Below are 72,089 nucleotides of genomic sequence, written 5' to 3'. Positions count from 1 at the left end.
CTGCATGCCTGTCTGGGCACTGGCAGGAGTGTGTCTGTGTGTCAAACCTATGGGAATGAGACACGTGTGTGCACCTTAGCGTTGGGGACAATTCTGAATTAATTTAAACACATTTGAATTGGGCACTCCACAGGAAGCAGAATCTAAATTGAATTGAATTTTTTTTTTAAAGTAGAATTTCATTCAAATCAATTCATATGAAAGTCTCATTTGACAAATCTTTTCTCAAAAGGATATAACACTTGGGGTGATTCCAGCATTATGGACATTACATTTGGACGCAAAATCAGAACTTTAACGTCTCACAAATTGTAAAGACAAAATTGAAATTAAACTTTGTACAGTACCAGTCAAAAGTTGACACGCCTACAAGGTTTTTTTTTTACTGTTTTCTACATTGTAGAATAATAGTGAAGACAAACTATGAAATAACATATGGAATCATGTAGTAACCAAAAAAGTGTTAAACAAATCAAACTATATTTTAGATTCTTCAAAGTAGTCGTCACCCTTTGCCTTGACAGCTTTTCACACTTTTGGCATTCTCTCAACCAGCTTCACCTGCAATGCTTTTCCAACAGTCTTGGGAGTTCCCACATATGCTGAGCACTTGTTGGCTGCTTTTCCTTCACTCTGCAGTCCAACTCATCCCAAACTATCTCAATTGGGTTGTCAGGTGATTGTGGAGGCCAGGCCATCTGATGCAGCCCTCCATCACTCTCCTTCTTGGTCATATAGCCCTTACACAGCCTGGAGGTGTGTTGGGTCATTGTCCCGTTGGGGAAAAAATGATTGTCCCACTAAGCCCAAACCAGATGGGATGGCGTATCGCTGCAGAATGCTGTGGTAGCCATGCTGGTTAAGTGTTTTTTGAATTCTAAATAAATCACTGACAGTGTCACTAGCAAAGCACCATCACACCTCCTCCATGCTTCACGGTGGGAACCACACATGCCGAGATCATCCATTCACCTACTCTGCGTCTCACAAAGACACGGCGGTTGGAACCAAAAATCTCACATTTGGACTCATCAGACCAAAAAGACAGATTTCCACCGGTCTAATGTCCATTGCTCGTGTTTCTTGGCCCAAGCAAGTCTTTTCTTCGTATTGGTGTCCTTTAGTAGTGGTTTCTTTGCAGCAATTCGACCATGGAGGCCTGATTCACACAGTCTCATCTGAACAGTTGATGTTGAGATGTGTCTGTTACTTGAACGCATTTATTTGGGCTGCAATTTCTGAGGCTGGTAACTCTAATGAACTTATCCTCTGCTGCAGAGGTAACTCTGGGTCTTCCTTTCCTGTGGCGGTCCTCATGAGAGCCAGTTTCATCATAGCTTGATGGTTTTTGCGACTGCACTTGAAGAAACTTTCAAAGTTCTTGAAATGTTCCGGATTGACTGACCTTCATGTCTTAAAGTAATGATGGACTGTTATTTCTCTTTGCTTATTTGAGCTGTTCTTTCCATAATATAGACTTGGTCTTTTACCAAATAGGGCTATCTTCTGTATACCACCGCTACCTTGTCACAACACAACTGATGGGCTCAAACACATTGAGGAAAGAAATTCCACAAATTACATTTTAACAAGGCACACCTGTTAATTGAAATGCATTCCAGGTGAAGCTGGTTGAGAGAATGCCAAGAGTGTGCAAAGCTGCCATCAAGGCAAAGGGTGGCTAATTTGAAGAATCTCATATGTTTAGCACATTTTTGGTTACTACATGATTCCATGTGTTATTTCATAGTTTTGATGTCTTCACTATTATTCTACAATGTAGCAAAAGTCTGAGTTTGTAAGTCTTAGGTCAAAACATGGATAGCCATTTCGAAGGAAAGGCTTGGCTGACCAAAAAAAAAACAATTTAGAAAAGTAATTTCCATTCTTACTTTAGAGAGAGAAAAAACAACTTATGTACAGTTGAAGTCAGAAGTTTACATACACTTAGGTTGGAGTCATTAAAACTTGTTTTCAACCACTCCACAAATGTCTTGTTAACAAACTACAGTTTTGGCAAGTCGGTTAGGACATCTAATTTGTGCATGACAAAAGTAATTTTCTTAACAATTGTTTACAATTCCAGTGGGTCAGAAGTTTACATACACTAAGTTGACTGTGCATTTAAACAGCTTGGAAAATTCCAGAAAATTATGTCATGGCTTTAGAAGCTTCTGATAGGCTAATTGACATCATTTGAGTCGATTGAAGGTGTAGCTGTGGATGTATTTCAAGGCCTACCTTCAAACTCAGTGCCTCTTTGCTTGACATCATGGAAAAATCAGAAGAAATCAGCCAAGACCTCAGATTTTTTTTTTTTACCTCCACAAGTCTGGTTCATCCTTGGGAGCAATTTCCAAACGCCTGAAAGTACCACATTCATCTGTACAAACAATAGTAAACAAGTATAAACACCATGGGACCACGCAGCCGTCATACCGCTCAGGAAGGAGATGTGTTCTGTCTCCTAGAGATCAACGTACTTTGGTGTGAAAAGTGCAAATCAATCCCAGAACAACAGCAAAGGACCTTGTGAAGATGCTGGAGGAAACAGGTACAAAAGTATCTGTATCCACAGTAAAACGAGTCCTATATCGACATAACCTGAAAGGCTGCTCAGCAAGGAAGAAGCCACTGCTCCAAAACCGCCATAAAAAAGCCATACTACGGTTTGCAACTGCACATGGGGACAAAGATCTTACTTTTTGGAGAAATGTCCTCTGGTCTGATGAAACAAAAATAGAACTGTTTGGCCATAATGACCATCATTATGTTTGGAGGAAAAAGGGAGAGGCTTGCAAGCCGAAGAACATCATCCCAACCGTGAAGCACGGGGGTGGCAGCATCATGTTGTGGGGGTGCTTTGCTGCAGGAGGGACTGGTTGACTTCCCAAAATAGATGGCTTCATGAGGGAGGAAAATTACGTGGATATATTGAAGCAACATCTCAAGACATCAGTCAGGAAGTTAAAGCTTGGTCACAAATGGGTCTTCCAAATGGACAATGACCCCATGACCTCAATCCCATAGAAAATTTGTGGGCATAACTGAAAAAGCGTGTGCGAGCAAGGAGGCCTACAAACCTGACTCAGTTACACCAGCTCTGTCAGGAGGAATGGGCCAAAATTCACCCAACTTATTGTGGCAAGCTTGTGGAAGGCTACCCGAAATGTTTGACCCAAGTTAAACAATTTAAAGACAATGCTACCATATACTAATTGAGTGTATGTACACTCCTGACCCACTGGGAATGTGGTGAAAGAAATAAAAGCTGAAATAAATCACTCTACTATTTTTCTGACATTTCACATTCTTAAAATAAAGTGGTGATCCTAACTGACCTAAGACAGGGAATTTTTACTAGGATTAAATGTCAGGAATTGTGAAACTGAGTTTAAATGTATTTGGCTAAGGTGTATGTAAACTTCCGACTTCAACTGTATATCTATTGGGGCGGCAGGTAGCCTAGTGGTTAGAGCGTTGGACTAGTAACCGAAAGGTTGCAAGATCGAATCCCCGAGCTGACAAGGTAAAAATCTGTCGTTCTGTCCCTGAACAATGCTGTTAACCCACTGGTCCTAGGCCATCATTGAAAATAAGAATTTGTTCTTAACTGACTTGCCTAGTTAAATAAAGGTAATAAAATATAGATAAACAAGGGCTCAAATGTCAATACCAAAGTAAAATAGTTGGACGTATAAAGTACTTTGACTCGATGAGTAATGGTTGGCGTGGCGTTCCACAAAGTTCCTGGCTTTATTGGTCAGTGACTCAGTTTTCTGAAAGCCAACAACCATTTGGCAGTAGATCATCATGCCCCTCTGCCATGACAAACCGATTCATTACTGTCCCTGTCATATGTTTACCCATTCGAAGAAATGTGTCCTCTGCTCATACTGACCCTACACAGAGGAAAACAACCTCCTCTACTCACTTAGCTTTGGCAGAGGAAAATCAGATCACCCATCAGCCTGATTTTCCAAGAGCACAGGGTCAATACCAGAACTAGAGCCACACCCAAATCAACTCTTTGTCAAGTCCTGGGATACTTCAAAAGCTCTAAAGAAATTTTGAAAAATGTCACGCAGTCAGGTGTACCTGAGAAAACTAATGAAAGAAATAGGTAGATGACAGTTACAGACAACAGCAATTTCAACAACTAATGTTAATAATATCATTGACAAAATCACAAAATAATATATTCTGCAAGAAAACATGCAAAATCAATACCAATCTTACAATATTGACCAACAGGGCAAAAGCACTTATTGGCTTTTTTGGCACTTTTGAACAGTTTTCCTGTTGCAACTGCATGGGAACAGAAGGGGGACATGTCAGAGCAAACACATTGGCTATGTGTTTGCGAATACGGTTGGCTGTGTGTGTGTGTGTTTTGCTGGCTATTTTGTGGTTCCCCAGCTGGAAGTTAACCATATGCATGGTGAATAATTGAATATACATGGAACTGACAGGAAGGAGTGTTAAAACACATTGCTGGCTGACTGCATATTCAGCGAAATGTTGATTGGGTTTTAGGAATGGCTGTGGATTTCAGGCACACTTGGCTGGGAATATCTCCTGTGAGACACACACATGCCTGGGATTCTGCATGCCATGGTAATGTTGACCAGGGTAAAGGTCTGCTGAGGACTGTGCCCAGTGAATTGTGGACAGCCTAGTCTCTTCACTTCAACGCAGAGCGAGAGACCCAGACGGTTGCTCAGATGAGGTTTGACCAGACGTTGGGACTGGCTAATGACAAATTTCAACAAATTAGTTGGATGCATTTGCTGTTTGTTTTGGTTGTGTTTCAGATGATTTTGTGCCCAATAGAAATGGATGGTAAATAATGTATTGTGTCATTTTGCAGTCACTTTTATTGTAAATAAGAATATAATGTTTCTAAACTCTTCTACATTAATGTGGATGCTACCATGATTACAGATAATCCTGAATGAATCCTGAATAATGATGAGTGAAAGTTACAGGCGCACAAATATCATACCCCGAAGACATGCTAACCTCTCACCATTACAATAACAAGGGAGGTTATCATTTTTGGGGGGTATGATATTTGTGTGTCTGTACCTTTCTCACTCATTATTCATCATAGTTAGAAAAGTGGAAAAGAGGTTGAGGCACTGGAACAGGTGTGAGATGTAGTGCTCTTAGTGCGGGCTAAGACCAGTGTATGGAACCTGGTATGTAGAGTCCATGCATATAGCCTAAACAGAAATAGCAGAGGGTAAAACTGGTATTCATACAAGTGGAAGACTAGAAGTGGGAATGGGGCATCTGACACTTCTAAGAGTGTGCATTTGCCAAGCCATAGCTTTCCATTGATACAGCTCAGTTGTTGGTTATATAAAGCAGAATCGTCACTTTAGATACCTGATTGTAAGTGGAACGTACGAGTAGATCATGCATCAATGGGAGCTTAGCGTGAAAGTCTGAGTAGGGCACATGCATTTCAAGTCAGAATTTAAACTTGAGTAGGGGAGTGGGAATCCTTATGATTGGCACAATGCCAGCAGAGGGATAAATTGTCATTTGAAAGTAATAAATAAAAAGAAATGCGAATATACACAATGAACAGATTGTCTCAGTTTGACAATGGTTCCTTTAGAGATTCAGGGGATTTATTTTTACTCTGTATGCGTGTGTAGGAAAGATCATACCGTTATGACTAGTGCGGAGGGATTAGTGCTTTTTGAGGTAATTTCATGTGGGTTGAATGATGTAACAACAAAGAATAAAACATTTAATAAAAGTCCCATGATGGTATTGACTGTCCATTATGGCTTATTACTTATTAACCATAATTTATTTACATTACTTTAATAAAGTATTACATTTGTTTTATTTGATGACTTATTTAATGCCAAGTCATCATCTCTATAAAGCTGCTGCCTATGATTTCTGTCAAAATCACAATTTTGTGATCAAAGTAAATAAAGCATACTTTTATGACTGCTGAATACCAACTATCAATCACTTAGAATGATTGATTAAAGAGAATGTATTTTCAGGTAGATACCTCTCGAAGCAACAGCTGCCCTCTATCACCTCACGATCACACATTCTTCTCTCTTCAGTAGCAGTCGTAAAAGAAACAGACCGGACAAGTAGATGCGCAATGGATTATGCTCATTATAGTTAATTACTGTATTTTATGCACTAAACTATATAGAATATTAGAACAGTTCAGGCTGGATCTGATTTATCTCTAGAGAAACTGTGCGATGTACGCATTGAGCTCACAGAAGAAAAAATCGAAAAGGAATTCAAATAATTGAACCAACCTTGGTCAATTAGTTGTTTAAAAACCAAAAATAACAAACGTTGGTTAATCGCTACTGTTCCCTGATGGATGGAAACGGGGAACAACAACTTTGGGGAGTCGCACTTTTGTGTGATTAAAGAACTAAAATCAAGTCGGACAAGGCCAATGAAATATGCGCTTTGCTGGAAGCCTCGTCTTCACAGGTAATAAGCGGGAGGCTCGGATTCATTCCTTCAATTCAGTACCGCTCTTCATCAAGTCCAGGAACAGGCGGTGCGGGTCCAAACTGGTGTTGTACTTTGTTTCCCTCCTTCAGGGAGCAGTAGTTACAGTCATAACGTCACGTTCCCTTTCAGTCATTACTCTCGGTACAATATTTGGCAAATTGGACACCGTCGGATGTGGCAGGGCTTGCAAACTATCAGATTACAAAGGGAAACCCAGCCGGGAGCTGCCCAGACAAGATATATGCCTTCTATACTCGCTACGAGGCAAGCGTCACTGAACCATGCATGAGAGCACCAGTTGCTCCGTTAGAATGTGTGCATTCACAAGGCCGCAGGGCCAGACGGATTAACAGGACACGTACTCAGAGCATGCGCTGACCAGCTGGCAAGTGTCTTCACTGACATTTTCAACCTCTCCCTGACCAAGTCTGTAATACCTACATGTTTCAAGCAGACCACCAAGGTAACCTGCCTAAATGATTACCGACCTGTAGTCCTCACATCTGTAGCCATGAAATGCTTTGAAAGGCTGGTCATGGCTCACATCAACACCATCATTCCCAGAAACCCTGGACCCACTCCAATTCGCATACCGCCCCAACAGATCCACAGATGATGCAATCTCTATTGCACTCCACACTGCCCTTTCCCACCTGGAAAAACACCTACGTGAGAATGGTGTTCATTTACTACAGCTCAGCGGTCAACACCATAGTGCCCTCCAAACTCATCACTAAGCTAAGGACCCTGGGACTGAAGATCTCCCTCTGCAACTGGATCCTGGACTTCCTGACGGGCCGCCCCCAGGTGGTGAGGGTAGGCAACAACACATCCGTCACGCATCCGTCATCCGTCACACATCCGTGACCCTCAACACGGGGGCGCCTCAGAGGTCCATGCTTGGTCCCTTCCTGTACTCCCTGTTCACCCACGACACCAACACCATCATTATGTTTGCAGACGACACAACTGTGGTAGGCCTGATCACAGGACGACAAGACAGCCAACAGGGATGTGGTCAGAGACCTGGCAGTGTGGTGCCAGGACGACAACCTCTCCTTCAATGTGAGCTAGACAAAGGAGCTGATCGTGGACTACAGGAAAAGGAGGGTCAAGCACGCCTCCATTCACATCAACGGAGCTGTAGTGGAGCTTCAAGTTCCTTGGTGTCCACATCACTAAGAGTCTATCATGGTTCAAACTCACCAAGACAGTTGTGAAGAGGGCACGACAATGCCTATTCCCCCTCAGGAGACTGAAAAGATTTGGCATGGGACCTCAGATACTGAAAAAGTTCTACAGTTGCACCATCGAGATCATCCTGACTGGTTGCATCACCACTTGATATGACAACTGCTCGGCATCCAACCAGAAGGCGGCCCAGGACATCACTGGAGCTGAGCTTCCTGCCATCCAGGACCTATATACTAGTCAGTGTCAGAGGAAGGCCCTAAAAATTGTCAAAAGACTCCAGCCACCCAAGTCATAGACTGTTCTCTTTGCCACCACACAGCAAGCAGTACCAGAGAGCCAAGTCTGTTACCAAAAGGCTCCTTAACAGCTTCTACCCCCAAGCCAGAAGACTTCTGAACAGTTAAGCAAATGACTACCGGACTATTTGCATTGACCCCCTTATTTTATTCATATTTATTGCACTGACTCTCTTGCACAGGCTCCATGTACCAACACTGGACACTAACCAAACAATCACACATACTACACTGACACTCCAAACACACATTCACATACACTGCTGATACTCTTTATTATCTATGCATAGTCACTTTACTCCTACCTACATGTACATATTACCTGAATTACCTTGACTAACCTGTACCCCGAACATTGACTCGGTACCGGTACCCCTTGTTTATTATAACCTCATTATTGTTATTTTGTGTTACTATTTCTCCTTGAGTTTATTTAGCAAATTGTTCTTACTTTTTTAAAACTATGCATTGTTGGTTAATAACCTGTTTGCTTGAAATGCGTGCCCAGAGTAAACTGCCTGCTACTCTGTCCCAGATGCTAATATATGCATATTATTAGTAGTATTGGATAAAAAAAACACTCTGAAGTTTCTAAAACTGTTTGAATTATGTCTGTGAGTATAACAGAACTCATATGGCAGGCGAAAACATGACAAAAATTCAACCCAGAAGTGGGAAATCTGAGGTTTGTAGTTTTTCAAAGCTTGGCCTACCGAATACAGTGTCTACGGGGTTAAGTTGCACTTCCTGGGGCTTCCACTAGATGTCAACCGTCTTTAGAAACTTGTTTCAGGCTTCTGCTATAAAGGAGGGGGGAATGGGAGCTGAATGAGTCATGGGTCTGGCAGAGTGTCTCAGGCTCGTGACGCACGCTCCCGACAGAGTTAGCTTTCGTTCCAATGCTTTGCTGCAGACAATGTAATTCTCCGGTTGGAACATTATTGATGATTTATGTTAACATCCTAAAGATTGATTCCATACATCGTTTGATATGTTTCTACGACCTGTAACGGAACTTTGAGTTTTTGTCTGGACGCAGTGCTCATTAAGATGGATTACTGGGCTGAATACGCTAACAACTAGTGGCTATTTGGACATAAATGATGGACTTTATGGAACGAATCAGTCAGTTATTGCCGAACTGGGATTCCTGAGAGTGCATTCTGATGAAGATCAAAGGTAAGTGAATATTTATCATGTTATTTCTAACTTCTGTTGACTCCAACATGGCGGGTATTTCTTTGGCTGGATTGGGCTCTGAGCGCTGTACTCAGATTATGCTTTTTCCGTAAAGCTTTTTTGAAATCTGACACAGCGGTTGCATTAAGGAGAAGTCTATCTTTAATTCTGTGAATAACACTTGTATCTTTTATCAATGTTTATTATGAGTATTTCTGGGATTTCTGTGGCTATCTGCAAAAACACCGGATGTTTTGGAATCAAAACATTACTGCACGTAACGCGCCAATGTAAACTGAGATTTTTGGATATAAATATGCACATTATCGAACAAAACATACATGTATTGTGTAACATGATGTCCTATGAGTGTCATCTGATGAAGATCATCAAAGGTTAGTGATTAATTTTATCTATATTTCTGCTTTTTGTGACTCCTCTCTTTGGCTTGAAAAATTGCTGTTTTTTTTACTTGGCTCTGAACTAACATAATCATATGTTGTGCTTTCGCTGTAAAGCCTTTTTGAAATCGGACACGATGGGTAGATTAACAAGATGTTTATCTTTCATTTGCTGTATTGGACTTGTTAATGTGTGAAAGTTACATATTTCTAAAAAATATCTTTGAATTTCCCGCGCTACCTTTTCAGCGGAATGTTGTAGAGGGGTTCCGCTAGCGGAACGCCTGCGCTAGAAAGGTTATTAAGGGCATCCCATTTCACCAATAAAATTATATTTGAATCGTTCCTGCTCACAATGAGGTGAAGAGCAGAAGAATTTAAGGAATTAATCTGAGCCTCACGCTTATCACCTATGGCACAGATTTCATTGGCCTTGTCAGGTGGGATTTTTGTTCTTCAATCAAAGTTGCGATAGTGAGACTGCCCATAGTTGTGTTGTAGCAAGAGTACTGAAAGGGAACCTGAGATTTCAGACTGTATCCATCCCTGGTTTCCTGACTGTGGAGTTCCTCTATTGAGGCATGTGCTGTCCTGTTTCTAGCCAACAACCCCTGCAGCGGTAGAACAGGCTAATTTCAAACCTGCACCATCCCGTTTCTGGCTTTTCTACAGACATGCTTCAAACCATATGGTCCAAGGTGTGCTGAATGAACACATTTGATCCTGATTCAGGAATAATATACCAGTGTGGATTGAAAGGACCAAAGTCCTGGCAAAGTCCAACTTCAAGTTTAAACGGGCCCACTGGATGTGACCCAAATGGCACCCTAATCCCTAAATAGTGCACTAATTTTGACCAGGGCCCATAAGGCACTGGTTAAAAGTAGAGCATTATGTAGGGAATAGGGTGACATTTGGAACACAGATGCTGCTCGAAGCAGATGCCTCCAATCTCCTCTCCCTGCTCAGGACAGAGCCAACTGAATATGTTATGGGATGATTCTTGTAGGTCTCAGACAGCAAGTGCATTCTTAAGTACATTTACAGACAATACACATCATTCAATAAACTTCTTACTTCTTTGGTATCCAAAGACATTTGGGATACCATTAGCTGTGTCATCCATTGTAACATGCAGAAGTCAATGCACTTTTGCATTATATAATTGCAATTAACATTATTTGGCAAATGCTTCCAGATTTTTCAGATAATGAAGAATAAGAACTGAAGAAGCCTCTACATTTTAGCTGAAGCCTCTCCTGGTCTCCCTCAAACTCCATCTATGACTGTTATACTTCAATGTTTCTCTCATTTTATTTAGGGTGAAGTCTCCAACACTAGCGGGTCTAAGCCAAAACCAACACTTCCCCTGTCAAGTTGGAACAGAAAAAGCCTTGGAGGCTCAACCAAAATCCCAAAATAGCAGTCAAGGTTTGGCAGATGGTCGGAACAAGTGATTGCATCCCACAATTAAAAAGGTGGGGGGAAAAAGTGGCATGAGAAAAAGAAATATTTATTCATGCTGTCATGAAAGTATAATGAATCAATACAAAGCTTCATTGCAGATTAATCTCCAACTTAGCACGCCTTTGTGAGCAGTCTAATTAGCAACAGGTTTTGAGTGTAAATAATGGCTAAAGTGTTGATCTTCTTGCATGAGTTTAAAAAAAACAATACATAAAACAGATAATCACAATAATCTCAACTCAGGCACAAAAGGTCATGGTGGATGCTTCAGTTTGGCCATTTAAACCCTTGACCAATGACCACACATTCATATTACTGTCCACCAATCGGGATGAACCAAAGTTTAAGATGAACAAGCCCAGTTTTACCCCTGGAGATAGCCTAGCTGTAGAGAGGAAAAGGCAAAGTGAGAGGTTTTATTCAACCCAAAATAAGCCCACCAAGTTAGGAATCTTTGTATGAAAGTCAATGAGTGTCGAATTTGGTCAACACTTTTTTTATTGATTATTTGCTACGTATGGCTTATTTTATCTAATAGAAGTTTCGTAATTGTTTTGGTTGTTACGAATAAACGGATACAAGTGGACATGGCATTTGGGCAACTTTTAACAACATTTCAGCCTGTTGTCAGTGATAGAGGACTCATCGTGGATATAACAATTTTTAGCATGGAAATTGCAATTGAGGGCGTACACCATTTTAAAGTAGTCAACTGGGTGGGGATTCCTATTAGTTGGGAGCAATCAGCCAATGAAGAAGATAAAAATTGACTACTTTAAAAATGAAGATGCCCATGCTGTCACAGACACTATTATGGCATAGATACAAAGACGAGTCTTCTATCTCTATGGCATGTTGTTCACACACTGCCCTCTCATTGGCTAGAATGGTCCCACCTAATCTCGCCTCCTCCGGCCTGCCTTCCATCTTTGAGGACATGTATTTCCATTGTAGGAGGGGTCACTTGACTATCTTGCCAATATAAGACAATCTTTGCTAGCAGTCATTTTGGTCATCCATTTTTCTGTCCTTGCATGGGAAGAGCTGGTACTCCTATCAGCAAGGCAAAAAGTTCAGTTCATCCAACAGATATGTCTGTAATACCGGGGTTTCAGTTTTGGTCTTCTACCCTCCGGAAAACTGCCAGGTAGTTCTTCCCTCCATTCCTCTGCACCTTCTTCCCCTCCTCTGTGCATGTTCCCAAGCGACTGATGATGACATCATCAACCTGCCAAACAAAGGGACAATTTTGAAGGGTCTGAAGAGTGCTACCCCAAAATTACCATGACTATTTTGGGGGTTTTAATAGTAAAATTACTATTTGTTGATTGTCTCATTTACCAGGTTTCCAAATCATAATATTTGTGACGGCTTAAAAAAAATTATGATACTGGCAAGTATGTTGACAATGTTTTCCAAATTGGAAGGTAGGAAGATTTTTTACAATTGTTGGACATCACAAAAATCTAGTTCTGAACGTAAGGCTGGAGTTATGCTTAGCAACTTTCACGCAATTTTAGTTGCAAGTGACAATTACAAGCAAATTTGCTGATACAAGAAGAAATGCAACAGCCAATCAAATTGAAGCTGCTTTTGTCATATCATTCCTCCATATGGTTTGAGAATTCTAAACTCACCCATTGTCATCTGCTGCATTACATCATGATTTCACAAATCATTTGTTTCTCCAACCATTTCATTATTGTATGATTGATTTAGACAAAATACTGTCTGTACAACTTGAAAATGCCAGCACTGTTTTATCAAACTAGCTACCGAATGTCTTGTGTCCACCTTGATCGCGGGTTTACCATAGCACTGACAGCTGTGTTGTTGACATGACAACGGGGTTAGAGTTTCGAACCTTCGAATGGATCATGTTACAAAAGCATTTTGCTTTGATTGGTTGCAGTACACAACTAGTTGCACAAAGTTGCAACTGTATGCAAACAAGTTGCAAATTAGTTGCTGGGGGAGTGTTTCACAAAGCAATCAAGAAGCAACTCAGTTGCTAGCAACCAAATTTGCGTGAAAGTTGCTTTGTGTAACTCTGGCCCCAAGGAGTTTCACTTCTTTGTTAAAATCAATTTCTCACTTGCTTATATGGAGTTCAAGGTTGGCTTCTCTATGACAAATATTATGACAAAGTATTACATAAGTAAAAACAGAATCGATATTAATTGTTGAGGACTGTCTAAAATGTCAGTCATCGTACCAGTTCTGCATCGGGGACCCGTGTGAACAGCAGATGCTCACTGAAGTGTTTTACCATCCAGAGATGCACCTCCTCCACATCTGTGTTGGTGTACACCAAACCCTGGGAAACACAAAACAAGAGTTAAACACAATGTCCTCATAATTAACGTTTATACAATGGGTGGGACTGATCCTGAATGCAGTTAAAACCGCATTCTAGCCGGTGTCTATTCCACAAGTTATCAGCGGCTAAATCGATGATGTTAAAATGCCTATTTACTCTGTTCCATCTGACTGCGCAATCCGCTGCCTCATCAGCCCAACCAGGCAATTTATACTTGATCTCCACTTTAAAAAGCATCTAGACATTCTCACATTTCTTTTAGACTAACATTTTGTTTTTAACAGCTCCGATTTGTATAAACCCTGCTGTCTGTCTCTGACATTTGCAACATTGTTTCAATATTCAAATTCGATCTCCAGCTATCCTACAGTAATGAACGTGTCGGGAGTCGGGACGAGACAGACAGGCAGGCAGCTTTTCTCAGCCAGTTGAAATCATGAATAAGCTACATCATTTTGTATAAGGTGCATCAAGTGCAGCTAGTTTGCAGTCTTTCCAGCTTGAGTTTGAAGTGATTGTGTTAGCTGTGTTGTTGGCTAGCTCCTCTGAACAAAAGTGTCCTGACGAGTGAGCAAATATTCTATTCCAGCTGAAATCATGCCTCATTAGCTCATTGTTATGGATGTGTCCAAATAAATGTCACTAGAAAACAGATTAAACAAATTCAAATGCAGCTACTTTGCTGCTAATCAGGCTGCACTTTTTGACGTGACTGTAAGTTAGCCATAGTTGGCTAGCTAGCAAGTAAGGGATAAGAACGTTGCCAGCCAGTATGGTAATTGAACATTTAGAATGAACGACTCGGCCGCGTCCATAGATACAGAACAAAAAGACTGAACAACTGGGTCGCATCTCTAGCAACCAAACCGATAGAACGAACGGCCAGCCGGCTTGGGTAACAACCCTAGATTTGTGTTGGGACTATATCTTGTAGACGGATTAAATAGTATGAATAAATTCATCAAAATAACATTTGTAATGAAAATATGTAAATCATTATTTGAATATGTTGGTAACCCGTCGTATAAAAGTGATAATGCCCTCAAAGCCGGCTTTTGGAGGATATATTGGCACGGTTTGCCGGCCCTCGAACTAATGTTGAGATGAGTTCACGTCCCACAATCTGTTACTCAATTCCAAATGAATGGGAAAAACAAGCACCATATTATAAGGCCAGGGTTCTTTTCTGCATAGAAAAGTCAAGGGCGGGCCGCTATTTGTGTTTTCCCCCAGGCTACAAAAAATAAATAAAAATAAATACTTTTATTTAATGGTAAAAGTTTAGTGTAAACTTAGACTACAACCAGATATAAAGTATGTAGTAAATATAATGGACCTATATATTGTTAAATAAGAACTAACAATCACCTAAATAAAAGCTAGACAGTCAGGGAGAATATAAAATTCCCTATATGATGCATTCAGAATTAATTCTCATGGCATTGGGTCCCAATTGATTTTGTTTGAAAGTTTGAGTCACTCAGATAGCACAAGAACAGTCCAGGCTAAATGTGTAAAACTGCCGGGAATTAGCTTTTAAAACACCTAAATTTAGTCTCTGAAGGTACTCGTTTTAGTCAGTGTCAAATCTTTTACATTCATTTGGGGTTGAGGCATACAGCGGGATCATCAAAATTAAACCACGAGGTCTGCAAACATCTGACAAATTTTGATTTTAGAGTGAACGGTCACTTTAAGCTCCTTTACAGTGCAGCCCGTGACTGACAAACACAATCATCATACAAACTGACTTAACTTTACTTTAAGTATCAATCTAGTTTCACTAGAAACCAAACCGACGGAAAAAAGTTAACCTAAACAGGGAGGGAGTACCTGAACTTGTCCAATAAGAAACTAATTTCCGTTGCAAAACAGTGTGTACTAATGAATATGACCTTGGTTTCCCATTTTCCCATTAACTTTCAACATTTTACACGAAAAGTGGAGCGGGTCGAGAGCTTCAAGTTCCTCTGTGTCCACATCAGTAAGAACTTAACATGGTCCAAACACACCAGCACAGTCGTGAATACGGCACGACAACATCTCTTCCCCCTCAGGAGGCTGAAAAGATTTGTCAGGGCCCTCAGATCTTCAAAATGTTATACAGCTGCACCATTGAGAGCATCTTGAATGGCTTCATCACCACTTGATATGGCAACTGTTCGGCATCCAACCACAAGGTGCTACAGAGGGTAGTGCGTACGGCCCAGTACATCACTGCGGTCGAACTCCCTGCCATTCAGGACCTCTATACCAGGCCCCAAAAATTGTCAAAGACTTCAGCCACTCAAGTCATAGACTGTTCTCTCTGCTACCGCATGGCAAGCGGTACCGGAGGACCAAGTCTGCAACCAAAAGGCTCCTGAACAGCTTCTACTCCCAAACCATAAGACTGCTGAAAGGTTAATCAATTGGCTATCCGGACTATTTACATTGACCCCCTTTATTATTTATTGCAACATTTTTTCACCGACTCTATGCACACTCACTTCACTCTACCCATGAATACACACATACTACACTGACACGCCAACACACACACACTACATAAGCTCACACACACATGCATATTGACCCCACAGACAGACACTTTTTACATATGCTGCTGCTACTCTGTTTATTATATATCCTGATTGCCTAGTCACTTTTGCCCCTACCGACATGTACAGTACATACTGTATTACCTCGTACCCCTGCACATTGACTCGGTACTGTTACTTCTTGTATATAGCCTCGTTATTGTTATTTTATTGTGCTACTATTTGTCTCACTTTTTAAACTGCATTTTTGGGAACGGGCTCATAAGTAAGCATTTAACCAATAACATTTTCTTTGAAACATGCTTTAGTGTGGTGGCCTTAAATACTTTGAAGAGCAAAGGTTTCTTTTTTTCCTCAAAAGGACAGAAATAACCCAAAGCCAACATCAAGGTTTATAACCTGTGTCATTGTAGTTTACATTGGAGCGTGGACAGATAGTATAATTAGAACAGGGCTTTCTTGGAAAACTAAGCGATGGCATAGATTTGCACAGTGCCCGCATGTTAGTTCAGTGATGCAGCGTTCAAGTTGAGGCCAGGAGGTAGGGAGCCATGGAGGCGGGGGAGAGTGTGATGGAGGTGTGTGGGTGTGTTCGGGGCGGATCGATGTTGTAGTCTAAATTGCCGTAGAGGAAATTCTCTAGACAGCTCTTCTCTCCACCCCCCAGAGGAGATCAGTGTCTGGCATAGGCCCTGTGTCAGTGCTGCTGAGTGTAATGGTAGAGCCTACAGACGGACGCACGTGAGCACATTAAAATCCCACATGCACACACACACACACACACACAAACAAGACTCCCATTGTTCTCCCAATCCTCAGTCTCTCCTCGCTGCCACAGTGAACTGACACCAAGAGCCCCACACAAATCTGACAGGTATGAAACACGGGGGGGGGGGGGGGGATAACAGACAAATGAGCAGGATAGAGAGCAAGTGAGGGTTAAGTAAATTCCAGGCCATGTATGCAATGTAGCTAGTACTGTCCTCTCATATGTCTTGTTGTTGGAAAAGGGAACTGAAGACCCATTGCTCAACCACATCCCTAAATCAACTGTTGACTTTGGGTGCCCCTGATGAACCCCCCGCCCATTCGCTGTGCTCTGTCCTTACCCCTACTCTCAGTGTATAGGCTACGCCTTGACCTCTTTCTCCAACCAAGACTGCTCTTCTCTGAGTCACAGAGGCTCTCCGCACTACCAAAGCTGACTCTCTCTCCTCTGTTCTCATCCTCCTAAATCCATCCACTGCCTTCGACACCGTGAACCATCATATCCTCCTCTCCACCCTCTCAGGGCTGGGCGTCTCAGGCTCTGTACACTCTTGCATTGCATCTTACCTGGCAGGCCGTTCCTTTCAGGTGCCGTGGAGAGGAACTGTGTCTGCATCACATACTCTCACTACCGGTGTCCCCCAGGGCTCAGTTCTAGGCCCTCTCCTCTTCTCTCTATACACCAAGTCACTCGGCTCTTTCATATCCTCACATGGTCTCTCCTATCATTGCTATGCGGATGACACTTAACTACTTTTCTCCTTCCCCCTTCTGACATCTCTGCGTGCCTGGCAGATATTTCAGCCTGGATGTCGGCCCACCACCTCGAGCTCAACAAGACGGAGCCTCTCTTCCGGGGAAGGCCTGCCCGCTCAAAGATCTCTCCATCACAGTTGACAACTCCACAGTGTCACCCTCCCAGAGTGCAAAGAACCTTGGCGTGACACTGGACAACACCCTGTTGTTCTATGCAAACATCAAAGCAGTGACTCACTCCTGCAGGTTCATGCTCTACAACATCCGTAGAGTACGACCCTTCCTCACACAGGAAAATCCAGGCACTTGTCATCTCCCGTTTGGACTACTGCAACTCGCTGTTGGCTGGGCTTCCCGCTTGCGCCATCAAACCCCTGCAACTTATCTGCTCCTCCGCACACTCCAGTGGCTTCCAGACGAAGCTCGCATCCACTACAAGACCATGGTGTGTGCCTACAGAGCAGCAAGAGGAACTGCCCCTCCCCATCTTCAGGCTATGCTCAAATCCTACACCCCAACCTGAGCACTCACTCCGTTTTGCCACCTCTGGCCCTCCCATAGAAGCTCCCGCTCAGCCCAGTCCAAGCTCTTCTCTGTCCTGGCACCCCAATGGTGGAACCAGCTTCCCTCTGAAGCTAGGACAGCATAGTCCCTGCCCATCTTCTGAAAGCACCTGAAACCCTACCTCTTCAAAGAGTATCTTAAATAATCCCCCGCCTCACCTCGACTACTTTGAGGAAAAGTGTACTTGCTATCCCTGTGTATATGTGGTTGTCCCAGCTATCTTAAGATGTATGCACTAACTGTAAGTTGCTTTGGATAAGAGCATCTGCTAAATGACGAAAATGTAAATGTAGGCGTACTATGCTCTGTCCTTACCCCTACTCTCAGTGTGTAGGCGTACTCGGCCAACAGAGTGGGACTGATGATCCTCCACTTGTGCTTGGTCTTCTTGAAGTGCGGGTCAGGAAACAGGAAGAACATCTTACTGAGCTGAACAGAGAAATCAACAAAACAAAATGGTCACAATGCAAATAAGACCAGACAGACAGACCAAGCATCTCAAGTTCAACTGACCTCAGTGAAGAAACACAGATAAATTAAGTCCTCCAGCTTATACTTTCTCTGGTACTACTTTTCCAGTTTGTGAAAACGAGGACTATGGTGCTAAATATTCTGTTGTATCAAAGTGGCTATTATTCAAACCAGTCTATCAAGTCATTATAGAGTCAGCTCTCTGTAGTTCTCATAATATTTTTGTGTCAGTTGTCAGGCAGCCCGGATTGTAAAGGTGGAAATTCCCTCTAAGTGATTTTTATTAAGATAAAGTCCCCCTCCCTTTGACAAGATGTACACAACTATTAGTCTGGTTGCAATATTAAAAACTGTTCCAGTTCACTCTTTTTTATTAATTCAAATAAATAATGTAATGTAAAGACAGAAAAACGGGGGGATAATCACAGAGGACTGCCGTCGCCCCAGGGGGGTTGAGACTGGGCCCCGCTCTTCACAAAATGGAAAAAACGACACTTTAATTAGTGCTCTGGCACAGTATAAAAAAACTGAGGGGAAACAAAGAGAGAAGCCATATTGGGGAGTATAGCGCCGTTTCTACCCACACGACATCATGCATGTGGGTGTGCAAATATCGCTCAGGGGCTCCCGTTTATGTGTGTACATATGACAGAGAGCGTGTGTGTCAGTCGGTCTGTGTTTTTCCAAAGCACTTAATCCTCTACACAGAATGGGCAGGTCTCAATGATGTCATTACAGCCAAGACGGTAAAAATAGTACTGTGGGGTATTTCTTCCATAGATAAAATCGACAGTTTTCGCGTTCCTTTCAGTTGTCAGCCCCCGGCATCAACACATTTACTGTCTCCTACCTGATGTACTACTGTCTGCTATGTCTCACATCATGTCAATGTGTCTATTCAAACCCAGCCTAGGAGCTATACTCCAACACAAGAAGTTGAAGGAAAATGTGACATTTTATTTCTTATTTGCTTTTACATGTAATTTCTTCACTTTAATCGGTGTTGCGATTTTTAAATGTGCTTTACAAAGTTTGATTTAGGTTACTCAGTCCTGGTACTGGAGGTTCCACTATGTAGGCTAAGCTAGTGCTTGTTTTATCAAAGTCATTCTGATTAATTGGGTTGAATTGAAAGGATAAACCCTCCACTATTAGGCTGTAAAATACTGATTAGTTTATAGTTCTATGCTCAGTTGATGTGACGCCTGGCATGTGGTCACTGGCACGGCGTCACCTTTGTTGAGAAATTCATTAGAGGCTAAAATCTCTGGGTTGTGACATAAGGTTTGGAAATCATTAGCCATTGTTACTCTCCGGTATAGACATGAGAACTAAGTTTCTGTACTTGTCATGTTGATAACTAGTGCTGCTGATCAAACACTTCCTATTGTTGCCACTAGAGGGCTGTAAACTACCTAAAACAGACATTTCTAGTTTAGAAATATTTATATTTTGGTTGTTAGGAAGGACACTTTATTTAAAAATTACTACGCTGGATAGCTTCACAAACCCTCAATGCCCAATGGTCAGAAAGCTGTACAAAAGTGTAGCAAACGCCATTTGAATTTGAGCATCTTTACCAGGCATCAAAACATTTTGAAAACTTCCTGAAGGGATTAAGTGCAGTACTATTTAGAGGTGAGGTGTTTGACAGACGTGTCTACAAATAAATATACACACAACAGATACAGGGGCAAGGCAGAAGTGTTATGTGGCTGACAACCCCCGATGGTCTCTGGCTACGTCATTCATCATCATCATTTATTTAAAGTGTATTTTACAAACAAATTTGTCACAGTACACTTCACATAAAAAAAGGGGAAAATATGACAGAAAAAAGGGAAAAAGATGACAGAAAAGGGGAAGGAACGGTTAAGTACCTGTCCCTTGGAGAAGAAGTTGGGCAGGTACTTCATGGCGTTGCTCCGTAAGCAGGCGATGTTCTGGTAGCTGCCCGTCTCTGCTGCACGCAGGGAGCGGATACGGTCCTGGACATAATCAGACACTTTGACACGGATCTCCAGGCCCAGAATCAGTTGCTTTGGAAAGAGCGGGGATAACTCCACTGAGACACAGAGGAGGTAGGTTATTAATCTGACCCGGGAACAGGTGGCCAAAAAAAGAGTTGCAAGAACCACTAAAACAGTCTATTATGATAATGATGGCTGTGGAAAAGGAGAGTATACTGAATGTTGAAAAGTCATACTCCGATTCGCACAGTATGCAGTATTGCCAAGTCTGAGACCAAAAGGCTCCTGAACAACTTCTACCCCCAACCCACAAGACTGCTTGACAGTTAATAAAATGGCTACCCTTACCATTTGCAATGACTCTCTTGCACCGGCTCTATGCACTCACACATACTACATTGACATTCCAACACACACATTTCCACGCTGCTGCTACTGTTTATTATCTATCCCGATTGCCTAGTTACTTTTACCCCAATTTACATGTACATATTACCTCAATTACCTAGTACCCCTTCACATTGACTCGTACCAGTACTCCTTGTATATAGTCTCGTTATTTTATTGTGCTACCGTTTCCTTTTTTGCAAATTTTGCAAATTTTTTAACGCCGCATTGTTGGGGAAAGGTCTCGTAAGTAAGCATTTCACAGTAATGTCTACACCTGCTGTATTTGGCGCATGTGACAAATACGATTAGATTGCTTTCCCTGCATTAATCGCTATAGGTTATTTTCTCTGTATATTCAAATCAGAGGCATAATAATTTGAACTTTTTTATATCTGCAGCAAAGAAAGATATAAAAAAGCTCCAAATGGCTCAAAACAGGGCTGGCAGATGAGCTATATCTGTATGAATATTATCCAAATGCATCAGAATCTCTCATGGCGTCACATTGAAAACAAATTACTATCCAGTCTTATGATTTTCTTTAGGAATGTTATATTCTTCAAAAAAAAAACTATTTTTCGGGCCAGTTAGTACATACTAGCAACATGCATAACCACTAAACCAGACAGGTACATTCAGGGCATCTAAGACAACCCAAGGACAAATCACCTTAAATCGACGGTTTTATATAGGGCCATAGCTAAATGGAACTCTTTACCAATCCATATTTCTCAGGCAAAAAGTAAATCCACCTCCAGGAAAAAATAAAAACATCTAATTCGATAGACCATATGACCGGACAGGAAATAGAAAGCATCAACTGAATGTTAAATGTGTTTCCTGTCAGGTATTTTAATTGTCTGTATTGTCTACTTGTTAAATGTTTGTAAAGTTTTTTTTGTTTTTTTTAACCTTTATTTAACCAGGTAGGCAAGTTGAGAACAAGTTCTCATTTACAACTGACCTGGCCAAGATAAAGCATAGCAGTGTGACAAAAACAGAGTTACACATGGGATAAACAAACATACAGTCAATAACACAACAGAAAAATCTGTATACAGTGTGTGCAAATGAAGTACGGAGGTAAGGCAATAAATAGGCGAAGGTTTGTAAAGTCTTAATTTGTAATTGTTCCTAATGTCTTATTAATTGGTGTTGGACCCCAGGAAGATTAGCTAATGTTACGGCGTTAGCTAATGGGGATTCTAATAAAAATTCACAGAGAAAATACCATACAATATGATATTTTCGGTTAATCCAGGAATATAGACAGAGAATATACTGTACACTCAGTGGCCAATTTATTAGGTACAACCATCTAGTACCATGTCAGACTACCCTTTTCCTCCAGAACAGACTGAATTCTTTAGGGGGAATGTTACGTTGCTCAATTGGTATCAAGGGACCTAACGTGTGCCAGGCCAAAACATTCCCCACACTATTACACCACAGTCACCAGCCTGTACCGTTGACACCAGGCAGGATGGGGCCATGGACTCATGCTGCTTACTCCAAATCCTGACTCTGCCATCAGCATGACACAACAGGAACCGGGATTCGTCAGACTGGGCAATGTTTTTTCACTCAATTCAAATCAAACGTAATTTGTCACATGCGCCGAATACAACAAGTGTAGACTTTACCGTGAAATACTTACTTACAAGCCCTTAATTGTCCAGTGTTGGTGATCGTGTGCCCACTGAAGTTGCTTCTTCTTGTTTTTAGGTGATAGGAGTGGATTCCGGTGTGGTCGTCTGCTGCAATAGCCCATCCGTGACAAAGACCAACAAGTTGTGATTTCCGAGATGCCATTCTGCACACCACTGTTGTACTGCACCGTTATTTGCCTGTTTGTGGCCCGCCTGTTAGTGTGCACGGTTCTTGCCATTCTCCTTCGACCCACAGGACTTCCACTGACTGATTTTATTTGTTTGTCACACCATTCTTGGTAAACCCTAGACACTGTCGTGTGTGAAAGGCCCATGTGGCCAGCCATTTCTGAGATACTGGAACCGGCGCGCCTGGCATCGACGATCATACCACCCTCAAAGTCGCTTAGGTCAGTCGTTTTGACATTCTAATGTTCAAGCGAACAGTAACTGAATGCCTCAATGCCGGTCGTGACTCACTGTCTGTAGGAGCAAGCTATTTTCGTGAACTGGTTACTGAGTGTACAATGAAAGAACCTTCCAAGCCAAATCTCTTGACCATGTTCTAAGTCAACAGCACCCTCAGATGGAACAACCAAAAACAACACATAAAAAGGACCATCTCACTCACATAATTTCAGTGTAGGGCAGACAGTCCTCCATCAACAAATGATGGTTTAGTATTTTGTTAGTAAGCATGAGAATGATAAAGACTGGAGTTAGGGTAACAAGGGTGAGGAAATATCATGGATTAGAAGATCATCCCATACCTAGAAGTCCCCCATATCCACAGCCGATGTCTGCAAACTCCACTTGTGCAGCCTTTTGGGTCGACTGGTGATCGCTGAAGAACTCCGGGTACAGCTGGGACCAGTCCATGTCCTCTGGACAGACAGGGCTGAGGAGAGGTCATGGTGAAATAGGTAAAAATGTGTATGAAATCAACAGACCTAAGCAAATGTTTACCAGCACGAGGTGAAACTGATGTAAATGACATCAGCAACATTGACTTCTAATCCAATGCAGTATTTTCTTTACGTTTACAAAAAGTAGCCTTTAATACCAGCTTCCTGACTGACATAAAAGCAAGCTAGCTTGTGGATTAGGAAACGCCTTTAATCCATTTACATGTTCGTAATGTGTCTTGTGCAATGATTTATGTATACCATTGGTCTTGTGTAGCCAGAATGTTGTATAAACTGTCATTTGAACTTAATCTGCTGGTTGTCCACTTGGTTGATCTTTATGCCGTTGGAAATTTTGGAAAAAATATCCACATGAAAGTTTTATTAAACAAACTTTTCTTAAACAAACTTTTCGCTTAGTAGTGTGAGCTTGTGTTAAGTGATAACCAAACCGAAAGCCACGCGTTTTGGAAAGTCGTTTTAATGATACTTACTTTCCTATGGATATTTTGAAAAGGTTGAAATTAGTTTATTCAACATTCTGACTTGTAAAATGACTGTTCCGTCGTCTGGCATCTAAACAAGCGACACAAACTCCACACGGAAGCATGGAGGCGTAAAAGCAATCTAGTTTAGAGAACGTTTTGCGTTTGACAATTTATTGCTCAATAAAGCTGTGGTGTTAAATGAATTCAAACATACAGTAGTGCATCGACTAGAAGCTTGGCCAATTTTGCGGGCAACATGCGTTAGCTAACTAGCTAACAGCTGGCTTGCTAAACCTTTTACCAAACGGACTGACGAGTGACTCACTATTCAAACGTGTGGTCTGCCATAGGATTCGAGTGGGCTCGCTGCCTGTAATATCGCTTCTGGGGCATCGACACGCTCATTTTGTTTTAATTGAACTATTCAGTGATTAGATTGAAATGTACCAACGACGTATGTACTTCGCTCCAACGGTGTTCGTTTTCGGTCGCTTCCTTTTTACGTCACCAGATGACGATAACAAGTTCTGGATTCTAATTGGTTGTGGTGCTACAAACCATCCAACGCGTTGATACAATGTACTATAGCCTATATATAGCTAATAAATATGGATCCACTGCTGAATTGTATCAATTCAAATGTTTACATTATGTTTCTCACTTCAATGAAAGAGAACTGTTGCATACCAGTTTATTTGCACCGGGACACATCTATTTGGACATTATTCTATTTCACCTGTTCAATATTAAGGATTGCTTAAAACTTCTTATGGCTGAAGGGGCAGTATTGAGTAGCTTGGATGAAAGGTGCCCATATCAAACGGCCTGCTCCTCAGTCATAGTTGCTAATATTTGCATATTATTATTAGTATTGGATAGAAAACACTCTAAAGTTTCTAAAACTGTTTGAATTATGTCTGTGAGATTAACAGTACTCATATTGGCAGGCAAAATCCTGAGTTGAAATCAAAACAGGAAGTCAGAAATCTGAGCTTGTATGTATTCACCAGAGTCCCTAAAGAAATCCCCTTGAGCTATTAATGATGTTGCACTGCCTAGGGGTTACACTAGATGTCAACCATCAATAGAAATTATAATGAGACTTCTATGATGTTGTGGGAGAGAATGATAGCAGAATCAGTCAGGTGTCCATCAAGCAGCCATTTTCTGATCATGCTTTTTCCTCGTGGAAGTCACTTACGTTCCATTGCTCACGAAGACAAGAAGGAATACTCCGGTTGGAACTTTATTGAAGCTATATGTTAAAAACATCCTAATGATTGATTGTGTACTTAGTTTGAAACGTTTCTTCGACCGGTAATATCACTTTTTGAAGTTTTTGTCCGATATAACGCTGACCAGAATTAGCGTTTGGATATGTAAACAGACGCGCTAACAAAAGAAGGTATTTGGACATAAATAACTGATTTTTTCCCCGAACAAAACAAACATTTATTGTGGACCTGGTATTCCTGGTGTGCTTTCTGATGTAGATCATCAAAGGTAAGGGAATATTTATCATATATTTTCTTGTTTATGTTGACGCCATCTTTGCGGCTGTGGTGTTTTACTTTTGAGCGCCGTCTCAGATTATAACGTAGGTTTCTTTTTCCGTAAAGTTTTTTTGAAATCTGACACAGTGGTTGCATTAAGGAGAGGTATATCTATAATTACATGTGTATAACTTGTATTATCATCTATATTTATGATGAGTATTTCTGTTGAAACGATGTGGCTATGCAAAGTCTTGATGTTTTTGCAACTAGTGAATCTAGTCGCCTCAATGTAAACTCAGAGTTTTTTATATAAATATGAATTTAATCAAACAAAACATGCATGTATTGTGTAACATGAAGTCCTATGAGTGTCATCTGATGAAAATAATAGAAGGTTAGTGATTAATTTTATCTCTATACTGGTTTTTGTGAAGCTATCTTTAGCTGGAAAAAATGGCTGTGATTATTGTGGTTTTGTGGTGACCTAACATAATCGTTTGTAGTGCTTTCGCTGAAAAGCCTTTTTGAAATCGGACACTTTGGTGGGATTAACAACAAGATTACCTTTAAAATGATATAAGACACATGAATGTCTGAGGAATTTTAATTATGAGATTTCTGTTTTTTGAATTTGGCGCCCTGCACTTCGACTGGCTGTTGTCATATTGATCCCGTTAACGGGACTGCAGCCATAAGAAGTTTTAAGGATATGCTGTTTCTGTTTTCGATCTGTCTTAAAGCTACAATATCTAACTTTTTGGGTGACCCAACCAAATTCATATTTGTTTTGTGTGCTTTTTCTATGCTTTCCGTTCTTAAGTTTCGTTTTGGCATCTTTTACTTTTGTACATGTACTGACTATCTCCGGAACTCACTTAAAAAATACCTTTCATGATACAGTAGTAGCAATACATCGTTTCAACATCTTCAGAAGAGAAATGTCAAGCTGCCCACTCAATAATAAAAAAAAAACTGTAACCAGTGCCTGTAACCTGGTTCAGGTTATCAGTCAATCTACTAGGGTATTTACAAACAGCACAGGAATGAAATCATCCACAAGTATTGATCACATCTTTACTAATGCTACAGATATCTACTCTAAAGCAGTATCCAAATCCACCGGATGTAGTGATAATATATCAGCCATATCTAGAAAAAACAAAGTTCCGAAGGATGGGCTTAATATAGTGTATAAGAAGTCATACAACAAGTTTTGTAGTGCTTCCTGTGTTGAAGATATAAAGCATATTTGCTGGTCTGTGGTGTGTAATGAAGACCAACCAGACGCTGCACTTGACACATTTAGGAAATTGCTTATTCCAGTTACTACACTGAACAAAAATATAAACGCAACATGTAACGTGTTGGTCCCATGTTTCATGAGGTGAAATAAAATAACACAGAAATTGTCCATACGCACAAAAAGCTGATTTCGCTCTAATTTTGTGCACAAACTTGTTTATATTGCTGTTAGTGAGCATTTCTCCTTTGCCAACATAATCCATCCACCTGACAGCTGTGGCATATCAAGAAGCTGATTAAACAGCATGCTCATTACACAGGTGCACCTTGTGCTGGGGACAATAAAAAGCCAAAATGTGCAGTTTTGTCACACAACACAAGGCCACAGATGTCTCAAGTTTTGAGGGAGGTGCAATTGGCATGCTGAATACAGGAATATCCACCAGAGCTGTTGCCAGATAATTCAATGTTAATTTCTGTTCAATAAGCCGCCTCCAACGTCATTTTAGAGAATTTGGCAGTATGTCCAACCGGCCTCACAACCGCAGACCACGTGTATTGCGTTGTGTGGGTGAGCGGTTTGCTGATGTCAACATTGTGAATAGAGTGCCCCATTGGGGCGGTGGGGTTATGGTATGGGAAGGTATAAGCTACGGACAATAAACAAAACTGCATTTTATCGATGGCAATTTGAATGCACAGAGATACCGTGACGAGATCCTGAGGCCCATTGTCGTGCCATTCATGCGCCGCCATCACCTTATGTTTCAGCATGATAATGCACAGCCCCATATCGCAAGGATCTGTACACAATTCCTGGAAGCTGAATATGTCGCAGTTCTTCCATGGCCTGCATACTCACCAGACATGTCACCCATTGAGCACGTTTGGGATGCTCTGGATCAACGTGTACGACAATGTTCCAATGCCCGGCAATATCCAGCAAGTTCTCACAGCCATTGAAGAGGAGTGGGACAACATTCAAAGGCCACAATCAACAGCCTGATCAACTCTATGCAAAGGAGACGTGTCAAGCTGCATGAGGCAAATGATGGTCACACCAGATACTGACTGGTTTTCTGATTCACATCCCTACCTTTTTTAAAGATATCTGTGACCAACAAATGCATATGTGTATTCCTAGTCATGTGAAATCCATAGATTAGGGCCTAAAGAATGTATTTAAATTGACTGATTTCCTTCTATGAACTGTAACGCAGTGAAATCTTTGAAATTGTTGCAAGTTGCATTTATATTTTTGTTCAGTATAATAAGCATGCACCCATTAAGAAAATGACTGTAAAAACTGTTAAATCCCTGTGGATTGATGAAGAATTTAACAATTGCATGGTTGATAGTGATGAGGGAAAATAAATGGCAAATAAGTCTGGATGCACAACCGATTGGGAAACGTACTGTAAATTGAGAAATCATGTGACTAAACTTAACAAAAAGAAGAAGAAACTTTACTATGAAACAAAGATAAATGATGTAAAGAACTATAGTAAACAGCAAAATGAAATTTTCGGCAGAAAGGCGAACTCAGCTCCATTCATTAAATCAGATGGCTCATTCATCACAAAACCCACTGATATTGCCAACTATTTAATGATTTTTTCTTTGGCAAGATTAGCAAATGTAGGCATGACATACCAACAACATACTGAACCTACACTTCCATGCATAACTGACCAAATAATGAAACACAAGCATTGTAATTTTGAATTCCGTAAAGTGAGTGTGTAAGAGGTGAAAACATTGTTGTTGTCTATCAACAATGACAAGCCACCTGGGTCTGACAACTTGGATAGAAAATTACTGATGATGATAGCGGATGACATTGCCACTCCTATTTGCCATTTCTTTAATCTAAACCTACTAGAAAGTGTGTGCCCTCAGGCCCGATGGGAAGAAAAAGTCATTCCGCTACCCAAGAATAGCAAAGCACCCGCTCAAACAGCTGACCAATCAGCCTGCTACCAACCCTTAGAAAACTTTTGGGAAAAATAGTGTTTGACCAGATACAATGCTACTTCACAGTAAACAAATTAACAAATTAACAACAGACTTTCAGCAAGTGCGTTCAACATGTAGGGGGCACTTACACAAATTACAGTTACAGTTCATATAAGGAAATCAGTCAAATGAAATAAATAAATTAGGCCATAATCCACAATCTTTTTATTATCGATTTCTCTCAGCTAATCATCAGACAATCTTTGAATTTGTTGCATGTTGCGTTTATATTTTTGTTCAGTGTAAATCTTGTAATGAATAATGTGGAAATTAAGTAACCCTGGATTGTGAACTGTCATGATTAAAACATATTGATACAACAGTAGCTAAGATGGGGAGAGGTCTGTCCATAATAAAGAGCTGCTCTGCTTTCTTAACATCGCTATCAACAAGGCAGGTCCTACAGGTCATAGTTTTGTCATACCTTGTCCAGTCTTGTGGTCAGGTGCCACAAAGAGGGAAAAATTACAATTGGACCTCAAATGCAGTGGCAACCCGTCATTCAGGGCATTTTTTTGCACAGGCTTGCCTGTTTTGCATGTTATTTTGGCATTAATACGTGTCACATATCAGTTTGCAAACAATGTAAAAATATATATATCACTGAGTTAATAAAGCCGCATACAAACATGGTCTCTTTTTTGTTTTCTTGAGTAAGGCAGCTCCAAAATGCAGGTGTTTCAGCCTAGCTCAGTGCTTTCTGTGGTGGTGGGGCAAGCCAGCAGAGAATACAGAGCGTGATTGGCTCAGTGTTCTGTCACTCATGGGGACACTAGGTCACCGCCAAGTCAAAGGGGAGAGCTAGAAATATGTAGTCCCTTGGCTGCTGCCATAGAGTTACATTAGAAGTGTCCATCCAAGAAGGCTCAAGGTCATTGGCCACAGATAAAATGACATCAAATCACGTAATATGTACAGTAGCTTTGATTGAACTGATCATGTCAATATCATACTTTCAAAATCTTAGCTAGCAGTCATCATCATGAATCAAGTCGACAATCCAGTGGCAAATCCTTTTTAATCCTTGTCATATGAAGAGAAATTATGAAGAGAAATTATAGATAAAATGTTTCGGTGCTCATCGGCAATTGGACATAAACATTACACAACAATTTGGAAATCACAAATTCAACAATGAGTGGTTTGGAAGGAATCAGTGACAGTGGCTAACATTAACTGCAAGCATTACAAAGCAATCACTAGCCTGTTTTCCAGTGAAGTGGGTGTGTGGTCCCAAATCTGGGATTAAGGGGCTCTTTTCCAACTTTAAAATTATAAACATTCAACTTTGGCCATGCTGTCAATGAAGCATGTTTTGTGCCGTGCTCAAAACAACTGTTAACTTGGAACTGCGAAAACTTGCCTTCAGTGAGTTCAAGACAACTGGGAAGTCGGGAATAAAGGAGCTCTGCCTGGGAAAATACATTTTGAACGGTCATCCAACTCGGAATTGTAAATCCGGCCTCTTTCTAGATCTACGACCTGAAGATCAATGACGTCATCATGATTCAACCTTGTTTTTTTCTGAGTTCCCAGTTGTTTTGAAAGCAGCATACATCCAGAGAATGCCAGACTTTGATGACAAAATTTGCCCACAAAGGACCGCCGCACCACCTTCCTGTTCATGTGAGCACAGCACAACAATGTGAGTCCAAAAATGTATTGTATGCTGCTGCATAAATGATGTAATATGCCAGGGAGATATGTATACTGTAGCTAAGAAAGAAATACTAAGTGTATGTTGTGTAGTAAGATGTTAGTAGCCCATGAGCCTCACCCTAATAATTTGGTCTCTTTACCCCTCTTAATTTCGCCTACTATTCTGACTTGGTGGTGCACATGTAGCCTATAACCTATTTTATAGAAATGTAATCATCGAATATTGTAAGAGCTTTCATTGTCTGCTTATATGCTCCCTTTATTTATCATATGGTTCTGACTTGGTGTACAAGGAAAGCACTGTAAGAACGGCCCATGTTCTGAATTCTGTCGCTGTACATGTCAAAAGTGCTAAACAAATAGTTATATTGACTACGTCCGTCCTAGCTCGCTCATTAATGTCTTAATCGAAATTACGGATTGCCTCTTATCTGCTTGTCGTCCCCTTATGCCATAGTTTTTACATCTCAATTGTTATTACATACCACATTTGTTTAAGCAAGTCAGCCATATCAGCTTTTCTTTAAAGGCAGTAAATGAGGCTGAATGAACTGGCTCCACTGAAAGCCAAGTGTAGCAGTGGTAAGATGTTGGGACTGCTGTTGGGACAGCTTTATGTAGGCCGTTTGTGGGCACCGTTTGTCACTGTTATAGTGGAATTAATGTATTGTTTAGTGTTGTGTTGTGTTGTGTACTGGCTTTGCTGGCATGCATCCCACTTTCTTTCTTTGCCCCACCAAGATTTACATGCTACTGCTTAAATGTACACGGAGAGCTAACATTAATAATTAGCATGTCAATCTCTCCTGGCTCAAAGTAGAGGAGAGATTGACTTCATCACTACTTGTGTTCGTGATAAGTATTGACATGTAGAATGCACCGAGCTGTCTGTGTAAACTACTAGCGCAAAGCTCAGACACTCATGTGTAACGGATGTGAAATGGCTAGGTAGTTAGCGGTTACGCGCTAATAGCGTTTCAATTGGTTAAGTCACTTGCTCTGAGACTTGAAGTAGGGTTTCCCCTTGCTCTGCAAGGGCCGCGACTTTTGTGGAGCGATGGATAACGATGCTTTGTGGCCGACCGTTGTTGATGTGTGCAGAAGGTCCCTGGTTCGCGCCCGTGTCGGGGCGAGGGGACGGTTTAAAGTTATACTGTTACATTGATGCTGTTGACCCGGATCACTGGTTGCTGCGGAAAAGGAGGAAGGGGGGTGAGTGTAACGGATGTGAAATGGCTAGCTAGTTAGCGGGTACGCGCTAATAGCGTTTCAATCGGTTACGTCACTTGCTCTGAGACTTGAAGTAGGGTTTCCCCTTGCTCTGCAAGGGCCGCGGCTTTTGTGGAGCGATGGGTAACGACGCTTCGTGGGTGTCAGTTGTTGATGTGGGGTCCCTGGGTCCCTGGTTCGCGCCCGGGTCGGGGCGAGGGGACGGTCTAAAGTTATACTGTTACACATGCATACCCCACAAGACATGCCAACAGAGGTCTCTTCACAATCCCCAAGTCCAGAACAGACTATAGGAGGCACACAGAACTACATAGAGCAATGACTACATGAAACTCTGTTCCACATCAAGTAACTCATGCAAACATTACAATCAGATAAAACAACAGATAAAAATATACCTTATGAAATAGCGGAGACTGTGAAGAGACACACACACACAGGCACAGACACACACATGATAACATACACACTATACACACACGTATACATGGATTTTGTTTTCTAGATGAGTAGTGGCCTGAGGGAACACACTTAATTTGTTGCAAAATGTTTTTAATTGTTTATAACTGCCTTAATGTTGCTGGACCCCAGGAATAGTATCTTCTGCCTTGATAGCAGCTAATGGAGATCCATAATAAATACAAATATTTACATTTTATTCATTTAGCAGACACTCGTATCCAGAGCGAAATACAGGAGCAATTAGAGTTAAGTGTCTTGCTCAAAGGCACATCGACAGATTTATCACCTAGTTGGCTCAGAGAATCGACCCAGTGACTTGTCACTTACTGGACCAATGCACTTAACAGCTAGGCTACCTGCCGCCCCAGCTTCAAACAGCTGAAAATACAATATTATTGAAAAGATAATCCACAGCGGTTTAGATGGTACAATGATTCTCTACACATTGCTTGTTTGTCACTTAAACTGAAATTAGGCGAACCATAAACATTTTAGCAACCAGGTCCGCGATTTCTGCATTTTTCACCTTTAATTATATTAACGGAATCAAAATACGTATTGCTGCCTATAGAGAATTTATTCAGACCATCAATGTTTTATATTGGTCATTTTGTCGCCATCTGTTGCCCTACTCCACATTTACTGAATTGATTTATGGCCATCATTTGAAACCATTTCAAAATAATTGTTTTTCACAAACACAGAGGGTATAAGTGGTCCACTCTAACGCGTAGGCCTGGCATAGCATTGTCCAGCATTCTGTAAACTACAGTCAGACTCCAGACAATGTGGTAATAGAGGGTTAACAAAGCATCAACATTTCTGTTGTGAAAGGCCATAATATCATGCACACCATTCTGCACTTGAATACTTACCATACCCATTTGCAGATGGGGCTCTGATTCCATGTCAATTCCAGTTGATGGAGGTAAGCACATATCCCCGGGAAGTAAGGGTGCTGAAGGTGCTGCAGAACCCCCTGAAAAATCGAAAATAAAAAATAAAAAGAATGATGAGTGCACTAGGCCTTTAAAAGTCCTGTATTAGTGGTCTGATATAGCCGTTTGTAGCGCTGTCAAGAACATTTTCTCAGCATTGCCAGGCCTATATTTCAAACCATGAAAAAAAAAACTAATCTGTTCCAGTTGATCAACTCTAATTATTGATATTTACCTAGCTTGTATTGTTAACCTCAACAAATACTCAAATATTCCCAGGTACCAATCACACAACTTCACACAGTAAATTAAGAAAACAGAACAACATACAATAATTATATCAAACATTGTGTACAATAAAGCTGTGACATCACATAGGGGTTCACCATGACATGTACATGTTTCTTTATTGCAGAAGATGAATTGTAATGTTGGAATATCATTTATTTTGTTATGTCAATCATATCTCTTTTAACTGTTTTATTGCATTTTTTTGCTCATTCTTTAGGTGGTTTCCGGTATGCTTTGCACCACAGGGACAGTTCAGGTGTTACAGGTGGACAGAGAATGTCTGTCACAGACACCTTGAAGAGAGAGAGAGGGGGTTGAGGAGGGGGAGGAGATGTAAGTCATCATTGGTGGTATGGGTTTGGTGGGGGCAGATGTAAGAAATTGTCCCTTTCCATTTTTCCTCCTTAACCTGCTCTCGATTATAAAATCTAAATCAATAACAATACTTGCAGTTTTTCCTTAGAAAACAGACGAACAGGAATAATGACAATGCTTTATGTAATTCAGCTGGTGAAAGAAAGTCCTCCAACGTTTTTTAAAAATCGAAGCTGTTTCTTTTTTATTTCTTAATTTTTTATTAATGATTTTGTCCTACTGTCTGTGACTGTAACTTTAACTGTGCTGCTCTCCCTCCCCTCGTGTCCCTAGGGTGGGTTTATCAGGAGCAGGATGTCTGCATCCACGCCCTTGTGTTTGTCACCCCCCCCCCCCCGTGGGGTCAGGTCTCATACGGTGGTGACCCTCATGACCACCTCGCGGTTGGATGTGGCTCTGATGCGAGGGTTGCTGGGCCTCAGCTGGCTGAGGATGTGCAGGATGGTGTAGCCACAGTGGTGGTTGAGAATAGTCCTAACATGCTGGCCTGTCCGGCCCACCCTGTCAGCCGTGGGGAGGGTTTCGTGGGGAGGGTTTCGACCCCCACGCCCCCCACACTTGCCGCTGGAGCTGATGGGGTCGCCCAGGTCCTTGGCTTTCTCATAGTTCAGTACTTTCCACTGCTGGTTCACTGCCTGCCAGCGCTTAAAGATCCGGTATACTGACGATCCCTCGTGGATTATAAGGCCTGGAGAGAGAATCCAGACAGACATGAAAATTAGGGAGGAGTAAGAGAGAGAGTGAGAGAAAGAGGGAGAAGAAAGAGAGCACAGGTATGAAAGTGAGAGAAGCATGAGTGATACAAGTGGTAGGAGAAAGAGAGACGGTGAATAGAAGAGAGATGGAGGGAGGCAAGCAGACAGAGAGAGGTGAAAGATTGCAGAATGTGAATGGCCAGACAAAGAGAGAAACAGATGAAAGGACACAGAGAAAGACAGAGACGGGAGAGAAAGTAAGAAAAAAACACTTTCAAGCCGAAATTATCATAGGCTACCTTTGCACAAGTGTGCTGTAAATATTTAAACAGTCTGGATGTTCAAGGCACTTCAGAAGTGGCTGTACATTTTCAGCTGAGACATATCACACAGACTACGACCTCTCTGAGAAACAAAGACCAAAACAAACAAATTGCTCTCACTCACTTACACTATCTAACACACACACCTCAAGTCTTACTGGAACACTGGAAGTTTCAACCACCATTCCTACATTCAAACTCTGGGAGCATGGAAGTATTCTCCTTTCTTTTCATACGCAACTCTACACATCATACCTGCAATTGCAATCACAAAACCATATGTTTATCTTTTATAGTATGTCGGTGAGGTCTACGTCATAGAACCGTCTAGCTCACCTATGCAAACGATATCCATGAAGCCGTACATGCCATAGCAGATCTGGAAGAGCAGGTCCTGGCGCTGCCACTTGGCCGAGGGGCTGAAGGACGACCACACCAGCCAGGAGATGCTGGCGATGAGGAACAGAGAACCCAGTATAATGGCTGCTATCTGCACCTTCTCTATCACCGTCAGAGAGATGGCTTGCCACTGGAGAGAGTGAGGGGGAGGTTGAGGGAGAGAGAGAGGGGATGGGGTGGAGGGGGAGAGAGAGAGAGAGAGAGATAAAGGGACAAGGAGAGAGACAAAGAGAGGGGGGTTGGAGAGAGAGAGGGGAGGCGGCGGATCAATGTGTGTCTTTTTGGTGGAGATAATTATCTGTGCACTGATGTCATGCAGCAACAGGCAAGAAGATTTGTTTTGTTATATTTGTAAGTATTTTGGGAGGATTCGAGTGGGACGTTATGCTTAGCATCCACACAAAACATTAGATTTGATATGGAACTCCTGAGGTACGGGGCAGTACTTGTAGACACACAAAACATTAGATTTGATATGGAACTCCTGAGGTACGGGGCAGTACTTGTAGACACACAAAAACATTAGATTTGATATGGAACTCCTGAGGTACGGGGCAGTACTTGTAGACACACAAAACATTAGATTTGATATGGAACTCCTGAGGTACGGGGCAGTACTTGTAGACACACAAAACATTAGATTTGATATGGATCTCCTGAGGTACGGGGCAGTACTTGTAGACACACAAAACATTAGATTTGATATGGAACTCCTGAGGTACGGGGCAGTACTTGTAGACACACAAAACATTAGATTTGATATGGATCTCCTGAGGTACGGGGCAGTACTTGTAGACACACAAAACATTAGATTTGATATGGATCTCCTGAGGTACGGGGCAGTACTTGTAGACACACAAAACATTAGATTTGATATGGAACTCCTGAGGTACGGGGCAGTACTTGTAGACACACAAAACATTAGATTTGATATGGAACTCCTGAGGTACGGGGCAGTACTTGTAGACACACAAAACATTAGATTTGATATGGAACTCCTGAGGTACGGGGCAGTACTTGTAGACACACAAAAACACGCAAGCACACACGCATACACACACAGACACACACTGTACCTGCAGTGGGTTCTTGGTGCTGATGGCCAGGACCTGGTACTTGAAGTAGCAGAGCTCACAGCTCCAGGAGCCTCTCTCGCTGATCCAGCGGATGAGGCAGGGCTGGTGGGTACAGCGCACAGATCCGTCACAACGACACGGGCTCAACAACTCCCCCTGCAGGAGACAGAGAAGGAAACAGAGAGTCTTCTGTTAAATCTCTCTATATATCTCCTGAAGGCATGGGCAACAACTCCAATATTTTGATCCTAAACTTTTGATCCATACCAGCACTAGAATACCTGATTCAGCTAAGCATGGTGTGGATGATTACTAGATTTGTTGAATCCAGTCTGTTAGTAAAGGGTTGCTAGAAGCCTGCAAACCCTGGGACCAGGCACTACCCAGCTAACAATTCTAGCACAGGAGGCTGCTGAAGGGAGGACGCCTCATAATAATGGCTGGAATGGAGTGAATGGAATGGTATCAAACACATGGAAACCATGTGTTTTATGAGCTCGATACCATTCCATTAATTCCATTCCAGCCATTACTATGACCCCGTCCTCCGCAAGGTGCCACCAACTTCCTGTGAATTCTAGGGAGAGAGAAAATTTTTGTAATGTTACCCATAATGTTCCCCTAATGTTTGAGTGTCCAGTTTAGCAATTGTTAAGGGAACATTCTATCTATGTTAGCAAAAACCTTCTGAGAACCTTTCTATATAACTTATCTAGAATGTGGTTACAATGTTCTCAGAATAAACAACATTAATGTCGTAGACATTTTATGGGATGTTGCAAGAACACTCCTGTGTCCAGTTTTCTAAGTGTTAGGAGAATATTCCATCAACGTCACAAACATACACTACTAAAGTATGTGGACACCTGCTTGTCGAACATCTCATTCCAAAATCATGGGCATTAATATGGAGTTGGTCCCCCCTTTGCTGCTATAAACAGCCTCCTCTCTTTTGGGAAGGCTTTCCACTAGATGTTGGAACATTGCTGCGGGGACTTGCTTCCATTCAGCCAAAAGAGCATTAGTGAGGTCGGACACTGATGTTGGGCAATTAGGCCTGGCTCACAGTCAGCGTTCCAATTCATCCCAAAGGTGTTTGATGGGGTTGAAGTCAGGGCTCTGTGCAGGCCAGTCAAGTTCTTCCACACCGATCTCGACAAACCATTTCTATATGGACCTCACTTTGTGCACGGGGGCATTGTAATCCTGGAACAGGAAAGGGCCTTCCCCAAACTGTTGCCACAAAGTTGGAAGCACAGAATCGTATAGAATCTAATTGTATGCTGTAGCGTTAAGATTTTCCTTCACTGGGACTAAGGGGCCTAGCCCGAACCATGAAAAACAGCCACAAACCATTATTCCTCCTCCACCAAACTTTACAGGTGGCAAATTGGGGCAGGCAGTGTTCTCCTGGCATCCGCCAAACCCAGATTCCGCCAAACCCAGATTCACCCAACTGCCAGTTGGTGAAGCGTGATTCATCACTCCAGAGAACACATTTCCACTGCTCCAGAGTCCAATGGTGGTGAGCTTTACACCACTCCAGCCGACACTTGGCATTGCGCATGGTGATCTTAGACTTGTGGCCATGGAAACCCAATTCATGAAGCTCTCAACGAACAGTTCTTGTGCTGACGTTGCTTCCAGAGGCAGTTTGGAACTTGGTAGTGAGTGTTTCATCTGAGAGACGCACTACGCACTTCAGCACTCGCCGGTCCCGTTCTGTGAGCTTGTGTGGCCTATCACTTTGTTGCTGAGCCGTTGTTGCTCCTTGTTTATTCCACTTCACAATAACAGCACTTACAGTTGACCGGGGCAGCTTTAGCAGGGCAGCAATTGGACGAACGGACTTGTTGGAAAGGTGACATCCTATGAAGGTGCCACTTTGAAAGTCACGGAGCTTGGAGATTGCATAGCAGTGTGCCCAATTTTATATATCTGACAGAAATGGGTGTGGCTGAAATAGCCGAGTCCACTAATTTGAAGGGATGTCCACATACTTTTGTATATATAGTGTACATAGAACATGGTTGCCATGTTCTCAGAATGTAAAATATTAAAGTTCTAGACACGTTTCATGGGAACTTCACAAAAACATTTGTGCATCAGTTGTCAGTTGTCAGGACGTCCCCTGATTTTCTACATTGTAGAATAATAGTGGAGACATCAAAACTATGAAATAACACATATGGAATCATGTAGTAACCAAAAAAGTGTTATATTTGAGATTCTTCAAATAGCCACCCTTTGCCTTGATGACATCTTTGCACACTCTTTGCATTCTCTCAACCAGATTCACCTGGAATGCTTTTCCAACAGTCTTGAAGGAGTTCCCACATATGCTGAGCACTTGTTGGCTGCTTTTCCTTCACTCTGCATTCCAACTCATCCCTAACCATCTCAATTGGGTTGAGGACAGAAATTGTGGAGGCCAGGTCATCTGATGCAGCACTCCCTCACTCTCCTTCTTGGTCAAATAGCCCTTACACAGCCTGGAGGTGTGTTGGGTCATTGTCCTGTCAAAAAACAAATGATAATCCCACTAAGCCCAAACCAGATGGGATGTCATATCGCTGCAGAATGCTGTGGTAGCCATGCTGGTTAAGTGTGCCTTGAATTCTAAACAAATCAGACAGTTCCAGCAGCAAAGCACCCCCACACCATCACACCCCCTCCTCCATGCTTCACGGTGGGAATCATACATGCAGAGATCATCCGTTCACCCACACAGCATCTCACAAAGACACAGCGGTTGGAACCAAAAATCTCCCATTTGGACTCCAGACCAAAGAACAAATTTCCACCAATCTAATGTCCATTGCTCGTGTTTCTTTGCCCAAGCAAGTCTCTTCTTATTATAGGTGTCCTTTAGTAGTGGTTTCTTTGCAGAAATTCGACCATGAAGGCCTGATTCACATCGTCTCCTCTGAACAGTTGATATTGAGATGTGTCTGTTACTTGAACTCTGTGAAGCATTTATTTGGGCTGCAATTTCTGAGGCTGGTAACTCTACTGAACTTATCCTCTGCAGCAGAGGTAACTCTGGGTCTTCCTTTCCTGTGGCGGTGCTCATGAGAGCCAGTTTCATCATAGCGCTTGATGGTTTTTGCGACAGCACTTTAAGAAACTTTCAAAGTTCTTGAAATTTTCCAGATTGACTGACCTTCAAGTCTTAAAGTAATGATGGACTGTCACTTCTCTCTATTTATTTGAGCTGTTTTTGCCATAATATGGACTTGGTCTTTTACCAAATAGTGCTATCTTCAGTATACCCCCCTACCTTATCACAACACAACTGATTGTCTCAAACGCATTACGATGGAAAGAAATTCCACTATTTAACTTTTAACAAGGCACAGCTGTTAATTGAAATGCATTCCAGGTGACTACCTCATGAAGCTGGTTGAGAGAATGCCAAGCGTGTGCAAAGCTGCCATCAAGGCAAAGAGTGGGTAAAATATATTTTGATTTGTTTAACACTTTTGTGGTTACTACATGATGTGTTATTTCATAGTTTTGATTGTCTTCACTATTATTATACAATGTAGAAAATAGTAAAAAATAAAGATAAACCCTTGAATGAGTAGGTGTTGCCCTGTAGTGTATTTGGCCATATCCCATAACACTCGTGGCATGAACATTTATTTTCACTTTTTGCAATGTAAAAATTCGAATAAAAGTGATCAAAGTGAATTTGAGTTGCCTCTTCGTTAATTCTCCTGCCCCCACAAAAAACGTAACGTGATAAAGTAGATTTTCAGCCAGGGCCTAAACAGCAGCACCCCTGATGAATTTATATACATTTCCCAAAATGATAGAAGTACTGCTTTGTTCAGAAATAAATGAAAACATTCAAAATAACCTACTACACCATGAGAAGGCCTATAATTTAGCCACAGAGGATCAATAGCTTTTTTTATTTATTGCCTAGCTGTTGATTGTAGCCTACAGTCGGGAACGCGCTGCATATCTGTCAGTAGAAAAACAACAACAAAAAAGTTTTTTCGCAATATTTCTAATACAATCAGTGGCGACCAATCATTCATAAAAATTTTAAAAAAGCATATTCATTTTCCATTAATACGTGTCACATACCAGTTTGAAAACAATGTAAAAAAAATAAAAAATAAACTAAACATAATTTAGTTAATAAAGCCACATACAAACATGGTCTAATGTTTGCTTTCTTGAGTAAGGCAGCTCAAAAATGCAGGCGTTTCAGCCTAGCTCAGTGCTTTCTGTGATGGTGGGGTTGGAAGGGAAATACGGAGCGTAGGGGTTGGCTATGTTCTCTAGTTGCACCGTGATTGGCTCAGTGTTCTGTCACTCATGGGGACACTATATCACCACAAAATCAACATGGAGAGCTCGAACATTTAAGCCCCTTGGGTGCTGCCATAGAGTTACATTAGAAGTGCCCATACAAGAAGGCTCAAGGTCATTGGCCACAGATAAAATGACATCAAATCACATAATATGTACAGTAGCTTTGATTGGACTGATCATGTCATGTCATACTTTCAAAATCTTAGCTAGCAGTCATCATCATGAATCAAGTCGACAATCTACTGGCAAATCCTTTTCAACCCCGAGAAATGATGAAGATAAATTATAGATAAAACGTATCGGTGCTCATCGGCCATTGGACATAAACATTACACAACAAGTTAGAAATCGCAAATTCAACAATGAGTGGTTTGGAAGGAATCTGTGGCCAACTGCAAGCATTGCAAAGCAATCACTAGCCTGCTATTCAGTGGATTGGATGTTTGGTCCAAGTCCGGGTTTAATTATTATTAGTATTTCATTTTTATTGAACCTTTATTTAACTAGGCAAGTCAATTAAGAACAAATTATTATTTATAATGATGGCCTATCCAGGCCAATCCCGGACGATGCTGGGCCAATTGGGCGCTGCCCTATGGGACTCCCAATCACGGCCAGATGTGATACAGCCTGGATTTCAACCAGGGACTGTAGTGACGCATCTTGCACTGAGATGCCTTAGACCACTGCGTCACTCGGGAGCACTTAAGGGTCTCTTTTCCAAGCTTAAAAGGATAAACATTCAACGTTGGCCGTGCTGTCATTCCAGCATGACTTCTGCCGCTTTCAAAACAACTGGAAACTCTGGGAAATCTGACTTCAGTTGAGTTCATGACAGCTATGAAATTGGAAAAAAAACGAGCTCCGACTGGGAAAATACATTTTGAACGGTGATCCAACTTGCAATTCCAAGTCGGGATCTGGGCCTCTTTCTAGAGCTCCGACCTCAAATCAAATTGTATTTGTCACATGCATCAAATACAACAGGTGTAGACCTTACCGTGAAATGCTTACTTACAAGTCCTTAACCAACAATGCATTTTTTCGAAAAATAAGAGTTAAGAAAAAAATTGTTACTAAATAAACTAAAGTAAAAAATAAAAGAGCAACAATGAAATAACAATTACAAGGCTATACACAGAGGGTACCGGTACCGAGTCAATGTGCGGGTGTACAGGATCACTAACATCATGATTCAATCTTGTTTTTCCAAGTTCCCAGTTGTCTTGAAAACACCAAAAATTCAGAGAATGCCAGACTTTGATGACAAAGTTTGGACCGAAGGACCGCCGCACCACCTTCCTGTTCAAGTGAGCACAGCACAACAAGGTGAGTCCAAAGATGTATTGTATGATGCGGCATAAATGATGTAAATTATATACTGTAGCAAAGAAAGTAATACTAAGTGTATGTTGTGTAGTAAGCTGTTCGTAGCCTATGTGCCTACCCCTCATAATTTAGCCTACTGTTCTTCTGACTTGGTGGAGCACATGTAGCCTATAGCCTGTTTTAGAGAAATATCATCATCGGATTCTGTAAGAGCTTTCATTGTTTGCTTATATGCCCCCTTTATTTATCCTACGGTTCTGACTTGGCGTACAGAGAACACTGTAAGAACCGCCCATGCTCTGAAGTCTGTCGCTGTACATTTCAAAAGTGCTGAACAAATAGTTATATTGACTACGTCCGTCCTAGCTCACTCATTAATGTCTTAATCGAAATTACAGATTGCCTTTTATCCGCTCGTCGTCCCCTTATGCCATAGTTTGTACATCTCAATTCTCAGTAGAAACCACATTTGTTTAAGCAAGTCAGACATTTTTTAAAAAGGCAGTAAATAAGGCTGAATTAAATGTTTCGCTGCCAGACAAGGCAGCTAAAACAGTGGTAAGGTGTTGGGACTGCTGATGGGACTCTGCTGTTGGGATAGCTTTATGTAGACCCTAACAGCTTGTGGGCACCGTTTTTCACTGTTATAGTGCAATTAATGTATTGTTTAGTGTTGTGTTGTGCAGTGACTTTGCTGGCATGTATAAAAAGAAATTGAATGGAAGTTTGCCCCTCCAAGATTTTTCCACATTTTATAACATTACAGCCGTATTCTAAAATGTATTAAATTGTTATTTTCCTTCATTAATCTATCTACACAGAATACCCCTTAATGACTAATAAAAAAACACAAAACTGAAATATCCCATTTACACAAGTATTCAGACCCTTTACTGAGTACTTTGTTGAAGCACCTTTGGCAGCGATTACAGCCTCAAGTCTTCTTGGGTATGACGCTACAAGCTTGGCACACCTGTATTTGGGGAGTTTCTCTCATGCTTCTCTGCAGATCCTCTCAAGCTCTGTCAGGTTGGATGGGGAGCGTCGCTGCACAGCCATTTTCAGGTCTCTCCAGAGATGTTCGATCGGGTTCAAGTCCAGGCTCTGGCTGGCCCACTCAAGGACATTCAGAGACTTGTCCCGAAGCCACTCCTGCATTGTCTTGGCTATGTGCTTAGGGTCATTGTCCTATTGGATGGTGAACCTTAGCCCCAGTTTGAGGTCCTGAGCTCTCTGGAACAGGTTTTCATCAAGGGTCTCTCTGTACTTTGCTCCATTCATCTTTCCCTCGATCCTGACTAGTCTCCTAGTCCCTGCCACTGAAAAACATCCCCACAGCATGATGCTGCCACCCCCATGCTTCACCATAGGGATGGTGACAGGTTTCTTCCAGACGTGACGCTTGACATTCAGGCCAAAGAGTTCAATCTTGGATTCATCAGACCAGAGAATCTTGTTTCTTTAGGTGGCTTTTGGCAAACTCCAAGCGGGCTGTCATGTGCTTTTTACTGAGAAGTGGCTTCCATCTGGCCACTCTACCATAACGACCTGTTTGGTGGAGCACTGCAGAGTTGGTTGTCCATCTCGAAGATTCTCCCATCTCCACAGAGGAACTCTGGAGCTCTGTCAGAGTGACCATCGGATTCTTGGTCACCTCCCTGACCCGGCCAAAATTGCTCAGTTTGGCCGGGTGGCCAGCTCTAGGAAGAGTCTCAGTGGTTCCAAACTTCTTCCATTTAAGAATGATGGAGGCCACTGTGTTCTTGGAGACCTTCAATGCTGCAGACATTTTTTGGTACCCTTCCCCAGATCTATGCCTCGACACAATCCTGTCTCGGAGCTCTACGGACAATTCCTTCGACCTCATGGCTTGGTATTCGCTCTGACATGCACTGTCAACTGTGGGACCTTATATAGACAGGTGTGTCCCTTCTAAATCAAGTCCAATCAATTGAATTTACCACAGGTGAACTCCAATCAATTTGTAGAAACATCTCAAGGATGATCAATGTAACCAGGATGCACCTGAGCTCAATTTAGAGTCTTATAGCAAAGGTTCTGATGACATATTTTTTATTTTTAATACATTTGCAGAAAAAAACAGTTTTTGTTTTGTCATTATGGGTTATTGTGTGTAGATTGATGAGTCAAATGTTTTATTTAATCAATTTTAGAATAAGGCTGTAACAAAATGTGGGAAAAGTCATGGGGTCTGAATACTTTCCGAATACGCTGTACATGCTAAAATCACCATTGAATCCAATCGAGGGATAACACAGGTTAGAAAGCAAATGGCTACTGCTGAAAAGAGAAGAGTCTATGCTATGTGTCTCCACACAGCTAGGCCTAGGCCATTGATGGATTCAAGACAAGGTGTTTTTTATTGATCTCAAATTCTCAGTTTGTCAGTCAATGTAGCCTGCCATTTGGATAATTTTTGCGGTATTAAAAAATATTCTGCCATTGTCTCCAGTCATGTAAAATGACGTAGAATTGCATGAAATGCGTTTATAAAAGGCCAACATTTTCCCAGACCGTAGGCTAATAAAAATGTTCCCCATGCTTGCAACTTCTGTAAGTGCCTCTACTCTACTGCTGTATGTCACTACGCAAATGTGATGATATGCATGCAATGCTTTATTATAAAGGTGATTTTGTTTTCTCATGCGTTCCGGTACCTCAGCACTCCCGAGGTCACCGCCCTCTCACGTTCACTTTTTGTTCCGGCACCTCCCGTTTTACAAATTAAGCACTGGGGATACTCACACACACACACACACACACACACACACACACACACACACACACACACACACACACACACACACACACACACACACACACACACACACACACACACACACACAGTGTTTTTAACATACAGTGTTTTCAACTTACATACTTGACACATTTTGACATACATGATTACATTGTGCATGTACATTTTTTACAGTAATTGTTGGAATAGTATTTTTATTGGAATTTCGCAATTTTCTCCCACATTAAGAGATACAGTAACAAAGATAAAATTAAAATAACAAAGAACAAAAATTAAATTAACAAACAGACAGAAATTAAACACACATTTTTAAATAAAGGAATTATGTGAAATACATGGAACGTACAGTGTAATCCTGAGACATGTAAACAACCACCATTCTAAGAAAATCCTTGCAGCATAATAGCTGATAAATCAGGTTCTAGGTAAATAAAATAATGTCCCCAAACTTTGTAGAACTTGTCTATTTTAGAATGTAATGTACAAGTCAAATATTCAAATGGAGCCCATTCAAATATTATTTTACGCCAATCTTTAATAGAAGAGACCTTGTCACTAATCAACTGTAAGAGGATGTTTTTCCTCGCTGCGAAGGTAAGGATGTTGTAAAGCCTCCTCTTACCCACAGAAGTAACATGCCTACTAGGGAGACCTAACAGCAAAGAAACTGGGTCCAATTCTAGGTCGGCCCTAGGATTTCTTGAAGAACATTAGACCAGTACCTTTGTAATTTGGAACATGACCATAAACAATGTGTTAGGGTGCCTGTATCAGTTTTGCATTTAAGACACTGATGAGAAGAGGAAGAGGGGCTAAAAGCATGTCTGTGATTCTGGGATCTATGCAGTCTTTGTACTATTCTTAATTGGATTGCTCTAGTACGATTACAGATATTGTTTTTGCATATCGCCAAATGTCCTCCCACGTCACCTCGTCAATAGTAGCAGACAATTCTTTCTCCCGCACTCGCTTGACCGCCTGTGTGTCAACAGTAGAAAAGGACCTTAAAGCATCATAAAATATACTTACAGACATTTTCCTTTGTAAGAAAAAAAAACATTATTTCAATGACAGACACATCAGGGTTGCCAATCAAGATGGTGCTCTTCAAAATATAATGTCCAACTTGTAGAAAGCAGAAAAAGTCCTGCTTTGGGAGTCAATATTTCTCATCTGCTCAAATTACAATAACATCTTATCAGTGAATAAATTATTTAGTCTAACATTTGGTTTAATAAGGGTTTAGGCAAAGCCAGCATCCAGCAATCCTGGTCCAACATCTGGGTTGTTAAGAATCGGGGTAAGAGCAGAGGTCAGTTTGGAACCTTCCCAAAAAACGTTGAACTGACCTCCATGCTTTGAGTGTATTAAGTGTAATGGGATTATTGCAGAAATCTTTTACAGATTTGAAGCTTCTGAAAAATAAAAGATTATGCAAGATTATTCTTTTTGAAAAAGAAGTCTCAATATCTGTTGCAACTTTGTACTGAGGTAGCTAAGGTAGTCAAGCGCAGGATAGCAGAGATGTCAAAGTAGCGTCTTCAATAGGCAAGTCCAAAATGGGTCAGGTACAATACCAATAAACGCCCAAGACATAGGAACACACAGTCACTCACAGAAGGAGAAAAAACAACGCTCCTTACTTTTCCTACAACACTGTACACACGTGAATAAACTGAGGAAAACCTCAACGAGCAACATGAAAATAATCCCGCACAAACCTAAGCGGGAAACAGGGGTAAATATACACACAGAAATTAAAGCAAATGAAAACCAGGTGTGAATGAACTAAAGACAAAACAAACGGAAAAAGAAAAATGGATCGTGATGGCTAGTAGGCCGGCGACGCCGACCGCCGAGCACCACCCGAACAAGGAGAGGAACCACCTTCGGTGGAAGTCGTGAGAGTACCCCCCCCTTGACGCGCGGCTCCCACAGCGCGCCGACGCTGACCTCGAGGACGACCCGGAGGACGAGGTGCAGGGCGATCCGGATGGAGGCGGTGAAACTCCCTCAGCATCGATGGGTCTAATACGTCCTCCACCGGCACCCAGCATCTCTCCTCCGGGCCGTACCCCTCCCAATCCACGAGGTACTGAAGGCCCCTCACCCGACGCCTTGAGTCCAGTACGGACCGAACTGCATATGCCGGGGCCCCCTCGATGTCCAGAGGGGGCGGAGGAACCTCCCGCACCTCAGCTTCTTGAAGCGGACCAGCCACCACCGGCCTGAGGAGAGACACATGAAACGAGGGGTTAATACGGTAATCGGGGGGAAGCTGTAACCTGTAACACACCTCGTTTATTCTCCTCAGGAATTTAAATGGCCCCACAAACCGCGGACCCAGCTTCCGGCAGGGCAGGCGGGGGGGCAAGTTTCGGGTCGAGAGCCAGAGCCGGTCCCCCGGTGTTCGCCTCACTGCGGTGACGGTCAGCGCTCACCTTCTGCCGCCCTTCGGCCCGTTTAAGGTACCCGTGGGCGGCCTCCCAGGTCTCCTTCGAGCGCCTCACCCATTCGTCCACCACAGGAGCCTCGGTCTGGCTCTGATGCCACGGTACCAGAACCGGCTGATACCCCAACACACACTGGAAGGGCGATAGGTTAGTAGAGGAGTGGCGGAGTGAGTTCTGGGCCATCTTTGCCCATGGGCCAAACGTTGCCCACTCCCCTGGCCGGTCCTGGCAATACGACCGCAGAAACCTCCCCACATCCTGGTTTACTCTCTCCACCTGCCCATTAATCTCGGGGTGAAAACCTGAGGTAAGGCTGATGGAGACCCCCGGACGCTCCATGAACGCCTTCCAAACCCTGGACGTGAACTGGGGACCCCGATCAGAAACTATGTCCTCAGGTACCCAGTAGTGCCGGACGACGTGTGTAATCAGGGCCTCTGCAGTCTGTAGGGCCGTAGGGAGACCGGGCAAAGGGAGGAGACGACAGGACTTAGAAAACCGATCCACAATGACCAGGATCGTGGTGTTGCCCTGTGACGGAGGAAGATTGGTCAGGAAGAGCATTCTTCAACCCGTACGGCATGACGAGGTACTCATAATGGCCGGATGTGGTACTAAACGCTGTCTTCCACTCATCTCCCTCCCAGATACGCACCAAGTTATACGCGCTCCTGAGATCCAGTTTTGTGAAGAAGCGTGCCCAGTGAAATGACTCAATCGCCGTGGCGATGAGAGGTAGCGGGTAACTGTACCCCACCGTAATGGAATTTAGACCTCTATAGTCAAAGCACGTACGCAGACCTCCCTCCTTCTTCTTCACAAAAAAGAAACTCGAGGAGGCAGGTGACGTGGAGGGCCGAATGTACCCCTGCCCCAGAGATTCAGAGAAAAATTGAGAAAGTTGAGGTGACTAAACTGTTTAGACTAACTCTGTATTGTAAACTGTCATGGTCAAAACATATTGATACAACAGTAGCTAAGATGGGGAGAAGTCTGTCCATAATATAGTGCTGCTCTGCCTTCTTATTTTACCTTTATGTAACTAGGCAAGTCAGTAAAGAACAAATTCTTATTTTCAATGACGGCTTAGGAACAGTGGGTTAACTGCCTTGTTCAGGGGCAGAATGATATATTTTTACCTTGTCAGCTCAGGATTTGATCTTGCAACCTTTCGGTTACTAGTCCAATGCTCTAACCACTAGGATACCTGCCGCCCCATAGAGGGGTGGCAGGTACCATCAACTTATTAACAGCACTATCAACAAGATAGGTCCTCCAGGCTCTAGTTTTGTTGCACCTGGACTACTGTGTACATCTAAGGGCCAGTCGTGTGGTCAGGTGCCACAAAGAGGGACTTGGAAAATTGCATTTGGCTCAGAACAGGGCAGCACGGCTGACCCTTGGACGTACGCAGAGATAATATGCATGTCAATCTCTCCTGGCTCAAAGTGGATGAGAGTTTGACTTCATCTCTACTTGTATTTGTGAGAGGTATTGACATGTTGAAAGCACCGAGCTGTCTGTTTAAATGACTAGCACACAGCTCAGACACACATGCATACCCCACAAGACATGCCATCAGAGGTCTCTTCACAGTCCCCAAGTCCAGAACAGACTATGGGAGGAGCACAGTACTACATAGACCCATGACTACATTGAACTCTATTCCACATCAGGTAACTGATGCAAGCAGTAGAATCAGATTTAAAAAACAGATACAAATACACTTTATGGAACAGCTGGGACTGTGAAGCAACACAAACATAGGCACAGACACATGCATACACACAGATGATAACATGTACACAAATTTTGTGTTGTAGATATGTGGTAGTGGAGTAGGGTCCTGAGGTCACACACTTAGTGTGTTGTGAAATCTGTTATGAATGTTTTAAAAAATGATATAACTGCCTTAATTTTGCCAGACCCCAGCAGCTAATGGGGATCCATAATAAATACAAATTCTCAGCGAGCCTAAACAAACTATATGAACCCTGAACCCTAAGTATAATACACCTGAAAAATAAATATGTAAAGTTCCAAAAGTGGGATTTCCCCGCCAGCTAACATGCAGGGGATTTCAACTCTCCAATGTAGACTCTTAAGTCTGTATAACCATTCTATAGCCTCATCATTTATAAATATTCAAATAAAAATCAATGAAAGAAGACTGAGGCTCTTCCACCAAAGACCAAACCTGGGCACCTTCGGAAAGTATTCAGACCCCTTGACTTTTTCCACATTTTGTTACATTACAGCCTTATTCTAAAATGTATTAAATGTTATTTTTTCCTCGTCAATCTACACTCAATACCCCATAATTGTCACGATCGTTGGAAGCATACTCGGACCAACGTGCAGCGTGATCTGGGTTCCACATCTTTATTTATTTAAAGTAAGTGAACCACATAACAAAACAATACAGAATAACGAAACGACAATGGAGTGCTGACATACAACTACACATAAACAATATCCCACAAAACACAGGTGGCAAAAAGCTACCTAAATATGATCCCCAATTAGAGACAACGATTACCAGCTGCCTCTAATTGGGAATCATACAAAATCACCAACATAGAAAAACAAAGCTAGAACCCCACATAGAAATAATAAACTAGACTAACCCCCAGTCACGCCCTGACCTACTCTACCATAGAGAATAAGGGCTCTCTATGGTCAGGACGTGACAATAATGACAAAGAAAATGTAGCAAATTTATAAAGAATACAAAACTGAAATATCACATTTACATAAGTATTCAGACCCTTTACTCAGTACTTTGTTGAAGCACCTTTGGCAGCGATTATAGCCTCAAATCTTCTTGGGTATGACGCTACAAGCTTGGCACACCTGTATTTGGGGAGTTTCTCCCATTCTTCTCTGCAGATCCCCTCAAGCTCTGTCAGGTTGGATGGGGAGCGTTGCTGCACAGCTATTTTCAGGTCTCTTCAGAGATGTTCGATCGGGTTCAAGTCCAGGCTCTGGCTGGCCCACTCAAGGACATTCAGAGACTTATTCCCTAAGCCACTCCTGTGTTGTCTTGGCTATGTGCTTAGGGTCGTTGTCCTATTGGAAGGTGAATCTACGCCCCAGTCTGAGGTCCTTAGCACTCTGGAGCAGGTTTTCATTTACTGAGGAGTGGCTTCCGTCTGGCCACTCTACCATAAAGACCTGATTGGTTGAATGCTACAGAGATGGTTGTCCTTCATGAAGGTTCTCCCATCTCCACAGAGGAACTCTGGAGCTCTGTCAGAGTGACGACCGGGTTCTTGGTCACCTCCCTGACCAAGGCCTTTCTCCCCCGATTGCTCAGTTTGCCTGGGCGGCCAGCTTTAGGAAGAGTCTTGGTGGTTCCAAACTTCTTTAATTTAAGAATGATGGAGGCCACTGTGTTCTTGGGGATCTTCAATGCTGCAGACAAATTTTGTTGCCCTTCCCCAGATCAGTGCCTCGACACAATCCTGTCTCTGAGCTCTACGGACAATTCCTTTGACCTCATGGCTTGGATTTTGCTCTGACATGCACTGTCAACTGTGGGACTTTATATAGACAGGTGTGTGCCTTTCCAAATCAAGTCCAATCAATTGAATTTACCACAGGTGGACTCCAATCAAGTTGTAGAAACATCTCAAGGATAATCACAGGAAACAGGATGCACCTGAGCTCAATTTCAAGTCTCATAGCAAAGGGTCTGAATACTTATGTAAAAAAGGTATTACCGTTTTTTATTTATAATGAATTTGTAAACATTTCTAAAAACTTGTTTTCCCTTTGTCATTATGGGGTATGTCATTATGGGGTATTCTGTGTAGATTGCTGAGGATTTATTTAATCCATTTTAGAATAAGGCTGTAACGAAACAAAATGTGGAAAAAGTCAAGGGGTCGGAATACACATGGTCCCGTGTGGCTCAGTTGGTCCCGTGTGGCTCAGTTGGTAGAGCATGGCGCTTGCAACGCCAGGGTTGTGGGTTCATTCCCCACGGGGGGACCAGGATGAATATGTATGAACTTTCCAATTTGTAAGTCGCTCTGGATAAGAGCGTCTGCTAAATGACTTAAATGTAAATGTAATACTTTCCGAAGGCACTGTAGATTCACACAGATCTCAGTCTGAGCTATGATGGCAGTTACTGTAGCAATAAAAAATAATACAAATAATGTTACTGAACAAGAGCACTTGAGAACTCACATTACTGCTTCATGACCAGATTTGAATGAAGCTATCCAATGCTGCAAAGGCGCAGCGTAAAGTTATTTACCCGAGAGAGTCAATAAACCTAGCAGCCTTTTCAGGTGTGTAAAGCTTCTTAGGCGTTCTGTTGACCATAATCTACAATGTGGCACGGTACAGAAGTGAGTAGTCTATCTTCATTTTCTCGAGTTGGTTCTTCACCTCATCAAACGCCTTCGTACAACCGCTATGGAGTAGTCTTTGAAGAATGAGACCCTTGGTCCTGTGTGCTGAATACCATCAGATTCAGCACCAAGGAATCCATTCCTCAAAGAATTTAACTGAGCGTGTCCCTACATTAATTTCCGGGAAACCCACCACACGGATATTGCATCTCCGTCCTCAATTATCCAGCTCATCAATGTGCTCCGCCATTTCATGCACCTGTTTCTCAATTGTCTTTATCTTAGTGTCCATTGGTGTAGTTGAAGTTTCCACAGTAGCAATTCTTCCTTCCGCCTCATCAACATGCTTGACAACCTTCTGTAGTTTGGCCGAATGGCCTGTTATTGCTTCTAAGACCATTACTATCTTGACATCAATCACTTTAGTAATGTTATCAGTCATCTTTTGGATCACTAGATCCATTGTGCCTGGATCAGCAATGGTGTTAACTTCACTAACGTTAGTTAGCTCACCCCGAACATCTACAGAAGTGGTGGTTTTGGTCTAGTTCTTAGTAGTTCTGCTGGGCATGCTGTCGGAAACTTTTGAGAAATAGCCATCAAGACTCATTGTAGGGTAAATTATTTAGCAAATTCTACCATTTTTTCAAGCTAAGAAATAAATATAAAGAGAAAAATGTACATTGAGTGTCCCTGTGTAATTTTTCCACAACAATTTGGCGTCAACGACCAGCATGATTGATACTGCCTGCGGAGCTTTCCAGTGGGCGTCTGCGAGGAAAACCGGTGGCGCATTTTATGAAGCGTGAGGGAAATTCCTGTGTGACCAAAAGAGGACGAGGACCCGCCCAGACCAGACTCTTACTGTGAGCTGCCCAGGAGGAGTCACATCATCCACGAACAATTGAGGGACGGCAACTGATTTCAGTAAATCAATTTAAATGAATCTGTGTAAAAAGAAAATCAAGGTGAGTAATGCATAAAAAGGTACCCACAGTGTTATAGAGAGAAGACTATTCACTAGTTTAATGAGAAGACTAGAGCAAGCGCGTAACGGTACCATGGAAAGCCCCGCTGACAGCTGTCTGTAGGCATTTACAAGAAATATCTATGTGGTCTGCAGCCATAAAAAATAACAGTAGGTATTTTTGAGTACAGGGTGTTATTTATGTGCATAGCAAGTAATGACAGAGAGAATCGTTGGAGATCGTGGGTAATGAGGAAATTATCTAGTGTATTTGGGAATAGTACTCAGTGAATGTGGATGTGAAAGGTGTGTGATTGTGAGATATGACATATTAACCTGATTGAAATTTTGCTGATTGAAATTTGGATAACAAATTATTGAAATTATGACTATTGGAATTTGGATAATAAGATTGAAGTATGGATAATAAGAGCATTGAAATTGAGCTATTGTTACGGATACAAGTATTCTGTGTGTATCCTGTGTGTATTTCTTTTCTCTCCTTCTCCCCTACTCACAGGTGACAATCATCATTCCCCAATCAGTCATCAATCAGTCGCTAATCAGAAGACACCTGCTCCTTTTCTCCTACCCAATCACATTCCCTTTCCCTTGGTTTAAAAACCCTGTCAGTTGTGTTCTCTGGAGCTCGATCTCTTTGTGTAGCCATCTCTCTGTAAATGCCATATGTTTGTACATCGCTTGTGTGGTTTAGCATCTACATGTCACTTTGTCCCCACCTGTGAGTATTGTGTTTGTTTGATAGTGGGAAAAGGGGGTAACCAGACTGTTCGCCCATGGCCATACACTACCCGTAGGTAAACTTTGTTAAATACACTAGTTAGAACTGGGCGGACCACCCACTGTATTTCTGGTTAGTTAGCTGTTGTTGAAATAGGCTAGTCTAGCTTAGGGGTGTTTTTGGGTACTTATTCTTTCTTTTCTTGGGTCCAGCTCAGCCCCTTTTCCTGCCCCCCCATATAATTTAGATTATATGAGGATAACATGTATCATCAGTGGAGTTTGATGTATAATGTTATTATGTATGGGGATATGAAAGAAGAGAGAACTATTTCCGAATAAGATGTTAAATAGAGCTAGTGTAAATATCTAAACCCCTGTATGAATAGAACACTAGTCTAGATGAGGAATTTGTGAAGTAACACATGTATAATGGGTTACTATAGATAAAGTAACATAATATTGAGTATAATGGGTTATTATGATGATCATTTGAAGTAAGAATAGAAAAATAATAATATACAACTAGCACACTAACACGTTGACGTACGTGAGTGGTGACAAAGTATTCTGAGGAATGTTCAGAGTGGTCCCTTTAAGGATCATTTGTATGATAAGGTTAAAGCATTGTACAGGACTTGACTTACCCCTTATCATATCACCTCCACCTTACCTGCCACCCTAGACCCACTTCAGTTTGCATACCGCCCAAACAGGTCCACAGATGATGCAATCGCTATCACACTGCACACTGCCCTATCCCATCTGGACAAGAGGAATACCTATGTAAGAATGCTGTTCATTGACTACAGCTCAGCATTCAACACCATAGTACCCTCCAAGCTCATCATTATGCTTGAGGCCCTGGGTCTCAACCCCGCCCTGTGCAATTGGGTCGTGGACTTTCTGAAGGGCCGCCCCCCAGGTGGTGAAGGTAGGAAAAAACATCTCCACTTCGCTGATCCTCAACACTGGGGCCCCACAAGGGTGAGTGCCCAGCCCCCTCCTGTACTCCCTGTTCACCCATGACTGCGTGGCCATGCACGATTCAAACACAATCATCAAGTTTACAGACGACACAACAGTAGTGGGCTTGATTACCAACAACGACAAGACAGCCTACAGGGAGGAGGTGAGGGCACTCGGAGTGTGGTGTCAGGAAAACAACCTCTCACTCAACGTCAACAAAACAAAGGAGATGATCATGAACGTCAGGAAACAGCAGAGGGAGCACGCCCCTATCCACATCGACGGACAGTACTGGAGAAGTTTTAAGTTCCTCGGTGTACACATCACGGACAGACTGAAATGGTCCACCCACACAGACAGCGCCTCTTCAACCTCAGGAGGCTGAAGAAATTTGGCTTGTCACCTAAAATCCTCACTAACTTTTACAGGTGCACAATTGAGAGCATCCTGTCAGGTTGTATCACTGCCTGTAGTGGCAACTGCACCACCCTCAACCGCAGGGCTGTCCAGAAAGGGAAAGGGGGATACCTAGTCAGTTGTACAACTGAATGCATTCAACTGAAATGTGTCTTCCGCATTTAACCCAACCCCTCTGAATCAGGCAGTGGGCTGCCTTAATCAACATCCACATCTTCGGCGCCCAGGGAACAGTGAGCAACTGTTCTTGCTCAGGGGCAGAACAACAGATTTTGACCTTGTCAGCTCAGGGATTCGATCCAGCATCCTTTCCGTTACAGGCCCAACGCTCTAACCGCTAGGCTACCTGCTGCCCCAGGATGGTGCGGTCTGCACAACACATCACCGGGGGCAAACTACCTGCCCTCCAGGACACCTACACCACCCGATGTCACAGGAAGGCCAAAAAGATCATCAAGGACAACAACCACCCGAGTCACTGCCTGTTCACCACGCTACCATCCAGAAGGCGAGGTCAGTACAGGTGCATCAAAGCTGGGACCGAAGGACTGAAAAACAGCTTCTATTTCAAGGCCATCAGACTGCTAAACAGCAATCACTAACTCAGAGAATCTGCTGCCTACAAAGAGACTCATATCACTGGCCACTTTAATAAATGGATCACTTGTTACTTTAAACAATGCCACTTTAATAATGTTAACATATATAACATTACTCATCTCATATGTATATACTGTACCTTATACCATCTATTGCACCTTGCCTATGCCACTCGGGCATCGCTCATCCAAATATTTATATGTGCATATTCTTATTCCATCCCTTTAGATTTGTTGTGTATTAGGTAGTTGTTGGGGAATTGTTAGATTACTTGTTAGATATTACTGCACTGTCGGAACGAGAAGCACAAGCATTTCGCTACACTCACATTAACATCTGCTAACCATGTGTATGTGACCAATAACATTTGATTTGATTTGAAATGTTTCTAGAACATTATCTTATATTCTGATAACATGCCAACCATGTTCTGTGTATGTTTGGTGGGACGTTGGTGGAATATTCTCCTCACCCACAGAAAACTGGACACATGAATGTTGTTACAACTTTCCTATGAAACGTGTTTATAACATTAATATCTTAAGTTCTGAGAAATGGTATCCAAGTTTTGGGTAAGTTCTATTGACATTAAGGGAGTGGTCTCGTGGAAATATTCCTTGCACATCACAGGAACATTCCTCTGAAAACGTTAGTTAATGACCTAATGAAACCTAAAGGGAACGTTCTCTAAAGTTGTGGTAATGTTAGTTTTTAGCTGGGTAAGCACTGAATGGTTGGTGAAGCTGACACGGATGTTCTAAAACATGTGGGATTTTTACACTTGTTTTGGAATACTAGTTGTTCCTGCGAAAACCAGCACCAGCACCTCTGCTATACAGAGGGTTTTCTCTTTCTTTTTCCCACTGAATAAGGGTGTTGTTTGTACAGCCTCTGCCAATCCATCTGTCATTTGAGACACACATGAGTACACCTTCAACTTGATATCTAGCAATATCCCTGGATTGCTTTCTAAAATTGTCATGTCATATAGCCACTGGCTGAGGTTAGAGGTCAGGGTCAGATAATTTATTCCATTCCATTATGTCCTGCCATCAAGTGCCGGGCATTATTCACTGTGGTAGAGAAAGGATGGAGGATGGAAGAGCACATGCATTTCCATGGTAATAAGATGGTATACATTCACCAGGATAGCCCACTAAAACACATTACAAAATTGAGTACAGGGATTGTACATAAAGGTTAAGTGACATTTTGTGTGATGGAAGCAGGTGTATACAGTAAGAGGCATATAAATGTCAGTGGATAAGTGACGGGAGCATTAAAGTTTGCATTATGGTTACTGTACACAAGCACAGAACATGAAAGGAAATTGATAAATGCTGAGAATGATCTTAGCTCATGATTGATAATCAAGGACGTTCATGGGAGAGAATGTATAGTTTTACATGATTTGGGAGAGGATGACATTGCTAATCCAGATATAGCCCAAACATTAATTGGAAATGATTGGCACCATTCCAGAAAACCTTTTCAAAAATGTAAATAAGAATGCCAAGAATGTATTGATTTAAAGAATGTGTACTCGTGGAACATGATTTGAGAGAGAATGGCATTGCTGCTAATCCAGATTCCCACCGAACTACCCTAACATTATATTAAATGAAAATCATTGACACCATTCCTAAAAACAGACTCACAGGATATATCTTCAAAAATGAAACCAGTATTCGTAGCAGTGAAAGTCTAGATAGGTTTGGAGCACAATTCTGATCATCATACTGTGTACAATCGTTGTTGTTGTTGCTGTTGCCATTTGTCTGGGTTTGAGAAAGTAGACTTGGGGCAGGAGAGGGATAAAGAAAAACGGAGATTGAGTGTAATGGTAAGTGCTGGCTGTGAGGATTACAGCTAAATGTAACAGAGATAATGAATGAAAAGACAGTGGCTACCGGAGGAGTGTGTGGGAATAAGCCTGTATGTTTTTGTAAATGCTCTCATTACCACAGCGATAATGATTTCCATTCGTTGTCCTGCTCTTTTCTAAATGCCTGAAGTGCAAACAGCTTTATCTTCCCATCCCCCTTTCCTTCTCCCCCTCACTCTCTTTCTCTCCTTTTGCTCCCCTGTTTCCCCCTCTCATTGTTTCCCTTTCTCCCGCTACCTTTCTCTCTCTCTCTCGTTCTCCACCCCTCTCTCTCCGTCTCTCACTTCTTATGTCTCCTCTCCTCTCTCTGGCAAGCCCATGTTATTGTGAGTTTAGTTAAAGCTCTGTCTTTGCAGTCTCTCTCGTGTGTGTGTGTGTGTGTGTGTGTGTGTGTGTGTGTGCGTGTGTGTGTGTGTGGTGTGTGTGTGTGTGTGTGTGTGTGTGTGTGTGTGTGTGCGCGCGCTCAGATTCCAGATAGCCACAGGGCTGCTGTAGAGAGGGAGAGGAGAAGAGAGGAAAGAGAGGCGGAGGGGAGGACGGATGAAGGAAGGGAGGGAGGGGGATGGAGGAAAGGGTGGACGGTGAGTCAGCTCACTGCCTGTTTGTCAGCGGGGCATGGCCATCCTGAAAGCCAATGGCTTGTGCCACTTAACATGAAAACCCTACCATTATGCACACTTGCAAAACACACTTGAGCTTTAATGTGGTCAATTTTTCATGGGCATACTTTATGTGGAGTAATCAGTCTGTCAGTGCTGGTCAGCGCCTTCATTCAATAGTAGTGACATAACAGAGGGAGTTTTTTTCCACTGTGATCAATCCTCTAAGTAATCCAAAATAGTATGACTCATTTCTCTCACCCCTATTGCACAGATTTTGTTCTCTGCATTGAATAGTGTTATTGGTCTCCTTGTTCATTCTGTGAAAATGTTATTGTATTTCAATCCTGAAAGCAAGTGTATCTCAGTCTTGGGGTTCAGTAAGAATAAAGTAAGACGTCTGGATGTAGTAATTGAGCAACAGTGAATTCATCGTCAATCAAGTAATATTCTCAGCAAGCATCTAATGCTCACAGACATGGTCAATAGAAAACATTCTCTTCATATGCTAATGACATTTTCAAAGAATGTCTCCACAGAGTTATGAAAACGTTTCTGAACTATTCATGGAATGTATCTGGCATGATCATTCCTGGAATACGCAGATACAAATCTATTATAGAAATACCTATGAACATTCTGGGAACCAACAATTGTTAGCTGGATTGTACTGTATGTATCTTTGCCTTTCTGTCCCTATGATGTATTGGCGGATAAAGAATATGGGGTTAGGGAAGGGAGTGGCAGTGTGGGGGATGGGTGGGTGTGGGGCATGGGTGGGACCAAACTTGATTCCCATCCCAAAATACGCACAGAGTGCCCATCACAACAACATTATATAAATATAATTTGTTTCGGGGCATGTAAATATCCACGCGAGTTGATGGTTCAGCTGGCAAGGACGGAAGGGACTGGGGCAAAAAAGCACCAGCAACATTAAACGGGGTAAGTCAAGGGTACGTGAATCTGCTCCTTGGGCATAATGCCTTAATGAATCAAATAAAGTGGACAGCTAGGTGAACCAATGGTATTTGTTAATGTGATGTTATGGAGAGACAGGTGGAACAATGATGACATTATGATTGAAAGATACCAGGAGATCGGTGAAACAGTGATGTCTTCATGAATTCAATGGTGTCGCCTGTTGATATTGATATAAGCCTGATGGAATGTTGTGAGCTGGAGTGATAATCTCATGACTATGAAATGCTGAGGATGTCTTTATAATTTTGAAGCTATAGATAGATAGATAAGGGGCCATGTCTATATAGTGTCTCAGAGTAGGAGTGCTCATCTAGGATCAGGTTATCGCTGTCCATGTAATCCTATTCATTGTGATAAAAAAGGAAAACATTTACCTGAATCAGCACTCCTACTCTGAGACGCTTGATACATATGGCCCTAGGTGATAATATTATCATTAATCAATGGTTATTGATAAGTGGACCAAGGGATGACATACCCTTCATGCCAACAACACATGTCACGATCGTCGTAACGTTGAAGAGAGGAGGACCAAGGAGCAGCGTGAAATGAATACATTCTTGATTTATTTTAACGAAGACGAAAATGAAGAACACTTGACAAACTAATACAAAACAATAAACGACGAACGTGAAGCTAATGAAAACTAGTGCTGACACAAACACTACACATAGACAATAACCCACAACCCACAATACAAAACAGGCTACCTAAATATGGTTCCCAATCAGAGACAACGCAAAACACCTGTCTCTGATTGAGAACCATTTCAGGCCAAACACAGAAATAGACAAACCAGACAAACAACATATAATGCCCACACAGATCACACCCTGACCAACCAAAACATAAAACATACAAAGCAAACTCTGGTCAGGGCGTGACAGTACCCCCCCCCCCCCCAAGGTGCGGACTCCGGCCGCAAAACCTGAACCTATAGGGGAGGGTCTGGGTGGGCATCTATCCGCGGTGGCGGCTTTGGCGCTGGACGTGGCCCCCACTCCACCATAGTCAATCCCCGCTTCCGTCGCCTCCTAGGAACGGCGACCCTCCTAAATGACCCCACTCCACTGAGGGGCGCCTCTGGACTGAGGGGCAGCTCCGGACTGAGGGGCAGCTCCGGACTGAGGGGCAGCTCATGACTGAAGGGCAGCTCATGACTGAGGGGCAGCTCATGACTGAGGGGCGGCTCATGACTGAGGGGCGGCTCATGACTGACGGGCGGCTTTGGCGGCTCCTGACTGGCGGGCGGCTCTGACGGCTCTGGACAGACGGGCGGCTCTGACGGCTCTGGACAGACGGGCGGCTCTGACGGCTCTGGACAGACGGGCGGCTCAGGCGGCGCTGGACAGACGGGCGGCTCAGGCGGCGCTGGACAGACGGGCGGCTCAGGCGGCCCTGGACAGACGGGCGGCTCAGACGGCGCTGGACAGACGGGCGGCTCAGACGGCGCTGGGCAGACGGGAGACTCTGACCTGCTGAGGTGCACAGTAGGCCTGGTGCGTGGTGCCGGAACTGGTGGTAACGGGCTGGGGACACGCACCTCAAGGCTAGTGCGGGGAGCAGGAACAGGGCATACTGGACCCTGGAGGCGCACAGTAGGCCTGGTGCGTGGTGCCGGAACTGGTGGTACCAGGCTGGGGACACGCACCTCAAGGCTAGTGCGGGGAGCAGGAACAGGGCGTACAGGGCTCTGGAGACGCACAGGAAGCCTGGTGCGTGGTGTTGGCACTGTTGGTACTGGGCTGATGACACGCACCTCAAGGCGAGTGCGGGGTGCTGGAACTGGAGGCCTGGTACGTGGCGACGGCACCGGAGAGCTGGTGCGTGGGGCTGCCACAGGAGAGCTGGTGCGCTGAGCTGGCACAGGACGTGTAGGGCTAGGGAGGCGCACAGGAGGCCTGGTGCGTGGGGCTGCCACAGGAGAGCTGGTGCGCTGAGCTGGCACAGGACGTGCAGGGCTAGGGAGGCGCACAGGAGGCCTGGTGCGTGGGGCTGGCACAGTCTTCACCAGACGGCTAGCACGCACCTCAGGATGAGTATGGAGAGCTGACTCAGGTGACATCAAATCCCCGACACGCTCCGTCGGGCGGATGTCGTGCCTCATGCACCAAACCAGCAAATCCCTCAGTTCTCTCTCCTCCAATTTCCCCATTAAATCCTTCACAGTCTCTGCTTCACTCACCCTGCTCACCTCCAACTCCACCCCGACTGGCTCCGGTTCCATCCTCGGCTCCTCAGGGTAAGCACGGGGAGCTGGCTCAAGTCTCCTACTTGACCCAGCTACACTCCCCGTGTGACCCCCCAAGAAATTTTTGGGGCTGCCTCTCGGGCTTCCAGCCGCGCTTTCGTGCAGCCTCCTCATAACGCCGCCTCTCGGCTTTCGCTGCCTCCAGCTCTGCCTTGGGACGGCAATATTCACCCGGCTGTACCCCGGGTCCTTTTCCGTCTAATATCTCCTCCCAAGTCCATTTTTCCACAAAGCGCCGTTCCCCTCTTTCACGCTGCTTGGTCCTTTGATGGTGGGTTATTCTGTCACGATCGTCGTAACGTTGAAGAGAGGAGGACCAAGGCGCAGCGTGAAATGAATACATTCTTGATTTATTTTAACGAAGACGAAAATGAAGAACACTTGACAAACTAATACAAAACAATAAACGACGAACGTGAAGCTAATGAAAACTAGTGCTGACACAAACACTACACATAGACAATAACCCACAACCCACAATACAAAACAGGCTACCTAAATATGGTTCCCAATCAGAGACAACACAAAACACCTGTCTCTGATTGAGAACCATATCAGGCCAAACACAGAAATAGACAAACCAGACAAACAACATATAATGCCCACACAGATCACACCCTGACCAACCAAAACATAAAACATACAAAGCAAACTCTGGTCAGGGTGTGACAACATATATTTAGTAACCAAGGAAATGTACTTATAGGCCAGGTACAATAGCACACAACGGCCTTGGAAGCTTGAAGTATGGAACATGGAACAACAGAAGCAACAATTGTATAACTATGGGGAAAGATAGAAACGACAGATACAAGAAAAACAATACACAGAGAAAGCAATAGGTCAAGAATGTGAGAGGCTGAGACAGACAGTTTACATGATGTGACACACATCAGGGCCTGTATTCAGAAATAGTTTCAGAGCTATCCTAGATCAGCACTCCTACTCTGAGACACTTTGTGAATACAGGCCCAGGCCTGGTTGATGCACAGTGACACAGCATGTCCATCTCTCCGTCTCAGGTTGACAGTGTCAACAGGGAGTCACCCCCATCACTGGATGGGCATGAATATTTGATACCACCTGATGAGGTGGCTAATTGTGTTTGTCGAAGATAAATGGCAAACGCCAGGGAGGCTGGGCCATCATCTGTTGAGACACTTATCCTGAGAAATCGATGAGGTGAAGGAGAGAATAGACTACATTCTCAGAAAAAAATAGTTATATGTGGCACCATTTGTCCCTATAGGGCACGGGTAGGCAATTCCAGTCCTCGAGGGCCTGATTGGTGTCACAGTTTTGCCCCAGCCCCAGCTAACACACCTGACTCCAATAATCACCTAATCACGATCTTCAGTTTAGAATGCAATTTGATTAATCAGCTGTGTTTGTTAGGGATGGAGAAAAAGTGTGACACTAATCAGGCCCTCGAGGACTGGAGTTGCCCCCCCATGCTATAGAGGAACCCTTTACAAAAAGATTCCCCTACAGAATCATTTAAGATCAGATAGAACTCCTTCTGGTTCCAAATAGCACCCTTTAACAGGTTCTACAGATGTCACTCTTGTGTTGCTGAGAAATACAAACTTTTAGTTTAGGTTTCTAAACTTTAGGCTTCTAAAGTTTGTAATTTCCACTTTTGAAATGTCAGACTTGATTTGCCCTAACAATTTTTTTTTATCAAACCCTACAAAAATGTCCATTAATTATAATCCACATACTATTCACATTTCCTGTTGCTGCAGGGTTATTTTCCTGCTGTGGCAAACCTACTAAAATTAAGATCATACATCTGTATTTGGAACCCAGGTTCAATTTGGAACTCAAAAGGCTTCTATCTGACCTGAAAAGGGTTCTATCTGGAGCCTATTTTCACAGGGTTCTCCTGCAGGGAAAAATGGTGCTACATATCCCTCTTTGTTTCTGGGACTGTACTAGAGAAACTCTTATAGAGGAGGGACATAGTTGTTGTAGTGGTATTGTATGTGATTAATGTTGTGCGCTTCCAAATACTCTGCTTGTTCCCTCAATGGCTTTCAATGAGAAACATTTGGAAATGGAATTTGAATTCCAGTTTACTTCCTGAATTGAAAAAATAAATGGCATTCAAGTGTTTATCAAGTTGAGTATAACCTAGCTATAGAATGGGCTGATGCGTGAAAATGTCATACTGTAACAATATCAAAGCCAAAGAGTAGTCTTTGTGAATAGTTTACACAGAATCATCATGACAAAAGCTCAAAAGCTGCAAAGGCAAATGTAAAAAATGTATGTTCTCAATTAACCATGTGGTTTAAAGAGATAAGAGAATGCCTAAAATATTCATTTTATTTTCATCACCTTTTTCCCCACTCTATTGTTCTTTGGAGAACCAGACGGGTTCCCCTCCACTGGGATTCTCTACCTCTAACCCTATTACAGGGACTGAGTCACTGGCTTACTGGTGCTCTTTCATGCCGTCCCTAGGAGGGGTGCGTCACTTGAGTGGGTTGAGTTACTGACGTGATCTTCCTGTCTGGGTTGGCGCCCCCTCTTGGTTTGTGCTGTGGTGGAGATCTTTGTGGGCTATACTCGGCCTTGTCTCAGGATTGTAAGTTGGTGGTTGAAGATATCCCGCTTTGGCAAAGTGGGTGGGGTTATATCCTTCCTGTTTGGCCCTGTCCGGGGGTATCATCGGATGGGGCCACAGTGTCTCCTGACCCCTCCTGTCTCAGCCTCCAGTATTTATGCTGCAGTAGTTTGTGTCGGGGGGCTAGGGCCAGTTGGTTATATCTGGAGTACTTCTCCTGTCTTATCCAGTGTCCTGTGTGAATTTAAGTATGCTCTCTCTAATTCTCTCCTTCTCTCTTTCTTTCTCTCTCTCGGAGGACCTGAGCCCTAGGACCATACGTCAGGACTACTGGGCATGATGACCCCTTGCTGTCCCCAGTCCACCTGGCCTTGCTGCTGTTCCAGTTTCAACTGTTCTGCCTGCAGTTATGGAACCCCTACCTGTCCCAGACCTGCTGTTTTCAACTCTTAATGATCGGCTATGAAAAGCCAACTGACATTTATTCCTGATTATTATTTGACCATGCTTGTCATTTATGAACATTTTGAACATCTTGGCTCTCTCTAATTCTCTCCTCTCTTTCTTTCTCTCTCTCGGAGGAACTGAGCCCTAGGACCATACGTCAGGACTACCGGGCATGATGACTCCTTGCTGTCCCCAGTCCACCTGGCCTTGCTGCTGTCCCAGTTTCAACTGTTCTGCCTGCGGTTATGGAACCCCTACCTGTCCCAGACCTGCTGTTTTCAACTCTTAATTATCGGCTATGAAAAGCCAACTGACATTTATTCCTGATTATTATTTGACCATGCTTGTCATTTATGAACATTTTGAACATCTTCGCCATGTTCTGTTATAATCTCCACCCGGCACAGCCAGAAGAGGACTGGCCACCCCTCATAGCCTGGTTCCTCTCTAGGTTTCTTCCTAGGTTTTGGCCTTTCTAGTGAGTTTTTCCTAGCCACCGTGCTTCTACACCTGCATTGCTTGCTGTTTGGGGTTTTAGGCTGGGTTTCTGTACAGCACTTCGAGATATTAGCTGATGTACGAAGGGCTATATAAAATAAACTTGATTGATTGATTCTTTCCCCACCTACCTTACTGTCCATCTCTCTCCCCCCTTTTCTCTGTAGCCCTCTCTCTCTCTCTTGTATCTTTCCCCTCCCCCATTCTCTTTCTCCATCTCTTATCATCTCTACTTTATGATCTTGCTCTCGCCCTGGTCCATATAATTTGGGATGTACCATATAAATGAGACGCACACACACACTCTCTCACGCATGCATTCACACACTGGCACACACTCGCACACAAACACACACGTACACACGCACACACACATATTTTGACATGTGCATAATTCCAGAGTTACTACTGCTCCAGAAACACCAGACGGGGACATGATTTACAACATTCCTCTCTGACTAGACCAGTGTGAAAAAAACATAATATATTTATTCATGGGGTGATCAGATTCTTCTACCCATATGGTAATGACCACTTTCTGTATCGTTTCTATTTAGAGAACTAATACACAGGTATATAGAAGAATGCGTAGGAAGACATGTATTGGAGTGAGTACAGTCTTCATGGTGTGAGTTTCAACTAAAACCCTGGGATTGCATGTGGGACAGTTGTCCATCTTGACAATCCACTGTGGGCACTATAGGTTCCATGAGCATGTCTCTCCATTGATGTTGGATGAATGTCAGACTCTGCCTGCAGTCCAATGCCTTACACATCAGCACTCTCCGTCCAGCAGAGCCTGGGTCCATACACGTGTACCACCACCACCACTTCACTGCAAATAACATAGAGCTATAGCCAGCTGTTTCAAGGATATTCTTAGAACTATACTTGCTACACTTTCAAAACATATTCTCATCTAGGATAAGAGACTCCTCGACCTCCCATTTGAAACCCCCTTCCTAAGATTTTCTTTATCTGCAGTCTTTCAACTAATGAGAACATTTTACCCATTTAATATACATGTACAGTTAGAGGTTTGGAAGGATTATCATTCCCCAGTGCAGAGGTGGAATAATACACTATATGTAGATTTGTGATAAGGTTAGGGCACTATACCCCTAGCTACAGGGTTTCTGCAGACTCCACAGTCCTCTCTTCATCTCTCTTATTCTCCTGCACAGTAAGTCCCCATCACGACACTCCTATAAATCAACTCCACGCAATGTTGTCATTTACGTTCTATCAATGGATCCACGTGCCTCCTTTCAAAGGACACCACCAAGGCTAATGAAAAGTATTCAGGGGTTCTGTCTCATTTGATTCCCTCAGTGGATGCTTATATCACGGGACATGGTGCTGCAACAGAGACTGTTTCTATCTATAATATTACAGCCCAAGGCCATGCAAGGCTTACAGGGAGACTGAGCTCAGGCCTTTTTGTTGTTGCTTTTTAACAAACAAATTGTCAAATAATTTTAACAAAACGTATTTTAATTTAATTCACTCAAGTATACAGGAAGAGTATTTGGTAGAGAAACAGACATTTTCTACAATCACTAATAGACTTTTAAGGGTTGTTTTTTCTATGTGTTTCTTGACAATGTTTCAAATATTTTGCACAGACAAGAATCTTTGTTGATTAGTTGTGATTCGATGTCATGATAAATGGGCAAAGGTCATTAAATGCATTACCCCATGATGCACTTTACTACTGTATTTCAATGTATCTACTGTATGTCCTACTGTATTCAATCTGATGGATGTCCTATTGTCATTGTTGGTCCCTCACATGTTGTTACACTTCTTTTGATGTTATTTGTGTTTTCCTTTTTGCCTGTGATGAAATCACAGGACCTTCCCACTGGGTAAGAGAATTTCGTTTTTTTCAACTAACTTTTAACCTAAATCCAATGACATGGTAACATTTTTTGTTGATTTCATGTGAATTCATGTTCGTTGATAACTAAACCAAATGTAAAACAAAACTAGACAATGAAATGACGTCTGTGCCCAGTGGGTTAGCTGACACACAGTAGTGTCAGGTTCAGACTGACAGTGAATCAAATCATAACAATCAGATTATTATTGAAAGCACTTCTGCTCTACCCATGCAACATGACACACGAAAGGCCTCTGAGATATCCGGGTATGCACAGGAGTTAGCGAGCATTATCCATCTCTATATATCAGTGCAGGCTGCTGAGGGGAGGACCATGTGTTTGATGTATTTGATACCATTCCACTAATTCCGCTCCAGCCATTACAAAGAGCACGTCCTCCCCAATTAAGGGGCCACCAACCTCTTGTGCTATATATGCAGACTATGTAAAAAATCTATGTTTGTACACTTAGGCCTACAGTTTATTGTTCCTTGTTTAAAAATCTGAGCATTAAATATTAAAGCAATTGTTTTCTTCATAGTGTCTTACACTACTTGTTATATACCTGCAGTATTCATCTTTATCTGATTCTTGGTGGTGGAACCACTGCCTGTTTTAACCTGAAAAGATCTGCATTGGCACAATATATGAAACAACATGTATGTATTTATGTACAGTATGTATGTATTTACAGTACCAGTCAAAAGTTTGGACTCATTCAAGGGTTTTTCTTAATTTTTTACTATTTTCTACATAGTAGAATAATAGTGAAGACATCAACATTATAAAATAACACATATGGAATCATGTAGTAACCAAAAAAGTGTTAAACAAATCAAAATATATTTTATATTTGAGATTCTTCAAAGTAGCCACCCTTTGCCTTGATGACAGCTTTGCACACTCTTGGCATTCTCTCAACCAGCTTCACCTGGAATGCTTTTCCAACAGTCTTGAAGGAGTTCCCACATATGCTGAGCACTAGTTGGCTGCTTTTCCTTCACTCTGCATTCCAACTCATCCCTAACCATCTCAATTGGGTTGAGGTCAGGTGATTGTGGAGGCCAGGTCATCTGACTCCATCACTCTCTTTCTTGGTTAAATAGCCCTTACACAGCCTGGAGGTGTGTTGGGTCATTGTCCTGTTGAAAAACAAATGATAGTCCCACTAAGCACAAACCAGATGGGATGGCGTATCGCTGCAGAATGCTGTGGTAGCCATGCTGGTAAAGTGGGCCTTGAATTCTAAATAAATCACTGACAGTGTCACCAGCAAAGCACCCCCTCACCATCACACCTCCTCCTCCATGCTTCATGGTGGGAATCACACATGCGGAGATCATCCGTTCACCTACTCTGCATCTCACAAAGACACGACGGTTGGAACCTAAAATCTCAAATTTGGACTCATCAGACCAAAGGACAGATTTCCACTGATCTAATGTCCATTGCTCATGTTTCTTGGCCCAAGCAAGTCTTTTCTTCGTATTGGTGTCCTTTAGTAGTGGTTTCTTTGCAGCAATTCAACCATGAAGGCCTGATTCACGCAGTCTCCTCTGAACAGTTGATGTTGAGATGTGTCTGTTACTTGATCACTGTGAAGCATTTATTTGGACTGCAATTTCTGAGGCTGGTAACTCTAATGAACTTTTCCTCTGCAGCAGAGGTAACTCTGGGTCTTCCTTTCCTGTGGCGGTCCTCATGAGAGACAGTTGCATCATAGCACTTGATGGTTTTTGAGACTGCACTTGAAGAAACTTTCAAAGGTCTTGACATTTTCCGGATTGAGTGAGCTTCAAATCCTAAGGTAATGATGGACTGTCATTTCTCTTAGCTTATTTGAGCTGTTCTTGCCATAATATGGACTTTGTCGTTTACCAAATAGGGCTATCTTCTGTATACCACCCTTACCTTGTCACAACACAAATGATTGTATCAAACGTATTAAGAAGGAAATAAATTCCACAAATTACCTTTTAACAAGGCACACCTGTTAATTGAAATGCATTCCAGGTGACTACCTCATTAAGCTAGTTGAGAGAATGCCGAGAGTGTGCAAAGCTGCCATCAAGGCAAAGGGTGGCTACTTTGAAGAATTGCAAATATAAAATATATTTTGATTTGTTTAACACTTTTTTGGTTACTGCATGATTTCATATGCGTTATTTCATAGTTTTGATGTCTTCAATATTATTCTACAATGTAGAAAATAATAAAAATAAATAAAAACCCTGGAAAGAGTAGGTGTGTCCAAACTTTTGACAGGTACTTGCATGTATGTAAGGAACAATATATGTATGGAACAATGTATGGAACCAAGTACGAACAACTATATTGAAAAAAATTTGCTGTCTATTGGAAAACTGTCCCTCAAACAGGATAACAATACAATAATGTTTAATATTGGCACAGCACTGATAGCCATCCATGATGTAAATTCTCTATAACACTTTGTGAAAGTTTGACCCATTGGAGACATTTCCAGATTTTATGTTTCATGAGTTGCTTCATGAAACCAAACTTGTGGCACCCTAATGGGGTCACAATTGCAGAGCTTAAATTTAACCGGAGCTGTAAGTCACTGAAGGAAAACACTGCTTATGCTCCTCAATGGGAGGAAGCTGTATCACTGTCTGTTTGGGCTGCAGCTGGAACATGAGGATGCAGAAACATGTCAACAAAGTTTTAGTTAAAAGCTTTTTATCCGCATGAGTTATTCTGGATTCCAGGAGAACGTAACAGTCTGCATGGAGCCAATGTGTCTCTTATGGGGTCTTTGGAGACAAAGGTTGACTTTATCTATTGTGGAAAAGTTTGGTATTTGCCCTGATAAAATACATGCTTGTTTTCCTCAGCCATACGGTGATACCTGAGCTTCCCTGCAGTGTGGGCTTATGTATAGACCTGAAATACATGTGAAGAACCAACTTTGAAGCCTTGAAGGGACTTACAGGCATAGCCCTGGAAACAATGGGGAGACAATTGGTAATCAAAAGGGGCCTAGGGAACTGTAGCCTAGACGTGGATAGATAGGTGAAGGACAGGAAAGCCTACCTGTTCGGGGCCCTGGAAGCAGATTCGGCACTGCGGCGAGCGCATGCCACTGTCCAAGCTGCTTGTGAGCGATACAGTGTCCAGGCTCGCTTGGAGCTTCGCATTCTTCTCCTCGAATGCCTGGCTCCGCGGCCGGGGATTGGTGCCATAGTACTCTTCTTCGTCGTCCCGGGTAGAGCAGTCGAAGGGTGGCCACCCGCAGCCTCCTACCCCGAGCCCTCGCATGCTGCTTGTTCGCCTGTCTGGGTTTGTGTCAGAATCGGTCCCCCGTCTTAAGCCAGACCGCATCAAAACCAGCACTTTCAGTTCATTGAAAAACATACGGATCCGGTACTTAAACATCATGAACTAGCCCACATTGGCAAAATGCGTCTGTAGGGTGAAATAGAAAGTATCAATACATTTAGTTGTATAAATCAGGCATTTCTTATGCACGATTTGAGAGCCAAAATGGGCTTTGTAAGTAGCCTATTATTATTACCAAGTGCAAACCTATTTGGTTCAAGTAGCCTTCCCTAGCTATGGGCTATACTATCAAAACAAAAATACCAGAGGTTTCTATAAAAAGCATGACTGCCGAAAAAAAATATTGGTCAACGGTAATCAAAACATTACAATGTAAATACATTGTATCTCTCATTGTTACATTTTCTCTGTTACCATGTGTAGCCGATAGACAATGCGGAAGTTTTTCATGGATGGGCAGTTCTTTTGGAATTCAACGGATGCCGATACAACAATTCCCGATAGCTTTCAGTGTGAGCGATGAGCATAACCAAACAGCAATAGGATCAAACTGAATCCCCTCATGTACATTTTCGATCCAGTCACTTATGGCACAATGGCAACGCTTGCGTTTAACGGGAGCTGTCCAAGGTTCTGAAAGGAAATTCTATCGCAAGCAGAGAGGGAGCAAGATAGAGGGGAGCGGGTAGCGTTGAAGGCTCAGGGATAATATACAATGTTATTAAAAAACAGATGTCACTATGTCATCCGTAATTCCACCGAGTCATTTTTGGGTGTTGCTTTCATCTGTTTAGTCCGTACAAAAAAGGCCAGTTGACAACCACCTCTCTTTTGTTTGTCCCTCAATGGCATGCTAGACTTCAAAACACCGTATTTTTCTCTTCCCCTGTTTCCTCACTGTTTTTTCTGGCTGATTGTTAGAGAATATGTCCCTCACGGTTCCCTCTCCACATAAGTCCGAGAGCCACTTTACTATCCAACGTGTTCGCATTTTAAACAGGATCGGACGAGACACCACAAACCTGTAGAAGAACACACATCCCTTTGCCATTGAAATTCCATGCTGTTTTTTGTTCTTCCTGCAACGATTCCTGCAGAACACACACCAGGAAGAACAGAGATGGCAGGGAATAACCCCCCAGAGTATGGGAACGAAGCAAACCGATTACATCGCCATGCCAGATCAACTTTGCCACCAAATAACGGGTTCGTTTACTACCAATAACTAATTACGTCCATTCAACAACAATAAAACGTTATTTTACGTGGCATTGTTTAAATACTTGCTTCTGTCAGCAGACGTGCCTCCATCGAAATTGATTTGGTGGACGAACAAAAAGAGGATCCTGCCATAAAAATGCATGCTAGCCAAATTGAAACACAGATGTGTTTTTTTGTATCGTTGTTGTCACCTCGTTTTCCTATGATTATTCCTTCCTCAGTCTATCCGCGAAGGAAAAAAAGCTCTGCCGTCTTGCTGCGCATTGGCAGAAGCCGCTATCCGAGGTTCTGATTTTCATGTGACGTTGCGGCCACGTGCTAGTCAGTGTATCCCGGGAAATCTAAACGGTGTATGTAATGTCAGTGGACAGGGACTGATATTAGTAGTCTGCCACTTCCATTGGGTGAACCTTCTCTCAAATGTGTCTCTCTTGTTACATATGCCTATGCATAGTTTATTCAACCTTCTCTCAAACAAGTCTAGGCCTATTCTAAACAGATACTAGGCTCTTGGCTTACATGAATGTTGTAATAATACACATTGCTTCACTGGCTACCCAACAACTGTTGTGTTCTTTCATGAAGTTCAGCCATGTGTTATTTAATGCCACAAAGAAAATGATGAATGAATTTCAAAGAACTTGGCCAAGCAGCATCAAACGACTGAATAGATTAACCATGCCATAACTAGATTAGAGTTGAATCACAGCCATATGAAAACATTAGTCACAGAGATATGAAAGCAAGGATGTGAGGGGGGTAAAGCCTCTGTGTATTGTGAGCGCTGTCTGGCGGGGCCGGACCCCCGCCGAGAGGCACCCCGGATCGAACTCTCAAGGGGGCGGATGCTCTCTGTCGGCTCCACATGCAGTAGCCTATATGGAGCCGAACCAAGGTGTACACAGATTTAAACTCAATAATAAATCAAAGCAGTTTAGTGATTCCTCTGTAAGGCACAAAACCACCAAACTAGCCTACAGAAACAGGAAAAAAAGAAGTATTTAAGCACATTATTTTATTTTAAGAAAATTAAAATAATAATTAATTGAAAATATGCAAGCATTATCCATGGTCACATGACAAGAAAAACAGCTTAGCTTAGCAAAATATATGTATAGGGAATCAAACAATTATCCATCAGACATTTTTGTTAGGCCATTTTGTGTATTTCCTCTTCCATTTATACACCCAGTGCTTTTAGAAGCTCCTAGTCCACCTGGGGGCATCCGGTTAACGGACGCTGTCCTTGGTGATGAAATGAAGACCATTAAATTCTAACATGCTACATTCGGCAGCAAGGTCCCTCCTGGGCCTGAGGGACCTAAGTTGACAAAACTGATATAAAAAAACCATTCCCCTTTACCAATAGGAAAGCACAACCACAATAAACAAAACATGTAATACTAAAACCAATTGGATAGAGGAGTAGGCTACCCCTGT

General features: G+C 42.5%; 2 protein-coding genes across 4 annotated transcripts; both read right to left on the bottom strand.

The window, feature by feature from the left end:
* Positions 1-11,072: 11,072 nt before the first annotated feature.
* mettl1 (methyltransferase 1, tRNA methylguanosine) lies at positions 11,073-24,436 on the bottom strand. 3 transcript variants are annotated; one of them, XM_071335850.1, is made up of 6 exons: positions 24,194-24,436; positions 23,246-23,373; positions 20,347-20,531; positions 18,311-18,424; positions 13,263-13,364; positions 11,073-12,275 (listed from the first exon to the last, which is right to left on the bottom strand). In XM_071335850.1, exons 1-6 carry the CDS (start codon positions 24,271-24,273, stop codon positions 12,159-12,161), a joined length of 726 nt encoding a protein of 241 aa, XP_071191951.1. In that variant the 5' UTR covers positions 24,274-24,436; the 3' UTR covers positions 11,073-12,158. The 3 variants fall into 3 exon arrangements, with proteins under 3 accessions (XP_071191951.1, XP_071191953.1, XP_071191952.1); XM_071335852.1 differs by lacking the exon at positions 24,194-24,436 and adding an exon at positions 23,875-24,038; XM_071335851.1 differs by lacking the exon at positions 24,194-24,436 and adding an exon at positions 23,642-23,833.
* An 8,850-nt stretch (positions 24,437-33,286) lies between these two features.
* LOC139535906 (E3 ubiquitin-protein ligase MARCHF9-like) lies at positions 33,287-70,937 on the bottom strand. The gene is made up of 4 exons (XM_071335849.1): positions 69,183-70,937; positions 36,071-36,226; positions 34,932-35,124; positions 33,287-34,265 (listed from the first exon to the last, which is right to left on the bottom strand). The coding sequence occupies exons 1-4, from the start codon at positions 69,525-69,527 to the stop codon at positions 33,928-33,930; spliced, it is 1,032 nt and encodes a 343-aa protein (XP_071191950.1). The 5' UTR covers positions 69,528-70,937; the 3' UTR covers positions 33,287-33,927.
* Between the last annotated feature and the right edge of the window lie 1,152 nt (positions 70,938-72,089).

This window comes from Salvelinus alpinus, chromosome 12 (genome assembly GCF_045679555.1).
Source record: "Salvelinus alpinus chromosome 12, SLU_Salpinus.1, whole genome shotgun sequence".
Taxonomy (NCBI): domain Eukaryota; kingdom Metazoa; phylum Chordata; class Actinopteri; order Salmoniformes; family Salmonidae; genus Salvelinus; species Salvelinus alpinus.
This window is presented reverse-complemented; position numbering and strand designations above follow the sequence as displayed.

Coding starts and splice junctions, on each gene's coding strand:
- mettl1 (XM_071335850.1), bottom strand. CDS start 24,273: ATGAGCGTGTCGATGCCCCAGAAGCGATATTACAGGCAGCGAGCCCAC. Junction 23,374..24,193: donor GCAGACCACACGTTTGAATA/GTGAGTCACTCG, acceptor ACCTCTCCTCAG/CCCTGTCTGTCCAGAGGACA. Junction 18,425..20,346: donor ACTTCTTCTCCAAGGGACAG/GTACTTAACCGT, acceptor TTCTCTGTTCAG/CTCAGTAAGATGTTCTTCCT.
- LOC139535906 (XM_071335849.1), bottom strand. CDS start 69,527: ATGATGTTTAAGTACCGGATCCGTATGTTTTTCAATGAACTGAAAGTG. Junction 36,227..69,182: donor GCTTCCAGGGCCCCGAACAG/GTAGGCTTTCCT, acceptor TGTCTCCTGCAG/GGGGAGTTGTTGAGCCCGTG. Junction 34,266..34,931: donor CATGGATATCGTTTGCATAG/GTGAGCTAGACG, acceptor TTCTCTCTCCAG/GCCTTATAATCCACGAGGGA.